Below are 72,089 nucleotides of genomic sequence, written 5' to 3' on the forward strand. Positions count from 1 at the left end.
CCACACCAATAAAGTGTCTCCTATTGCCGTGAGCTCGGCACAAACGCAAGAAAGGAACCCTACCAAAGCTAGAACAACGATCGGCACAAACGCAAGAAAGGAACCCTACCAAAGCTAGAACAACGAGTTATCTTTCTGCCAATACACTTCTTCCAATTGTTGTTGACTTCTAGTGCCAATACACTTCTTCCAATTGTTGTTGACTTCTAGGACTTTACACCAACGGGAACTGGTCGCGACCTTATAATGCCTAGAACAATCACCAACTTTAAAAACTACAAAACGATTACCTCCCAATGATGCCTCAATGGAAGACCCCCAAATGCCTAACTGAACACCTCCTAAAAGACCCCTCGCTCGATGGATAGGAATGCCAAGCTCCACCACGGTCTTGCTCATCCTCCTAAAAGACCCCTCGCTCGATGGATAGGAATGCCAAGCTCCACCACGGTCTTGCTCATCCCAATATGCTCACAGGACTTCAATCCACCACGGTCTTGCTCATCCCAATATGCTCACAGGACTTCAATCTGCAGGTCATAGCACTCCTCAACAATCAATGCACGACATTACCAATCATATACCCCAGCACCAAATAATGCCACAGTCTAGCCGAATCTGATGAAGTTGTCATCTCCCTATCAATCACCGTGCTTCCAAGCAAATAGTATAAATTACTCCATCTGACGCCCTTCATCACAATCATGGACCCAAATGTAACCTTCAAGCGTGCATCCACCAAGGTCACCCTATAGCCTGCTGCCTCCAAAGCTCCAAGTAAAATGATGTTCTTCTTCAACTGAGGAACGAACCTCACTCCAACCAACTCCCGAATCACTCCGTCACTCATCCTGATCCGAACGGTACCGATACCACCAATAGATCATTTGTGATCATTCCCCATGAGCACGAAATCCCCTCTTTCCAACTCCTGAAAGCTAGAGAACCAATCCCTCCTAGGGCAAATGTGGTATGTAGCCCCCGAATCCAACATGCACTCTGTAGAGTAGGCAACACAAACTGACGGCAGTGCAGATAATGAGTAGTCCGAAGAATCCGAATCTGAATCGTAACACAAACTGACGGCAGTGCAGATAATGAGTAGTCCGAAGAATCCGAATCTGAATCGTTGCCACTAGCCTTGACAACATTTGCCTCTGAAGATTGAATAGATTTTCCCTTATTCTTCCCGGCTCGATCAACTAACTTTGGGCATTCGGCTTTCCAATGTCCATCCTCTTTGCAAAAGGCACACTGATTCTTACGAACTCCAAGATGTGCCCCTCTAGACTGCGACCTCCCACTACGGTTTGGACCCTTTGCTCTTGCGACCAACGCCCCCGCTACCGGCTCAAACGAAGTCTCCTTATCCTTCTTTCGAAGCTGATAATTCACAAGTGCAGCGGTGACCTCACTATACGAAAGAGATGCCTTCCCATTAATAAGAGTAAGAACGAAGGTCTCATATTCCTCGTCAGGCAAGGAACTCAATAGCAACAACGCCTTGTCCTCATCTTCAATCTTAACATCCACATTCGCCAAATCCGCAAGAAGCTTCGTGTAGTGGTTCATGTGATCACCAATGGAGGTTCCTTTCTTCAACTGGAAGCGGTAAAGCCTCCTCTTCAAATGCAAGCGATTCTCCACACTCTTGGTCAAATACTTGCTCTCAAGGATCTCCCAAATCTTCTTTGCAGAAGTCTCATTGATCACATCATACTTTAGATCTTGAGTGAGACAAGACCTAATCACACCACACGCCGTTCGATTCATCTTTTTCCAAACATTCTCATCAATATTGTCCGGTTTCCCGTCCAACTCCAACGTATCTTTCAAATTTTGGGCATTGAGCGCATCCATGACTTCGCATCGCCAAAGTCCAAAATTGTTTGTGCCATTGAACTTTTCCACGTTAATTTTCATCGAGTGGATATTCAAGCTTTGGACGGTCTTCACGCCAGAAGTACTGCCCACAACTCCTTCTTTCTCGGCCATAATCCTCAAAACATCACCAAATCAATACGGAAACAAACGAGAAATAGATCCAAAACTGAAAAAGATGAGATTTTTACCAAAAAGACCCCACCTTTATCACCAAACGAAGCCCTTGACGAACTTCCAAAGCGATCTACTCCTCCAAATAGCCCAAGCGTAGCCCGAGCTCTGATACCACTTGTAGTGCCATACAACGATATGCTCTGATACCACTTATTGTGAACAGACGGCGGCACCGAGGAACCAAAACAAACGCCGATCAAAGAAGGCAAAAAACAACCAAATATCAATGCATAAAGCCAAACACCAATTTTAACGTGGTTCGGCAATTGCCTACGTCCACGGGGCAAGAAGGGGGAGGGTTTCCACTAATAGAGAAGGAGAGTACAAATTGAGATTACAAATCGCTCAAACGAACCAACTAATCTCACCAACAAATCTCTCAACCTCTCAACCAATAACCCTAACCAATAGCTTAGAAAGATCTCTCTTTTCTGTGCTCTAAAATCCCCAAATATGCTTCTTCAAAACCTTCAAATCGTATTGGTATTTATACCAAAACAGAAACCCAAACAGAATGCAAATAGGAACCTGAACTTTCTAAAAAAACCGTCGTAAGTCGACTTATCAGTCTGCATAAGTCGACTTGGCAAAGCGAAAAACGACAACTGGAGAAGATATCAGTCTGCATAAGTCGACTTGGCAAAGCGAAAAACGACAACTGGAGAAGAGTTCATAAGTCGACTTAACAGGTCTGATAAGTCGACTTGCCAGAGCCCAAAATCAACAATCCACAGCAGATCGTAAGTCGACTTACGACACAAACATAAGTCGACTTACCATAAGTCGACTTATGTCTGTGCATGAGTCGACTTATGACCAAAAATCTGCTTTTTCCAAGTTCTTCTCCACAATGAGGATGTAATATCAAAGATAGTAATGAAAGAGATAATAGTTAAGGAGGAAGAGGAGCAGGACAATAAATTTTTTTTTTTTTAGGTTCATGAGTGAAAACATGATAGATGAGAGATTCAATGTGAGGGTAGTTTGAGGGGAAAAAAAGATGTATTCTCTCTTTGCTGATGCGACAACTAAAAAAGAATTTTTTTTTTCACATGAAAAGTTGAAGTTGGGGGCGAGCGGCCTAAGCATATAGCCTAAAGTTAAGGAGGTTGGGTCACATGATAGTTCTAAATTTGGGGTGTAGACACAATCTTTCCTTTTTTTTTTCTTTTTTTTTTCTATACAGTGATTTGCGAATCCTAATGCACACGCGTTTAGCGGCAGACTCAAGGAGAAACTCTTGGCGAAGCTAATTTTGAAGATTTGTTAAACTGTTCATTGCTGTTTGAATACCCACACATGATCTAGAAAAGTTTGAGGATTTTCTGTTTATCTATATACTATTACTAAAAACTCTTCCCCTTCAAAACGCCACTTGGCAAAAATGACACGTGGCAACTTCTCCTTTTTTTTTAAAAAAAATTTTCTTTAAAAAAATTGATTCAGCAAAAACGCCACGTTCTCTTTCATAACATATATTTTAATTTCCAAGCACATTGCAAACCCCAAAGTTGCATTGGGTTCCAATTTTTTTAACTGTGCCATCATTTCCAAAGCATCCATCAAAAACTCAACCATTCTCGCCTCCCATCATTTCCAACGCTCCCTTCAAAAACTCAACCATTTCCCATCAAAAACGAGAAATTTGCCACCATCTCCCATCATTTCCAACGCTCCCTTCAAAAACTCAACCATTTCCCACCAAAGCAACCTTCTCAGTTCGCTCGCCCGCCTCCGATCCCATCAAAAACGAGAAATTTGCAGCTGGAAGTTTCGGAGAGGATGCTGAAGGAGTCGCAGTCTCAGCTCGCCCGCCTCCGATCCCGGTCATTTCCAACGCTCCCTTCAAAAACTCAACCATTTCCCACCAAAGCAACCTTCTCAGTTCGCTCGCCCGCCTCCGATCCCATCAAAAACGAGAAATTTGCAGCTGGAAGTTTCGGAGAGGATGCTGAAGGAGTCGCAGTCTCAGCTCGCCCGCCTCCGATCCCGGCTTTTTTTTACAGGAAGAACTTAGACTATGTCCATCTTGACAAATTTTGAATGTCACGATGAGGTGTAAGGCGGTAAGCATGCATTTTACAAGGGCCTTCTTGCAGTTTATATGCACGTTGTGCATATGTGACACATTATTATGTTTATAGAACAATAAATATAAGGTTCATGGATTCTTATTTAGCCTTGAAGCTGTAAATTTTCAGTTTACTTATCTGATTTTCTGTGAAATGAATCATATCATCAATTTGATGCTGTTTTGAGAAAGAAAAAAAAGAAGAATTAAGAAAGAAGGTGCTCTGGTTGTTATTATATTTATGGCACAAGGCTTTGTCATTTCCATCATTTAACTTCTATCATTCCTAACATGTTTCTTAGTACTTAATATGCATTGTGCCCTGATTTACTTTAGTCAGTTATGACAATGTATCTGAATACCTCCAATGTCGGTGTGCTTGGTTGCAAATCATGTCTGAAATGACTCTGTTTCCTTTCATTTCCACCAGATGAACTTCTATAATTTTTTTGTAGTGTCTTTGAGCCTTGAAAACCGCAGGGCTGATTATGGATAAAAACCAGATATTCTGTGAAGAAGGGAGATATAGCATATAAGATTTTGTCCTGAAGAAATTTTTGTTCTTTTTCATTTTGTATATGATTACTTTTATTTTGACCTGAAAATTTTGACCTGAAGAAGTTTTTGTTAAATTAGCTAACACATCCAGAAGTTGTAAACTCGATTGGTACTCACTGTTGTTAAACTTTATTATGCAGGCTAATTCCCACTATTTTGTTATCATCGAGCAGGTATTAATTTTGACAATTGATTGTGTCAGAGCTTATTTACTGTCAATTTAAACCATTGATCAATAAATGTTCTTCAATCTTATTTGCCGAAGCTTACTTATTGTCTATAATTCCAACTGATGCAAATTCTTCTACATTGTTATTAATCTTAATAGCTTTCGCTTTTCTTAATTTGCCAAAGCTTACTTATTATCTATAATTCCAACTGATGCAAATTCTTCTACCATTGATCAGTAATTGTTCTTCAATCTTATTTGCAAATTTTTACTTAACTTCTTTATCAACTCAACTTTGTTAATTTGTTATTTGATATCTCAGAATATGTTTGATTACATAGATGTTCCTCCAGTGGGAAGTATAAACTCCATGAGAATCTGTGGATAATTCAAATATTGAGACAGAAGGTCCTTTTTTTTACAGGAAGAACTTAGACTATGTCCATCTTGACAAATTTTGAATGTCACGATGAGGTGTAAGGCGGTAAGCATGCATTTTACAAGGGCCTTCTTGCAGTTTATATGCACGTTGTGCATATGTGACACATTATTATGTTTATAGAACAATAAATATAAGGTTCATGGATTCTTATTTAGCCTTGAAGCTGTAAATTTTCAGTTTACTTATCTGATTTTCTGTGAAATGAATCATATCATCAATTTGATGCTGTTTTGAGAAAGAAAAAAAAGAAGAATTAAGAAAGAAGGTGCTCTGGTTGTTATTATATTTATGGCACAAGGCTTTGTCATTTCCATCATTTAACTTCTATCATTCCTAACATGTTTCTTAGTACTTAATATGCATTGTGCCCTGATTTACTTTAGTCAGTTATGACAATGTATCTGAATACCTCCAATGTCGGTGTGCTTGGTTGCAAATCATGTCTGAAATGACTCTGTTTCCTTTCATTTCCACCAGATGAACTTCTATAATTTTTTTGTAGTGTCTTTGAGCCTTGAAAACCGCAGGGCTGATTATGGATAAAAACCAGATATTCTGTGAAGAAGGGAGATATAGCATATAAGATTTTGTCCTGAAGAAGTTTTTGTTCTTTTTCAATTTTGTATTTGATTACTTTTATTTTGACCTGAAGATTTTGACCTGAAGAAGTTTTTGTTAAATTAGCTAACACATCCAGAAGTTGTAAATTCGATTGGTACTCACTGTTGTTAAACTTTATTATGCAGGCTAATTCCCACTATTTTGTTATCATCGAGCAGGTATTAATTTTGACAATTGATTGTGTCAGAGCTTATTTACTGTCAATTTAAACCATTGATCAGTAATTGTTCTTCAATCTTATTTGCCAAAGCTTACTTATTGTCTATAATTCCAACTGATGCAAATTCTTCTACATTGTTATTAAACTTAATAGCTTTCTCTTTTCTTAATATATATCGGTCCTTTTTATGTAGACATTTAATAACAAATTCCTCTTTTCTTAATAGCTTTGTTGGTATGGAGTCTTTAGATATAACAAAAGAGGATTGATGACATGTCATAATCAGATCATGTAATTCCCATAAAAATAATAAAAATAAAATAAGATTAGATATTATATAATTTCATTACATGTCTTTTACGAGGTGTTATGCTCACTTGATCTTCTATGCCTATGTTGATGGCGAGAGATAATTAATGATCACTATGTGATGATTCCACGTGTTTCATTATATGTTAATACAACAAAAATGGAACATAAAAGAAAATAATCAACAACAACGACAATTAAGACTCAAACAACACAACGGGAGACTATGAACTTAATTAGAGATAGTATTAGTAGTAGTGACTACGCCTCATTAAATTCATTGAAAGTCTATAACCGAGCTTAATAATGTAAGTCAATTGCTATAAATTAAGTTCTTTTTTTTGTTTTTTTGTTTTGAGGAATGAACTTATAAATTAAGTTTTAAACCATGTTTTCTCGTGCATATCCAACATTAGTGAAGGGTTGAATAAGGGCATAACTATGCAGTTTACTGCCAATAATATCATATATATTTCTAAATTAACATTTTTAAGTTAACAAAAAGGTAGGACAGAGAGCCCTAATCAAAAGACATTATAAAAGAGTACATTGATTGAAATATGCTATGTATAGGATGTGTAGGATGTGCATTCAAGTTTATGAGTACATTGATTGCACATCCTATGTACACAAACCTGTACCATTGCTTTCGGAACATTTTTAAGTTTACTACCCATTTTCTATGTACACAAACCTGTACCATTGCTAATAAGTTATATGCTATGTATAGGATGTGCATTCAAGTTTTTGAGTACATTGATTGAAATATGCATGCAAATGGGCATGCTTGAAATTTGAAAATTAACCTGGACATTATTGCATAATTGATAACATTAACTGAGTTGATTAGTGTGATATTTAAACATGTTGTTGATATGCAGAAGGAGTGAAATTTGTTTTTTTGGTGGGAATTTCTTATTAGTTATTGTGAAATATCCTATATTTGCTTTGATTTATTTTGTGTTAATATCTGTAAACTAAAGTGATTACACTCATAAAGGACCTTACGGATCTCAGAGGAATTTGTTTAATATACAAAAATTAATGAGCATGCGGCAAACCTTTACTCTTTACTGAAATTGATTCATAATTGCTTTGATTTATTTGATTGGTACTCACTGTTATTAAACTTATCACGCAGGCTAATTCCCACTATTTTGTTATCATCGAGCATGTATTAATCTTGACCACTCACAACAACGTTTTGTATTTGTTTTTTTTTCATGCTTAGTTGTGCAATGTTTTGTCTTTGTTTTTTTGTTGTGAGAGACTTAATTGCATTTATAGTGCAATCTGATGACTTTCCTTGCACTCTTATTAACAGGCCTATCCTGAATTATTTGGATTCATCACATTTTTTAGACAAAGCATTTGATGAGTACATAGGAAATGAATCCACTAAAAAGATTACATCTCATATCTGTAGATTTATCTGACTTTTTACAGAAAATGGTACAGATTTATCTGACTTAATCATGCAAAAATAAGAGGATAATGTACAAACATCTGACCACTTTCTATACCATTTTTCTATGTACACAGAAGTGCAATTACCATTTTCTATACACATGTCTGTAGAATTAGCAACTATTGTAGAAAAAGATAATTGCACTTCTGTTTCTTTTCTACAAAACCACTTTCTATTATCCTTTTCTTTTGAGTTACTAGCGCAAGTTGTTACTGGAGTGAACGAAAATATGAAGACTAAGAAGAGGAGCTGTCCAAACATCTGACCTTGTGAATGTATGATAATGCAGACTCTTGTGTGTATTTAATGTGATTGCTTGATGTAAATAACATATACACTACAGTTTGTAAATAATGTACAAACTGCAGTTTGTTCTGGCTCATTCTTCATCCCTACCATGGGTTTCCAATTTCACTCACACCCGCACCAGGAAAACGCTATAATGTACAAACTGCAGTTTCTTCTTGCTTATTATATTTCATATTACTGATAACATAGTCCTTAGGTTTTGAATTTTATGATTGATGTATGAAAGTAATACCTAGACAACCTTCTTTCTCTCTTATTTTTGCATGATTTAAATTTTTTCTTTTGAAAGTTCAACCGGTCTAACCACTTGAACTCTGAGTGTAAAGCAACCTGACCAAATTTAACTTATTATTCCAAGATTGTGACTCCTAACAGCTTGAAGTTGCACATATAATTGTTTGTGTCTTATCCTTCATGTCAATTTTGGTCATCCACAAACGTAAGTGTATTTCAGCCTAAGAGAATATTGCACAATAACATCCTTTCTATAATGAGGTCAGTTGTGACCTGAGGACTTCTAAACACTAACACAACACAAACTCAATAATATAGCAAACAATCAAGTTGTCAATACTGACATATCATTAATTAAGTTATCAGGTGGTTCTTGCAAAGCCAAAAATACAAGGATAGGGCAAAATTGAAACTGTTCTTCATCTTTGAACCTATTGATACTAGCTGCTCATTATGCATTCGTGGTAACTCTGTGCATACAGCAATGAGTTTGGAACTGTTCTGCATTTTAATTGCAAATGTATTGCTCTGTTCTGCATTTTTTCCCCAATTGATATTGCAAACGTATTACTCATAAATATGCGTACTCTATAGCAATGAGTAGGACTTAGTTTGCTATAGAATTTGTTAGTTACCTCATTAATATTAGAATAAAGTAGACAGCATATTGATATGTAAAATAGACCTTATTTATTACTTTGAATTTAAATTAGCTACTGTATTTTTTTTTTTTTGATATTTAACGTTTGGCAATTGGAGAATTGACAGTAAATTTCTCTTTCTATTCATTTGTCTAATATAACAACTCATGAAATGAATTAAGGAAAATAAAATGCTCATAATTTTTTCACAGCATACAAAGAGAGGAAAGAATAAATGAAATATAGGTTCTGGTTGTACAATATTTAAATTAAATGAAAGTTAATGCATTCTTCTAGCCATGTTATGAAAACATCGTCAAACGATTCTATTAGGAAAACTTTTTAAAAGCCCTTAGACAAGAACTACACACAAACTGCAGTTTGTAAATAATGTACAAACTGTTGTCCAAACATCTCATTCTTCATCTCTTCCATGAGTATTAATTGAAATATGGTTTTATTTCTTGATGAAAAACTTAACCATAGATTAATTAGAAAAGTAGCTATCTTAAATACTCAAATTCACTGAGAAGATTATTGATCATATGTTGTCTTATTTTTTACACCGTATTCTTTTTTTTATTCTTTTGCTACATCAATTTATGCATTTCACTATGTAGAAACTAGGAGTCATCCCTTCCCCATCTAGGATTCTAATCACAAATACTAACATACATTTTTTTTTATTTTTTTAGTGATGGCGATTGTGAAACGAACAGCAAGAAAAAGAACATTATCATTCTGGGGAAGGGATGGTCATCAAATTAGGCTCGCATTCCCCTATCGCAAACCTTCCAAGCTAGAGTATATGACACATAAGTTCAAAAGAAATGAGACAATAGATGAACACATTTCAAATATGCGAAATATATTATTTAAAATGGAAGTTCAAAAGGAGCCTGCATTGAGTGAAAAGGAAAAATTAGATGGACTGATCAATTCCTTGCCAGATGAGTTTGGCTTTATTAAGTATAGATTGCTACTTCTGTATTGCCTACTTCTTTTCACCTTACTTATGATTTCTTAATTCTTCACATTAATTGTAGAACATCTATTCCTACCACCTCATTAACATGCTAACTATTATTTTATTTTATAATAATGAAACACAGGTCTCTTTATCTGTCACTTGTGACAATACAAAAGTTGAAATTTGTTCCTCAGATAACATTACACCTTGCAAGAGAAATTTGTTCGAATCTGATGTCGAGCAATCTGTTTCAGTGGACTTGATCTCTCCGCAAATGTCAAGCAACAAAAAGGAAAAACATATCAAAATTGAAAAAGATAATTACTAGATTCTACGGAGAGTAGAAGCTACATTTTGAAGGGAAAAACCTATCTGATTTATGATGTATGAAACTTATATTTAGTATTCTTGTATGAATACATATTTAGTAAGCTTTTGTAATCAGTGCATTTATTTTGGTGGTTTTGGGTTGATAAATCTAAATATTTGATATGATTATATTATGCTGGATATTTGGTTTATCAATATATTGATAGTTATTATTTTCATTCAAATATATATAATTAACATGTATCTCTATGTGCTTTGAATATTTTGTTTGGAACTAAAAATTATGCTTCATGCTAATTACTTGCTACAACAAAATATTTTGACATTAATCATAAAAACATTAGGCATTTTAAGCAGTTTTGTTATGAGAATATGAGAATTATATTTTCATTCTTTTTAACAGTTTAATATAAAGTCAAACATATATACAACTTAGGTTGTATCATTTCTGGCTACTTACATATTATTACCGTTTTATTTTGTATTATTTTGCTACAGTAATTTTTGTATTTTAGAGAAATCCGTGCATCGCACGGGTTTGAAACTAGTTACTAACAAATAGCCGTCAAACAGCGAAGAAGGTCACTTTAGGAAAACAAATTCACCGGCCGCACCCGAGATGCTAACGCGTTCAGGGTACTTATCCAGTATTGTACTTAGTATAGCAAACATCTTTAGGTCCGCTGATTAGGCAGGACACGTGTCAACCAGCGTTCATGCAAATGGCTATGCAAGGTGTTTCGTGTTTGTAGTGAGCAGTGGATACCCAACGTCACCCGGAAGAAGAAACGCGCCAGTTTTCAACCGTTGAATTCCCGTGTCTCAATGTAGAATTACCTATTTACCCCTACTTCCACTTGCTCCCCTTGTCGTTCTCAAACTTTCCCTTCGGGAGTTAGTTATTTTAATTGACACGGGGAGATTTTGGGAATCTAAATTGTTTCAGATCTCTGCTGCGAATCTGGTTCCAAATTCTTCTCCAGGTAAGCTTTTAATCCTTCAATCCTTTCAAATCATTTGCGTTTTGCTAGATCTTTGTTCAATCAGCTAGAAATCTTCGGCTAAAAAAATAAAAAAAAAGAGGCTTGTAGGGTTGATCGGGCGTAATGGGATTAGTTCTATAAGGCGAACTTTGAATTTCTTTTGTAGTGAGGATATAAATCTTGATCGATCTCTTGCGGTTGAATTTGTAGAGGATGTGAGGTCAAAAGGAAGAATCTTGAGCTAGTTTTATTTCAATTGCTTGATTTTGTCGCTTCAAAACTTGCATTTGTTTCTAAATGAGATTATTTTCTAGACGTGCACTTAATAATTCAATTATTCTGTTTCTTCAATCTCTGATAGTAGGGAATTCTAACACATCTTTCTCCTAACGATCTGCTTGGTGCACGTATCTGCAGGAAAATTGAGCAATTTCACGCACTAACAAAAAATAAATAAATGAAATTTCATCTATTTTGCAGGGAGGATACGAGAATGGGCGACTGTAACTCAGAAACGAACAGGTTACTAAAGGAGTTTTACGTACCAAATTATATACTCGATCCCGAGTCAGAAAGAGAGCCCATTTCTTACACTCCTGGATGCCCTGTCATAGTTTTCATCAACTCCCGGAGTGGAGGCCAGCTCGGAGGTGATTTGCTTGTAACATACCGTCAACTTTTGAATGAGCTCCAGGTAATTGTTACCCTGTAGAAGGAAATTTTGATCATAAATAACTTGCTACTAAAATTATCTGTTTCTGTAGTAAATACGCACGGGCCTCGTATTTATACATCTCTTGTGGTTTTCAGGTTTTCGATTTAAAGGAGGAAGCTCCTGACAAGGTATTGCACAGGCTTTACAGCAATTTGGAAAAACTCAAGTCTGATGGAGATAATCTTGCTGCTGAGATTCAAAAGAGACTTAGACTAATAGTAAGGAACTACTCAAGTTACCTGTGTTGCTCCATTTGTTACTTACTGATTGTTTCAGTCTTCTTTATGTAGCAAGGTTTCATATCTGAGCTTGATTGTATACTTTTTTAGGTTGCAGGAGGTGATGGTACAGCAAGTTGGCTACTTGGAGTAGTTTGCGATCTGAAACTAGCTCACCCTCCCCCTGTTGCAACTGTGCCACTGGGAACTGGAAACAACCTTCCTTTTTCATTTGGTTGGGTATGCAGAGCACAATTGTGAACGTGATTCTCATGCAATCATACACATGGTTATTGTGCCCACTTGTATCAGATAAATAACCATGGTTAATTCACCCTTATGAAGGGATTCATAGTTACTGCCTTGTAATTGTTCATGCCTGCGCTTATGATGCAGGGAAAAAAGAATCCCGGTACTGATCGCCAGTCTGTGAAATCTTTTCTTGAACAAGTGACAAAGGCTACCGAAATGAAGATTGATAGGTAGTTCCTTCTAATATTATTGTCTTTGGCATCGGGTTTATGATGTGCAAGAAGTTACTAAATTCTTTATGTTTTATGTTTCAGTTGGCATATAGTGATGAGGATGAGAATCCCCAAGGAAGGTTCCTGTGATCCGATTGCACCACCGGAACTGCCACATTCGTTGCATGCATTTCAGCGTGTGCCAAATGCAGACTCACTTAATAGGGTAATACAATATGGTTTCCACCATTAAGCATATGTTTTGAAAAAGTGAAAAAGTCAATTTCCTCACAAACATTTGAGGCATTAGAAAATGGCTATTTAATCGGTTGCTATCTCGCTTGCGTTGTCTGTTGTCTCTTTCATTATTATGTTTTGGCTGCCAAAGGTTCCTGCTTTTACTTTAGTACCACGGTTTTGTTGTTGTCACTTGTGCATTGTTCGAGCTTATACCTGCGGTGAATAGTACATACTAGGCTTTTTAATTTTACTCACCGAATCTTCCATATTTTGGTAATTGCTTCCCAAATCACGCGTCCAGTAAGATGTAGACTGATAATTTTATCCCTCTCTGCTATTGCTAGAAAATCAAGTGGAGTTTCTCATTTTTGTTAAGCTAATATTTTAATAACGATTAATTTACCCCTAATTGTACTTACTTACAGCCACCTGCCCACATTAACCTCTCTCTATTTGGCTCTCTCTTCTATCTCAAAACGTTGGGGTTCCGACAACATGCTGAGCTGTGGGCTTTGTGATATTTGCTAACTACATAGTGCTAAGTAATGCATAATTTTGAAGCACGTTTACGAATTGGAAGCATACAATTTTGAACTATGTAACACAGGAATTAAACTTTACTGTTAATTGAATTGCTTGTGTTGCTGATCCACTGTTGATCTCTTCTCAGAATGGTTATTGCACATTTCGTGGGGGATTCTGGAATTATTTCAGTATGGGTAAGAGTTTAATTCTACACCACTTGATTTCTCCAGAACCAAATATCTAAATCTTCTCCATAGATTCTTCTTTGAAATCACAGTTATTACTGTACATACAGTATATTTTATATTAAGATTGCTGTGACATTGTTACAAATCTAAAATTCTAACTGCCTGGAAATGATTTTTGCCTCTGTTCTTCAATCATGTCTAGTGCAATTCTCACGTTTCATGATCCCTTTTAATATTTCTCTATAGTGTTGCGCTACTACTTCCTTTAGGTCAACATGTCCATTGGCAAGATGATGTTCCCCCCCTCCAGCTCCCAGTGGGTGCATGCCAAACCAGTGATTCTTGTGTCTCCCCTTATGTATTGGTTTTGCCTTATTTCATCTAGAATCATTTCAATCTTTCAAATTGCTGCCATCCTCTTCCACGACTATATCTTTAATGGATATTAGAAAATGTCACAATGGACCTTTTCCTTTAGCAATCTGTCGACTTTCTTTTTAATCAAATATCAATTTTTGCTGTCTTGTTTATAACATCTGTCAGAGCACTTGTAACTATTGCCTTGTGCACTACATATTCATTTGAGAACAGTGTTGGATCTTATCTGGACAGTCGCTTTCAAAGTGCATTGGTAGAATTTTGGAGAAAGGAGAAAATTAAACATGTTTAAAGCTATAGAATTTGCATTGCCTATCAGCTTAAGTTACAGACCTGTGAGAAGTTAAATATTTAGCATGTTTTTACAGGAATGGATGCTCAAGTATCATATGCATTTCATTCTGAGAGGAAGCTTCATCCAGAGAAGTTCAAGAATCAGTTGGTTAATCAGGTATTTTCTCTTTCGTTTGTTTAGAACGAAGAATCCCATTAGAAGCTAACCTGTGATATTTCTGCTTTTAATTTTTCTTATAATAAACATATCAAAAATCATGTTAAAGTTAGGTATCACATATAGGTCATTAGTATCAAACAAATTTCTAAAAAGACAGGGCTAATCAACTGTTCTGCCTTTAACAGAGTACCTATGCTAAACTTGGATTGACACAAGGATGGTTTTTACCCTCTCTTCCTCAGACTTCTTCAAGGTCAGTACGACTTTGTTTTTCTGATTCTTTATTTTATAGTTGAATGTGCATGTGCTATGACTTATGTTGATGACTATCACATTTGTTATCCGGGAGTTATTCCAGAGATGTTTGCAAGTTTCTGACTACTATGGATTTCCCTTCCTTGCTGTTATTGTCAACCCTGTATTGCAAACTTTCTTCAAAATGATTAGAGATACCTCCATAAGTCAACTTTCTGTGTCCACTTTAAAAAACTGATTTGCAGATCAAGATGATATTCCTGCATTTCCCTCGAAAGGACGCCAAGAAAAAAATGATGTTTGACTGTGACACAACCACAATCCAGAAGACATTCTCAAGGCACCTATAAAAACAGTCCCACAACGTGTGAAGTTGTAATATAGATCTCAACTCATGAGCTGTTACTGTTTAAGTTTCATGTAAAATCTTCCATCTTAATTTAAATCCATGATCTGAGTATATATACCTGCTCCTGCTGCTAGCTTTTCTAGTAGGCATATTGTTGATTTGTTTCATCCGTATCATCTGGATTATATATATAAAAGAACATGCATGCACGCAGAAATATGGGAATGAGTTAGTAGCTCTGTTGTTATTGTCACTGAGGGATTTCAGATGTTAGCTTCCTCATATGTGCTAAAGTAATTGAAGCAACACCAGTTTTGACAGGGAGAAATAGGATAATATGAAAACAGAACAATAGAGTAACTGAATGATATAAAGATTCTTAAGGGCATCTCTTCAAATTTAATAACCTTGCAAATAAACCTAAGTTGGTTTACTATTTGTAGATGTGCGTAAAAAGGCATTAAGAAAGTCTGGAATCACCATTTAAAGGAGTGGAAAAAAGGAACTTCCTCACTAAACAGGAAATGAGGTGAAATTTCCAGCTTCACCCTCCAAAGAAAAGGCCACATCCGTGGGTCAGAATTTCTTAGGAAATACTATTGTCTCCAAACATATAGGATCTGGTACATGCTGCTAGCTTCCACACCTCCTGGTTTCCAATATTATTGATGAACATGCTTGATGTAAAGTATATTTTAAACTAATTGAGTTTAAGCACAGGAACATCGCTCAGCTTGCAACTATAAAGGTCATGAGAAAACCTGGCTACTGGGAAAAACTCAACATTTCTCACAGGTAAATAATTGTTACGTACGTATTTCGTTTTGAAATGAGCCTGTCCTTTTGGCCTCGCTCTTGTAGCAGCATGTTGTTGATCTCTGTGCGTAACTCCACTATTTAGTTGTCTAAATCTTGTTCAGCTATTAATTAAAAAGGTGCAATTTTGCAGCATCAGGTCAATCATTTGTCTCAACTTACCTAGCTTTTCTGGAGGATTCAATCCGTGGGGAACACCAAGCAAGAGGAAAGCACGAGATGTAGGTCTACCTTTCTCCTCGTCATTTGTTCAATATCATAATTAAAATTCGTTCATGAGATTTTTTCCCCGTTATCTCAAGAAGAAAGAAATTTATTGTGATTTGCTTAACTAACATTTTACAGTAATCTTCGAAGTGAAAAGTGTACTATTTAATTGTGCAGAGAGATTTAACTGCACCATTTGTTGATGATGGACTTATCGAGATTGTGGGCTTTAGAGATGCTTGGCAGGGTTTGCTTCTACTTACTCCTAAAGGACATGGGACTCGTCTTGCACAGGTAAGAAAAGCACTGAGAGTTTTAAAGAATCATATTAGTATCTACACCTTACAGAAAATTAACAGGTCCAGCCTCAAGGAACAGAACTCATATCTTAAATTTTCAACCCTATATGTAGGCACGTGGAGTTCGCTTTGAGTTCCATAAGGGAGCTGCTGAACATACATACATGAGACTTGATGGGGAGCCTTGGAAGCAGCCATTACCTGCAGATGATGATAAGGTCGTGGTTGAGATCTCCCATCTCGGACAAGTGAACATGCTTGCAACCCTTAACTGCAGGTCTAAAAGTATCAATGATCCCTCTTCCCCTTCCTCTGGGCAGCAGGATGAGGATTCGAGCAGTGGAGAGTCAGAAGAGGATACCGAAGCGAAGAGAAAGTTTGGTGCGGCAGACACTTTCAAGCTTCCAACAGCATATGAGTAGTCTTCTTTTCAGTTAATTCCACGTCTTTATTCTATTGTCAACTCTGTAAGCCCATGCCAACCTCCTCCTGAAACTGGACCCCATCAGATCTGTTTGTTGATAACCTTTGTACGTATATATGTGAACCTGCGTTGGGAATGTTTCTGTACAGTACAGGGTTTAATAACAATGAAATAGTATGACAAATTAGATGGTAAATAGAAACCTTTAGAATAACCGCAGTAAATTTGTATGCGTTGTTGAGCAGCACTCTGGGTGACTGTACGCGTTACGAAAAACCAAAGGCACGCGAATGGCTAAAACCAAAGGCACGCGAATTGCTCGGAAGAGGGGCGCTGTATGTTGCGCGTAGCGGAAATTTCGGCAGCACTTCGGTAGCACAACAAGAGAGTCAGGTCGCAATAGGAAATCATGCTTCACAAAGGAAACAAGAACCTTAAGCAAAATATCCCAATCAAGTGAGATATCAGCTATTCCTCTCATCAGTTCTAGGACTGACCTGTCGAGGGAACCTAAAAGCTATTACAAATCACACAAATAGCGATACAACTAATTTTACGTGGTTCGGCAAATTGCCTATGTCCACGGGGCAAGGAGGGGGAGATCTACTATTAGAGGGAGAGATTACAACTAGGGTTTATAATCACTCACAACCTAAACCCTCAAACAAACTCTCAAATCCCTCACAATATCTCTCTACAAAAGGATGCTCAAAACTCTCAAAGTCGACACAGAACGCCTCTGTGTTTTTCTTTTTCTTCGTAGCAAAAAAAAATCACCTCTGTTGTTTGCTTTTGTTCCACAGCCGCACAAAACAACCAAACCTCCTTTGCGCTAAAACCCTAGGAACAATATTTGTTCCTTTATATAACCGGAGAATCGTGCGAGCTTGTGGCCAAAACGAACTTGGCCCCCCACGTTCATGCGTTTCTTCATAGCCTCGTTCACGCGTTCAAAAACCATTTGAGTGGGTGGGCCCCACGTTCCTAGCCTTTCATTGGTGCTTTGCTGCTTCGCATCATGCACGTGGTGGTCCCCACGTGTTTCCCAACAATTCTCCACCTCGGCGAAATTTTCCCAAAACCGAGCCGACACCAAAGCAACCAAATGTCCCACTTGTTGTGTCCAGTACGCCGTGAAATAATTCACAACAACGGACTTAATCCATAACAAGTCGGGAATCCGAATGAGAGTCCAAACAATCTCACCCCTATCAAAATCAACTAATCCAAACCGGCTGCATCTGTCACGACCCCAATTTCCGAACCTCAAAGGAATATTAGAGCCGGACTAAACCTGTGAAAAGTCCTCCAAAATATACATTCATTAAAAGAACACTAGAACAAATCTCTTCATTGAACTAAAACCAACAACAAATATTCTCTATAATCCCAAAACTCAACTAAGCCGATTAACTTGATAAAAAATAAATATTCCTCAACTCCAAATAAATCTCAACCTAAAGAAAGAATCTCATTATTACAAACTCTCAATTCATCATCTAAACATTAAAGACTTTATTTAACCTTCGCCTAGAAGACAATAACAATCTCGAATTATTCTTTGCTTCGTTCTAAGAATTTGACAATCCTCAATTCCACCTAATCCCGAGTCTCTGAAAAGAATAGAAATAACACAATGAGTTCACAACTCAATAAGTGGATAAATTCATACATTAAACACTGGTTTTGCAAAACTAAAATAAAGTTACTGGGAAAACAAATTACTAAAATAGTAAAAATTCATAATGCAACATTTTAAAATATATATATAAATGCAATGGAAATAAGCAGGTCACGTCTCAATGCGGTCAACACTTCGATACTCCGGTTGACTTGGCAAACCCCACTATTATAAAGCCCGTGGTAGGGACGGTGAGACCCAAACTTGGGCTCTTAGCGCTAAAATAGAAACCTCATAGAGGCACATTGAGCCTTGTTTTAATAACTTGCTTATATCCGACATATACCGGTATATTGACCTGAGATGCATATGCTTTAACAATAAACAAAGTTCGTAAAGCTAATCACATTATACAAAAATGCCAAAGGCCAACCAATAGTGAAATAAATCAAACACATATGCATCTCAACCTACCACTATATGAAAATCATAAAAAATTGATAAAGAAAATAAGCATAGGCTTATACCAAAATATCCATGAGCATCACAAAATCAAACCAATCAACAAATAGTATCGAGCAAACCATAACAAAGGATATATTCCACCAGAACAAACTTACACATAGTTAATATATTTTTATATGAAAAATACGCAGCGAATAATGTACAAATTCACAACACTTACACAAATCCGAAAGACTATCGGAATACAATCACGACGCCTCCTCGAAATCACTTGGAACTCCTACATAAATATACAAATAACCATCAAAATTAACGTATAATTAAGACCCGAATACCTATTAAAATAATCTTAGGATATTATCATACACCATTTAATTAACTATAAAAATCAATCTACATACCCTACTGTACCCTATACTACAGTTAAACATTGTATACATAACAAATTTTTTTTTTCATGAATCCATATACTTATATGCTACGAATCATAATATAATGCATGAAGATAATAAAAGTAAGAGTAGTAATAATCTCTTGTGTCAGCCATGCCATGGATTGAAAATATCAGGAGAGAAAAGTTAAAATAAATAAATAATTTATACCTTGATTAATATATCTCTATTTTTCTTAAAAGCTTCGCATGGCTGAAAAAGTCAAAACAAGGCTTCCTCCTCTCTTTTTTTTTGTGTGCGCGGAAGAACAGAGACAGCAAGACTGTGACGGATTTTTTTTTTTTTTTTTTTTTTTTTTTTTTTTTTTTTTATTTTTTTTTTATTTATTTTTTTTTTTTTTTTGTGAGAGCGTGCGGGCGAAAAGTGAGAGAAGGAAGGAAAGCGCTGACGGGGAAAGAAGGGTAGGGTTTGGGTATTTATAAAGGTCCCTTTTTGCTATTATAACCCTCTAACTAATTTTACATAAAAGCCCATATACTTTTCCTTATATATATCTATCTTAAAACTTAGAATTATTACAGCATCAAACATGACTGTCTACGTATCCTCTTGCCCAAGGAATCAAGCCGAACGTAGTTCACCCAAATGGCCGTCAACGGCCTCAACAATCACTAATGTGCAACAAGTTTCGACAATGATCAAACTTGTTGCTCGGAACCACCTTAGTGAGCATATCCGTCGGATTATCCTTCGTGTGGACTTTCACAATCTCCACATCGCCATCCTCAAGAACATCTCGAATGAAGTGATAACGAACGTCAATATGCTTCGTCCTCGTATGAAAAACATGATTCTTCGCCAAATAGATAGCACTCATGCTATCACAATAAATAGTGACGGACCTCTGCGATATACCAAGTTCCTCCAAAAGTCCTCGAAGCCAAATAGCCTCCTTCACAGCCTCCGTAAATGGCATATACTCTGCTTTCATCGTAGACAAAGACACCGTCGACTGTAAGGTGCATCTCCAACACACCGGTGCACGGGTCAAAGTGAATATATACCCCATCGTAGACCGGCGTTTATCCAAATCCCCGGCATAATCCGAATCAACATAACCAATGCATAGATGCCCACCTGTAGTGTCCCGCTCATAAACTAAACCAACATTGAGCGTACCTCGAATGTACCTCAAAATCCATCTCACGACGTCCTAATGACCTACTCCTGGATCGTGCATGTATCTCGAAACCATGCTCACCGCCTATGACAAATCTGGCCTCGTACATACCATCGCATACATCAAGCTCCCAACTACGCTCGCATATGGAGTCTTCGACATCAACTCACGATCTTCAACTGACTTCAGTGAAAGACCAGCTGAAAGCTTCAAATAGGCTCCCAATGGTACACTAACTGGCTTCGTATCCATGCTAACATGGAATCGCTGTAGAACCTTCTTTAAATAAGCCACCTGTGTCAAACAAATTTTGCCCTTCTTCTTGTCTCTGTCGATCTCCATTCCTAAAATGCGCTTCGCCTCGCCCAAGTCCTTCATCTCAAACTCATTTGAAAGCTGAACTTTCAACTCATCTATAGCCGACCTGGAAATAGAGGCAACCAACATATCATCGACATAAAGTAACAAATAGATGTACGCACATCCTTTCAACTTGCGAAAATATACACAAGGATCAAACTGGCTCCGAGTATATGAATGACCAATCATAAAACCATTGAATCGCCTATATCACTGTCGAGGAGACTGTTTCAAACCGTATAGAAATTTCTTTAATCTGCAAACCAATTTTTCTTTCCATGCAGCTCGGAATCCTAATGGCAGAGTCATATATATTTCTTTATCAAGATCACCATGAAGAAATGTCGTCTTCGCATCCAACTGATCTAACTTCAAACCATACTGTGTCACCAAAGCTAGCAAAATCCGAATCGAAGAATGCTTCACCACCGGAGAGAAAACCTCATTATAGTCAATACCTTCCTCCTGTGCATAGCCCTTCGTAATCAATCTAGCTTTGAACCTCAATGGAGTGCTCTCAATGCCCTCCTTCTTCGTGTATACCCACTTGCAACCAAAGCTTTGAACCTCAATGGAGTGCTCTCAATGCCCTCCTTCTTCGTGTATACCCACTTGCAACCAATTGCTTTCCACCCTTTTGGAAGCTCAACAAGATCCTATGTATCGTTCTTATGAAGAGATTCCATCTCCTCCTGTATAGCCACCTGCCACGAGTCAGCCGCCAAACTCTACTCAGCCTCTCTGAATGTAGTAGGCACCAACTCATCGATACTCTCCACCGGAAGTGCATACATAACTGTGTCGGCATACCATGCTGGCATTGTATGTTTCTCTTCTGTCTCCGAACCGTAATCGAATCCTAAACCTGAGCCGTTGGTCCCTGATCCTGCACATCAGTACTCGTATCCCCTATGTCAACGTCATGCTCGCCTGGTGTCATCTCAGCCGGCACTCTAATGGATACCGTACCATCTGGATAATGTGGAGCTGCATCGATCTCTACCAACTGGGATATCTCCTCCGTCGGGTCACTCTCCACCTGATGAGAGATGAGATGCTTCAAGATAGAAGCCTCATCAAACGTGGCGTCCCTACTCAGCACAATCTTCTTATCAACTGGATCCCAAAGCTTGTATCCCTTGACATCACGCTTGAATCCTACAAATATAGCCTTCCTATCTTGATGTTCTAATTTATCTGTTCTCACATAATAAAATACAGGGCACCCGAATACCTTGAGCTGATCATAGTCGTGTGCTGGCTCTCCCGACCACTTCTCCATAGGGATTTCCCCCTCAATCGCAGATGAAGACAACCTATTAATGAGGTAGCTCGCATATGTAAGTTCTAATCTCTTCTTCCAGTCTGTAGTTCTAATCTCTTCTTCCACTCCACAAACAAATCTAGGACTTCATTCTTATGCTTCATGGTGTACACTTAACAATGCCTAGAATAGTCATCAACAAACGTGACGAACAAATGTCGACCACCAAATGATGTAGTCTTGGTAGGACCCCAAACATCTATGTGTACGTAGTCCAAGATGCCCCTCGTCTTATAAATGGTCGTCCCGAACTTCACATTCGTCTTATTGCCAAGAACACAGTGCTCACAGAATTCTACTTTACCACTCTTGGCTCCCTTCAATAGCCCCTACTTGCACAAAACTTACAGTGACTTCTCTTCTGTGTGCCCCAACCTATAATGCCAAAGTCTGCTCATGTCTGCTTCTGAAATAGCTGAAGCAACCTGGCCAATCTCGATGCTTCCCTTCAGATAATACAAATTCCTATTGCGGACTCCCTTCATCACCACCAATGATCTCTTAGTAACCTTCGCTACAGTGTTTTCGAAAGTCACATTGAATCCCTTCACCTCCAAAGCTCCAACTGAGATAAGATTTTTCTTTAGTTGAGGAACAAATCTCACCTCATTCAACTTACGGACTACTCCATCGTGCATCCTAATCCACACGGTACCTATCCCACAAACGCCACAAGATTGATCATTTTCCATAACAACAATACCCCCGTCGACTTTCTCCAAAGATGCAAACCAGTCTCGCCTAGGGGTCACATGATAAGTAGTACCGGAATCAAGCATCCAATCTGATGCATCCACATGGTTCACCTCCGGAGTAATCAATAGAGAAAAGCACGAATCATCGGAATCATCGCCTTTCGCAACGTTCACCTCATTGGCCTTCGGACCCTTTTTATTGCTATTCTTTTTCTCCTTGAGCTTCGGGCAGTCTCTCTTCCAATATCTCTGCTCATTGCAGAATACACATTGGTTCTTTGCTAATTGGCAGTGGTTTCCTGACTTTGACCTCCCTCCATTACCACCTTTCGGATATGGGCTTCTACCTCTCGTCGACAAGGCCTTTCCTGAAGTACTAGCGCGGGAAGTCTCCTTATCCTTCCTCCTCAAATCGTAGTTCGTCAAAGCGTTAGTCACTTCACTATAGCTGATAGAAGATCTTCCGTTCAACAAAGTGAGCACGAAGGTATTATACTCTTCATCCGGTAAGGAGCCCAATAAGATAATAGCCTTATACTCATCCGAAATCTTCTCATCAATATTTGTCAAGTCCGACAACAACTTAGTATAGTTGTTCACATGCGCTGCTAGTGAGGTTCCTTTGGACATCTGAAATCTGAAGAGTCTTCGCAGCAAGTGCAACCTGTTCTCAACACTATTCGTAAGATACTTGTTGTTGAGAATTTCCCACATCTTCATTGCAGGCGTCACCCCAATCATATCATATTTCAGTTCTTGTTTCAAACAGGACCTGATCACCCCCACACGTGTTCCTATTCATCTTCTCCCATATCGCCTCATCATATTTAAGTGGCCTCTCGTGGACCATGATGGTCTCTTCCAAATTCTGAGTATTGAGCGCATCTTGTACGTCGCTCATCCACAAACCAAAGTTGATTTTACCGTCATACTTCACCACACTAATCTTAGTGTTCTGAAAACTAACTTGTATTATACTCGCCATCGACTTGCTGCTTTCACCTTCTTCTCTCATTGCAAACTAACTCCAAATTGTAGAGAAAGAACAAATTTAATAGAAATTAGGAATCACTAAACTGAACCCTAGATTGGATTCCAAATAGATCTCCTGTCTACACGAGGAAAGTGAAATCTCCAATGGCAACTCCTAATGCTATCTCCACCGAAGCCTAGAACTCTAAGAACCAAGCTTCCAACTGAATCTTCCTCCACCTAATCCAAAACACCCTAGATATGAAATATGGTCTCTGATACCACTTGTTGCGCGTAGCGAAAATTTCAGCAGCACTTTGGCAGCACAACAAGAGAGTCAGGCCAAAATAGGAAATCCTGCTTCACAAAGGAAACAAGAACCTTAAACAAAATATCTCAACCAAGTGAGATATCAGCTCTTCCTCTCATCATTCACAAAGGAAACAAGAACCTTAAACAAAATATCTCAACCAAGTGAGATATCAGCTCTTCCTCTCATCAGTTCTAGGACTGACCTGTCGAGGGATATCAGCTCTTCCTCTCATCAGTTCTAGGACTGACCTGTCGAGGGAACCTAAAAGCTATTACAAATCACATAAATAGCGATACAACCAATTTTACGTGGTTCGACAAATTGCCTACGTTCACGGGGCAAGGAGAGGGAGATCTACTATTAGAGGGAGAGATTACAACTAGGGTTTAGAATCACTCACAACCTAAACCCTCAAACAAACTCTTAAATTCCTCACAATATTTCTCTACAAAAGGATGCTCAAAACTCTCAAAGTCGGCACGGAATGCCTCTGTGTTTTTCTTTTTCTTCGCAGCCAAAAAAAATCACCTCTGCTGTTTGCTTCTTTTCCGCAGCCGCACAAAAAAACCAAACCTCCTTTGCGCTAAAACCCTAGGAATAATATTTGTTCCTTTATATAACCGGAGAATCCTGCGTGCTTGTGGCCAAAACGAACTTGGGCCCCCACGTTCACGCGTTTCTTCGTGGCCTCGTTCACGCGTTCAAAAACCACTTGAGTGGGTGGGCCCCACGTTCTTAGCCTTTCACGGTGCTTTGCTGCTCCGCATCATGCACGTGGTGGTCCCCACGTGCTTCCCAACACTGTACACGTTCAGAGTATCATTTCCTATTTGATCCCTTTGAATTCCATATTTGAAGTTGCGATCAGATCTATTCATTAAACAGAATCTATTCGATACATTTCTTTTGTACACATAAGTGCTATATTGGATTTGAATCGGATTTCGGATTGATTTATATTCATTTCCTGCCTCCATGATGTTGTTGCTAGCAAATACCATTGTTTTTAGTTTTTGATCTTCCAAATCATTCCCGCAGTGGATCCGGACCGGTTTTTTTCTGATCATTCGATAAAAAGATTCATTCTCCTCATAAAAAATAGGAGGTAGAACCAATAAAGGTTTCTTTTTCGATTCATCTCTAGAGTTGAATACCTCATTCAAGAATTTTTTTATCCAACCCGTAGGAATCAATAGAAAAGTCATATCCCCTATGATACGCTAGATCCGGCTTAGTTATTGATAGAGTGAATAGATCTGCGATTTCTTGAAATCTCTCTTCTGATTCAAACTCGTAGTGTAACTTGTATCCCCCTTTGTTCCAGTCATGGAAAAGATGAAATAAATCCAAAAATGGATTTTTGTTCAAGAATGAAATCTCATTGGATCTGTCCATATATGATTCATCCTTCAGAACCATATCGCATCCTGGATATGATGAAATAAGATGAATTGAGATGGTATTTTCTAAATACGTAATTATCTTGAATACATAAACCATTTCCTTATTTTTAGCTCGCCTCCCTGGGAGGGACACCCAGAGATTTTCTGGTGTGTGCATCACTGCAGAAGATATGCGAGACGGACCGATTGCGAAGAATCTGAGCGCATCAATATCCTTCAAAATATATCCTCAAACTTTTTTCCTTCTGGGTCGTGGTGAGAAATCTAATGAGGAGCTTTGCATTTTGACCACGTGGGTCCACTTTTCCAGCTTCCTCGGATCGCTTCTAAAGAGAACGAAAAGCCATCAGACGGTGTATCATAAAGCGTCTAGATGTGAGGGTCCGAGCAGGAATCGAGCTGCTGCGAATAATATCCCACTAACGATATTATTGGCTCGATTAGAAAAGGCTAATAACCAGGTTCTCAGTCAAAAGGACCCCATTGTTGGGATCCGCGTCGAGGAACCAAACCAAATGCCGTTCGAGAAGGCAAAACCAATCAATCAACGTACAAACACAAAAACACCAATTTTAACGTGGTTTGGCAATTGCCTATGTCTACGGGGCAAGAAGGGGATATGGTTTTTTACTAATAGAAAATAAGAGTACAAATTGAGATTAAAAATCACTCGAAGGAACAAACTATTCTCACCACAAAGCTCTTAATCTCTCCAAATAAACCCTAAACAAATAGCTCAGAAAATATCTCTTTTCTGTGCTCCAAATATCCCAAACTTAAGCCTTAAGAAACCATAGAACGTGTATTGGTATTTATATCAAACACCAAAACCCAATAAGAATAGGAAACTCAAACTGGGCCTGACCCGTTACGTGGTCGACCGTCACGGTTGACCGCGCCAAACGACAGAACCTAAAAAATGCTTACAGGGTCTGGCAGTCGATCGCGGCAAACGACAGAGCCCAAAAATCAACTACAGGGTCTCGCATCGACCGTGGCGATCGACCGCGTCAAATCCAGACACAATCCATGAGCCTGTGCACGTTTGCGGTCGACCGGCCTTGCACCGCGGTCGACCGCGCAGCTCCCAAACTGACTCCTACATCCCAAAACCTGTTTTCACCAAATTTCTTTGCGGTTTCTTCAACCATGCCACACCACGCCACAACGCGGTCGACATTGCATTGGAGTATATCTAATTTGCTTTGAAAGAAAAAGCGGGAGGGATTACGCTCGCTCGCTCGCTGTGAGTCATGCCTACGCCTTGTGTCACGGGCTGATTCTTTCACCACAAACCTCACTCGAACCCGTGCGGCACTTAGTTACTCTTTCTCTCACTAGAATGGCTAAGTCAGCCTAATCCCTCAAACACTCACTCAAGAGAAGGGAAGAGAACACTCAAGAGTGGAAGTGGAAGCTCTTATTGCTTTATTGCTTAGCAACTCTTGCTTGATACAAATGAGATGCCTTAGCCCCTATTTATAGGTAATGCTAGCTTACAATGGATGGCTATGATTAGCCTTCTAGATTGTTCTTACAATCAATGGTTAAGATTGAGTCTCTAGACTCTTCTCCTAAAATATCTCCCTAGATATTTACATGGGACTTTCTAGAAGCTTTTACAAGGGTCCTTAGAAATTTTAATGAGACTTCCTAGAAGCTTCTAGAAACAATATATTTATCATACCTTTATTATCCAAGAAAACTCTAGAAAACCCTAGGATCTTCATGGACCCAACCATGAATAAGTGAGTCCAAATGCACCCAATTGAGCCAAAAATGGGGCGGTTCGTGACATTCTCCCCCACCTATCCAAGCGATGCCCTCATCGCTTAGTCTTCTCCTGGCGAAACTTCTTGATCAAGTCTTCAAACTACCACAAGGATCGCGCTGGTTCCTAACTGTTCTCACTGTCGGGTAAGCCTTTCCACTTCACAAAGTACTCTAACCTTGGGTGGTTGTTGGCTTCACGAACCGTCCTATCCGCAAGAATTTCTTCGGCCTCCTTGTCGAACTCCATACGAATCCCTGTTGGCGCTTGACTAGACTTTCCTCTATCTGGATCTTCTGTATCTTGATGATATGGCTTTAACATGCTCACATGGAAGACCGGATGATACTTCACAGTTGGGGGAAGCTTTACCCTGTAAGCCGCGTTCCCCACTCTTTTCTCGATTGGAAATGGGCCCTCATACTTGCGTATCAAGCTCTTGTGTAGCCCTTTATGTCGATCCAATGTAGAAAGCTTGACAAGGACCAAGTCTCCAACTTGATACTCCATATGCCTTCGCTTCTTGTCGGCCCATTTCTTCATCTTCTTTGCCGCCTTGTTCAAGCACGAGCGTGCCAATTCGTTCTGATCTTGCCACCCCTTGGCAAATCGGTAAGCGGCTGGGCTATTTCCCTTATAACCTGTAGCAATAGCGTTTGGAGTGAGTGGTTGCTGACCTGTGATGATCTCGAATGGGCTCCTCCCGGTAGACTCACTCCTTTGCAAATTGTAGGAGAATTGGGCTATGTCCAGTAGCTTCGCCCAATCCTGCTGGTTGGCACTCACATAGTGTCTCAAGTATACCTCCAACAAGGCATTTACCCGCTCCGTCTAGCCATCTGTCTGAGGGTGAAAGCTAATGGAGAAGTTTAGATCTGACCCCATGAGTTTGAAGAGTTCTGTCCAGAACCTTCCTGTGAAGCGACCATCCCGATCGCTTACGATGGACTTTGGTAGCCCCCAATACTTCACCACATGCTTCAGAAATAGTGGTGCCGCTACCTCGGCTGGACACTTGGCTTGGGCTAGAATGAAAATACCATATTTAGAGAACCGGTCAACCACCACCATAAGAATACTGCATCCATCTGACTTGGGTAGACCCATGATGAAGTCCATGGAAATGCTTTCCCAAGGTCTCTCCGGAATAGGTAATGGTTCTAACAATCCGGCCGGCATTCTCTGCTCTGTCTTTTCTTGTTGGCACACAAGACAAGTCTTCACGTAGGCCTCAACATCATCCCTTATGCGAGGCTAATAATACTCTTGTTGGCACACAAGACAAGTCTTCACGTAGGCCTCAACATCATCCCTTATGCGAGGCTAATAATACGTCTCTTCTACAAGAGCTAGAGTTCTGTGCACACCTGGATGTCTCGCCCATTGAGAGTCATGACATTCTTTAAGGATCTCCCACCTTAGATTCCCGAACAATGGCACGTACACCCGTCTACCTTTGGTATAAAGCAGGTCTCCTTCTAGCCAGAACCTTCGAGTTTTGCCTTCTTTTGCGTAGTCCACCATGTTCTTGGCTGTAGGTTCATGAGACAAACCTTCCTTAATACGATCAAGTAAGGTGCTCCAAGGATGACTTATCATAGCAGCAAGTTCTATCTTCTGGCTTAACGCATCTGCCACTAAGTTGATTTTTCCCGGTTTGTACTCGAGCACATAGTCAAACTCTGCCAAGAAATCCTGCCATCATGCCTGCTTAGGAGATAACTTCTTCTGAGTCTGGAAATAGCTGGTGGCCACATTGTCTGTCTTTACTACGAATTTGGACCCAAGTAGGTAATGCCTCCAAACTCTGAGACAGTGGACCACGACCGTCATTTCCTTCTCTTGAACGGTGTACCGTCTCTCGGTGTCGTTTAACTTTCGACTCTCGTAGGCCACGAGGTGTCCTTCTTGCATCAACACCCCTCCAATTGCGAAGTCACTCGCATCAGTGTGCACTTCATAGGGCTTGCTAAAGTTGGGAAGAGCGAGAACTGGTTCCTCCGTCACAGCTCTCTTTAAAGCTTCGAATGCCCTCTGGCATTTTGAACTCCAATCCCATGCCTGATTTTTCTTTAGCAAGTCTGTCAGTGGAGCCGCCAATGCTGAGTAGCTCTTTATGAATCTTCGGTAGTAGTTCACCAAGCCTAGAAATGATCGCAGCTTTGTCACCTTGGTAGGAGGCTCCCACTCTAGTATGGCTCGCACCTTAGCTTGATCCATGCGAATTTTGCCTCCTCCAATAATGTGGCCTAAGAAGACGACCTCCTCCTGTGCGAACGAGCCCTTTTCTCTCTTCACATAGAGTTCATTACTTCTAAGCGCCTGGAATACCTACCTCAAGTGTTCCACATGCGCGTCCATGGTTTGGCTATAAATCATAATGTCGTCCAAGTAGACCACCACGAAATGGTCTAGGAAAGGCTCCAACACTTTGTTCATCATGGTGCAGAATGTAGCTGGAGCATTGGTGAGACCGAACGGCATAACTAGGAATTCATAAGAGCCGTACCTGGTTACACATGTCGTCTTTGGTTCATCTCCTTCAGCAATCCGTACTTGATAGTATCCCGAGCGCAAGTCAAGCTTAGTGAAGTACCTTGCCTGCCCTAATCTGTCGAATAAGTCCTCAATCAGAGGAATGGGATACTTGTTCTTCACTGTGATCTTGTTTAAAGCCCGATAGTCGATGCATAGCCGCAATGACCCATCATGCTTCTTCTGGAACAATACAGAGGCACCATATGGAGCCTTAGACGGACGAATGTATCCGGCATCTAGCAACTCCTTTAGTTGTTTTCGAAGTTCCTCCAACTCCGGTGGTGCCATGCGATAAGGTCCCATGGCTGGGGGATGAGCTCCTGACTCGAGCTCGATCTTATGATCCACCTCTCTCCTAGGTGGGAGCTTACTTGGTAGCTTCGCGAGCATGATGTCGTGGTAGTCCTCCAAGACACTTCGGATTTTCTCGGGCACGTCTTCTCCCTGGTGTGAGTCTTCCTCCACCTTGACTGTAGTAATAAAAGTTGGCTCATGTCGACGAACGCCCTTGGACACTTGTAAGGCCGAGAGCATTTTAGAAGTCACACTCTCGCGCTTGACCAGAACTGTGCACGCCTTGCCCTCTAGGATGCATATTGTGTTGGTGTATGGAACCAACACGGCCTTCACCTTGTCGAAAAATTCCAAGCCAAGTACTACGTCAAAGTCGTCCATGGTCACGACCGTCAAGTCTTCTTGGCCGCACCATTCTCCGATGCTTACATCTACCTTCTGAGCCATACCAACAATGGGAGTGGGACTTGAATTGATAGCTTTGATGACACCCCCTCCCTTGGTGATCTTAAGATTCAACCTAGTAGCAACATCATGAGAAACCAAAAGATGAGAAGCACCAGTATCTAGAAGGGCCTTGAAGGTTTTACCGGAAATGGTTGTCTCAATGAACATCGCCCCCCAAGGTCTTGTATCCACTTTTGCCTTGATTGCATTGAGGAGATGAAGGGAATTGATTCGGGTCTCCTAATTTTGCTTCTCCTCTTCCTTCTGAACTAGGGCCGCAAGATTGGCCCTCTTGGGACAGTCCATAGCCTTATGTGGACCGCTGCAGAAGTAGCATGCCAACTTCTTTGAATGGTCACCTCCTTTAGGGTTATCATAGGATTTACCCTTCTCGGACGTTGACTTAGGTGGGAACTCTTTGGATGGCTTATCCTTCTCTCCCCCACCTTTAGTAAGCATACCCTTTTTATCCTTTGGCTTGGACGGGTTGTTCACCTTCTTGAACTCGATCAGTGACTCAACTACTTGCATTGCTTGGGCCAAAGTCTGAACGCCACGCCTTTGTAACTCCATCTTGGCCCATCCTGCGAGGCCATCCATGAACGAGAATAGAGAGTCCTTCTCGCCCATGTCCGGGATCTCCAGCAGCAACTCTGAAAATTCTTTCACATAATCACGAATTGAACCTTTTTGAGTAAGGCGACGGAGTTTACCTCGTGCCTCATCCTCAGCATTCTCCGGGTAGAATTGCCGCTTTAGATCTGCCTTGAATTCTTCCCAAGTAGTAATGGAGCACGTACCCTTTTTCATATCCTCGCATCGTCTACGCCACCACAACGTAGCGATGTCTTCGAGATAGAGAGGTATGGCTTAGAGCTTGGCTGCATCATCCCTATATCCGGCAGCATTGAAGTATACTTCCATGTTCCATAGGAAGTTATCAATCTCCCGGGCACCCCTAGCTCCTTTATACGGCTTCGGTTTAGGAGTATCTTTAGCCATGAAAGGTTGTGAAATCATACCTCGAGTTGCCAAGATAGCATCATATTGGCTGAACTTTTCTTTAAATTCAGCCATCTCCTTCAGAAACATTTCTCCTTGGCTCCGTAAGAATGCACACTCCTCACGTACGGATGTGATCCCTTTCTGTAGCATGTCGACAGCGGAATTCAAGGCCGACTGCATCTCCTCCCGAAGTTCGTCTTCTGCAGACTCCAACTTCTTGATGCGCTCATCGAAAGCCTCCATCTTATCCGCCACGGTAAGCTCCACCTTAGCCAACCGTGCCTCCAACGTCGTCATGATGTCACGAGATTTATCCCTACGTTGCCTTGGAACATCCTTCGGATCCACCACACCAAGTACTTCGGAACGAAGGTCGGAGCTCGACATTATCACTTCTGAACCTTGGCTCTGATACCAAATGTCACAGGCTGATTCTTTCACCACAAACCTCACTCAAACCCGTGCGGCACTTAGTCACTCTTTTCCTCACTAGAATGGCTAAGTCAGCCTAATCCCTCAAACACTCATTCAAGAGAAGGGAAGAGAACACTCAAGAGTGGAAGTGGAAGCTCTTATTGCTTTATTGCTTAGCAACTCTTGCTTGATACAAATGAGATGCCTTAGCCCCTATTTATAGGCAAGGCTAGCTTACAATGGATGACTATGATTAGCCTTCTAGATTGTTCTTACAATTAATGGTTAAGATTGAGTCTCTAGACTCTTCTCCTAAAATATCTCCCTAGATATTTACATGGGACTTTCTAGAAGCTTTTACAAGGGTCCTTAGATATTTTAATGAGACTTCCTAGAAGCTTCTAGATACAAGATATTTATCATACCTTTATTATCCAAGAAAACTCTAGAAAACCCTAGGATCTTCATGGACCCAACCATGAATAAGTGAGTCCAAATGCACCCAATTGAGCCAAAATTGGGACGGTTCGTGACACCTGCTTGCTCCAACTCTGCATCGAAAATGGCATTTATTACCTTGATTTTTATCCTACTACGTACGATCACCGCCATCCAACCAAATTGAATTAACCCAAAAAGCTTTATAGATGCATATAGACTAGCTAGTCCGCCATGAAAATGAGATACAGCAGCAGGAGACATTCCCGCATGCATGTGTTGTTATTAATTATTAGCTTTCGAAACAGCGCCGACGTTTGCCTGTGCATGGTGATTTAAATTGTAGGGACTGATTAAAGAATCTAGATACCACCTGCTACCGGTTTTGGAAATCCGAAGTCCGATAGATCGGGGGGTCATTAGGCTGAAACCATGGTTTTGTTGATGCTCGCGGGCCTGCACTCACCAAAACGAACGGTTTCCGACCACACACGCTGAAGTTCATGCCGTAAGGATAAGGTAACCATGTACTGTTAATTTGTTTGCTTCTGCGAAATGGGCCCACTTATTATAGCACATATGTACCGCATCCGTACCTCTACTTGAGGTGTGCATCATGCATGTGGACTACCCAGACGGCATATGGCTGTGAACATGCTTTGGTATTTGAAGTTAATTTGTGGAAATTTCGGCAGTACTTCGGCAGCATAACAAGAGAGTCAGGTCGCAATAGGCGACCTGTGGTGGTACGGAAGGCACGGACTCCGCGAGCGTCCCGCACCCTCTGATAGAAAAGGATCCCATGATCCTGAACCGATCTTACCTGGGATCGCAAATCCCAAGTTTGTCTATGAAGAGCTGATCTAATTGTGGTCCCATCCGCTAGAGCTTGAAGAATTCCTAATGGGCCGGCATATTCAGGCCCGATAACGTAGGAGACATCTCTATTTTTCCCCCGGGGGATCTTTATAATTAAATTCATGTTTCACAAAGGAAACAAGAACCTTAAGCAAAATATCTCAACCAAGTGAGATATCAGCTCTTCCTCTCATCAATTCTAGGACTGACCTGTCGAGGGAACCTAAAAGCTATTACAAATCATACAAATAGCGATACAACCAATTTTAAGTGGTTCGGCAAATTGCCTACGTCCACAGGGCAAGGAGGGGGGAGATCTACTAATAAAGGGAGAGAATACAACTAGGGTTTACAATCACTCTCAATCTAAATCAAATCCCTCACAAAATAACTCTCTCAAAAAGGTACACAAATCCCAAAAAAGTGTCAGCGGCTTCGTTTACTTCTTCTGCAGTTGCGCTTTCCCTGCAGCCGCAAAACAACTACACCCAATTCACAAAATCTCATTGCACTTGCTTCTGTTACGCAGCCGCACAAATAAACCAAAAACTCCTTTGTACGCACCTCCTGCACACCCTAAAAAAAACAAGTTGATATATATTTTCCTATTTCAATTCGGGTGGGCCTTGGGCCTTCGTTGGGTGAAGAGATCACGCGCAAATCTTTCACGCGTCTTTCCTTCATTCACGTGGTGGTGGCCCCACGTTTACAATTCTCCACCTCGGTGAAGTTTTCCCAAAACTGAGTCGACACCAAAGTATCCAAATGTTCCACTTGTTGTGTCCAGTACGCCGTGAAACAATTCACGACAACGGACTCAATCCACAACACGTTGGGAACCCGAACGAGAGTCCAAACAATCTCCCCATCAAAATCAACTAATACAAACCGGCTGCATCAAACATGACTACCTACGTATCCTCTTGCCCAAGGAATCAAGACAAACGTAGTTCACCCAAATGGCCACCAACGGCCTTAACAATCACGAATGTTCAACAAGTTTCGACAATGATCAAACTTGTTGCTCGGAACCACCTTTATGAGCATATCCGTCGGATTATCCTTCATGTGGACTTTCACAATCTCCACATCGCCATCTTCAAGAACATCCTGAACAAAGTGATAACAAACATCAATGTGCTTCGTCCGCGCATAAAAAACCTGATTCTTCGCCAAATAGATAGCACTCATGCTATTATAATGAATAGTGACAGACCGCTGTGATATACCAAGTTCCTCCAAAAGTCCTCGAAACCAAATAGCCTCCTTCACAGCCTCCGTAACTGCCATATACTCTACCTCCGTCGTAGACAAAGCCACCATAGACTGTAAGGTGCATCTCCAACATACCGGCGTACGGGTCAAAGTGAACACATACCCCGTCGTAGACCGGCGCTTATCCAAATCCCCGGCATAATCCGAATCAACATAGCCAATGCACAACTGCCCACCTTTAGTGTCCCGCTCATAAACCAAACCAACATTGAGCATACCTCGAATGTACCTCAAAATCCATTTCACAGCGTCCTAATGACCCACTCCTGGATCGTGTATGTATTTTGAAACCATGCTCACCGCCTGTGACAAATCAGGCATCGTACATACCATTGCGTACATCAAGTTCCCAACCGTGCTCGCATATGGAGTCTTCGATATCAACTCTCGATCTTCAACTGACTTTGGTGAAAGACCAACTGAAAGCTTCAAATGGGCTCCCAAAGGTACACCAACTGGCTTCATATCAATGCTAATATAGAATCGATGTAGAACCTTCTTCAAATAAGTCACCTGTGTCAAACAAATTTTTCCCTTCTTCTTGTCTCTGCCGATCTTCATCCCTAGAATGCGCTTCACCTCGCCCAAGTTCTTCATCTCAAACTCATTTGAAAGCTGAACTTTTAACTCATCTATAGCCGACCTGGAAATAGAAGCAACCAACATGTCATCGACATAGAGCAACAAATAAATGTACGCACCTCCTTTCAACTTGCAAAAATATACGCAAGGATCAAACTGGCTCCGAGTATACGAATGACCAATCATAAAACCATAGAATCATCTATACCATTGTCGAGGAGACTGCTTCAAACCGTATAGCGATTTCTTCAACCTGCAAACCAACTTATCTTTCCCTGCAGCTCGGAATCCCAATGGCTGAGTCATATATATTTCTTCATTAAGATCACCATGAAGAAATGTCATTTTCACATCTAACTGATCTAACTCCAAACCATACTGTGCCACCAAAGCTAGCAAAATCCAAATAGAAGAGTGCTTCACCACCGGAGAGAAAACCTCATTATAGTCAATACCTTCCTCCTGTGCATAGCCCTTCGCAACCAACCTAGCTTTGAACTTCAATGGAGTACCCTCAATGCTCTCCTTCTTCGTGTATACCCACTTGCAACCAATTGCCTCCCGCCCTTTTGAAAGCTCAACAAGCTCCCATGTATCGTTCTTATGAAGAGATTCCATCTCCTCCTGCATAGCCACCTACCACGAATCAGCCTCCGAACTCTGCTCGGCCTCTCTAAATGTAGTAGGCACCAACTCATCGATACTCTTCACCAGAAGTGCATACGCAACTGTGTCGGCATACCGTGCTGGCATCTGTATGTTTCTAGCTCCTCTGTCTCTGAACCACAATCGAATCCTGAACCTGAACCGTCGATCCCTGATCCTGCACATCAATACTCGTATCCCCCGTGTCATCGTCGTGCTCGTCTGGCGTCACCTCAGTCAGCACTCTAATGGACACTGTACCATCTGGACAATATAAAGCTGCATCGATCTCCACCACCTACAATATCTCCTCCGTTGGGTCGCTCTCCACCTGATGAGAGCTGGGAAGCTTCAAGATAGAAGCCTCATCAAACGTGATGTCCCTACTCAGCACAATCTTCTTATCAACTGGATCCCAAAGCTTGTATCTCTTGACACCACGTTTGAATCCTACAAATATGACCTTCCTAGCTCGAGATTCCAACTTATCAGTTCTCACATGATAAAACGCAGGGCACCCGAATACCTTGAGCTGGTCATAGTCATGTGCTGGCTCTCCCTACTACATCTATAGAGGGACTTGAACCCTCACGATTTCTAAAGTCGACGGATTTTCCTTTTACTATAAATTTGACAAGTCCAATCCCCGCCCAGACGAGCGGTCCAAGTTCAGCACACAACAAGCGGTCTGGTCGACCTTCATCCGACGTTCAGCACACCCGAGAACACAGCGCTCGCTTACACTTGAGCACACTCCTACGCTTGTTGCTTGTTGGCCAGACTTCTTCCGTTATCTTTACATGGTCCTGCGGTCATTTGGTTCAGGTACCTTAGACCGACCTATGTAGCCTCTTTTCAGCAGCTGACAAAATATCTTGAACCACGTAGCCTTTCTTTCATGTGCAGAAGCCTACCACACTTAGTGATTTCGCCAAAATGATGCACGTCGAGGGATTAACAGCGCCTTCTTGGATTACATGGGGGTTTTCCCTTCAATCGCAGATGAAGGCAGCCTATTAATGAGATGGCTCGCATATGTAAGTGCCTCAGCCCAAAAGATCTTTTCTCAACCACTCTGTGATAATAAGCATCGGATCTTCTCTAGTAAAGACCGATTTAGTCTCTCTGCCACCCCATTCTGCTACGGTGTATGACTAATCGTGAAGTGTCTCTCTATGCCCTCGTCTCGACATAGCTGCTGAAAGGGGTCTGAAGTATATTCACTACCGTTATCGGATCGTAACGTCTTGATCTTTCTCCCAGTCTGCAGTTCTAATCTCTTCTTCCACTCCACAAACAAATCTAGGACTTCACTCTTCTTCGTCACGGTGTACACCTAACAACGCCTAGAATAGTCATCTACAAAAGTGATGAACCAATGTCTACCACCAAGTGATGCATTATTGGTGGGACCCCAAACGTCTGTGTGCACGTAGTCCAGGATGCCCCTCGTCTGATGAATGTCAGTCCCGAACTTCACCTTTGTCTTCTTGCCAAGAACACAATGCTCACAGAACTCAATCTTTTCACTCTTGTTTCCCTTCAATAGCCCCTGCTTATACAATGCCCGCTGTGACTTTTCACCTGTGTGCCCCAACCTATAGTGCCAATGTCTGCTCATGTTCGCTTCTGAAATAGCCGAAGCAACCTGGCCAATCTCGATGCTTCCCTTCAGATAATACAAATTTTGATTGCGGACTCCCTTCATCACCACCAATGATCCCTTAGTAACCTTGGCCACAGTATTTTCGAAAGTCACCTTGAATCCCTTTGCCTCCAAAGCTTCAACTGAGATAAGATTATTCTTCAGCTGAGGAACGAATCTCACCTCCTTCAATTCACGGATTAATCCATCGTGCATCCTAATCCGCACGGTATCTATCCTATAAATGCCAAAGGATTGATCATTTCCCATGACAACAACACCCCCCGTCGACTTTCTCAATAGATGCAAACCAGTCTCGCCTAGGGGTCACATGATAAGTAGTGTCAGAATCAAGCATCCAATCTGATGCATCCATATGGTTCACCTCCGGAGTAATCAGTAGAGAAAATCACGGATCATCGGAATCATCGTCTTTCGCAACGTTCACCTCATTGGCCTTTGGGCCCTTTTTCTTGCCATTCTCCTTCTCCTTGAGCTTCGGACAGTCTCTCTTTCAATGTCCCTGCTCCTTGCAGAATTCACATTGGTTCTTTGCTAATTGGTGGCGGCTTCTTGACTTCGACCTCCCTCTATTACCACCTTTTGGATATGGGCTTCTTCCTCTCGTCGATAAGGTCTCGCCTGAAGTACTAGCGCGGGAAGTCTCATTATCCTTCCTCCTCAAATCGTAGTTCATCAAAGCGTTAGTCACTTAACTATAGCTGATAGAAGATCTTCCGTTCAACAAAGTGAGCACGAAGATATCATACTCCTCATCCGGTAAGGAGCCCAATAAGATAATAGCCGTGTACTTATTCGAAATCTTCTCATAAACATTTGCCAAGTCCGACAACAACTTAGTATAGTTGTTCACATGCGCCGCTAGTGAGGTGCCTCTGGACATCTGAAATCTGAATAGCCTTCGCAGCAAGTGCAACCTGTTCTCAACACTCTTCGTGAGATACTTATTATTGAGAATTTCCCACATCTTTATTACATATGTCACCTCAATCACATGCTTCATTGCAGACGTCACCCTAATCCCAAATGTATTAATGGGATTGACCATTGGAATGCAAATTTACATGCTCCATTAGAACCTGTTATCTTTAGCAAAAAAGTACTTTGGCATTGACGAAATGACTGTTTTCTTTTAAATGGAAATTCAGTGAAGAGCCATTGATGAAATGACATGTTTTCTTTTAAAATGGTCAAAAATTGTAGATTATAGCTCACGAAATTATCTAGAAAATTATTTGCCAATAAAAACCACTAGAAATGATCAAAAATTGTGGTTTATAGCTCATGAAGTCGTGAAGCTTAGACCCTGAGAAATTATTTGCCAATTGGTTGAAATAGCAGAAAAAAGCTAAAATCATGGGTTATAGCTCACGACATTGTGACTTTTAATTTGTAGCAATTTATTCGCTAATGGGTCACGACCATTAGAAATGGCAAAAAATCGTATGTCATAGCCCACGAAATCGCGAATTTTGGCCTTCGCAAAATAATTTACCAAAGGATGAAAACCATTAAAAATATCCAAAAATCATGTGTCACGGCTCATAAAATTATGAATTTTAGCCTCTACAAAATTATTTGCCTACAGCTCGAAACCATTAAAAAATGTTTAAAATATCATAATTTGTAGCTCAACAAATTGTGAGTTTTGGCCTTCAGGAAATTATTTTCCAACAGGTCAAAAGCACTAAAAGTGGCCATAAATCCTAGGTTGTAGCTCAAGAAATATTGAATTTTAACCTCCGGGAGATAATTTGCCATTGGGTCGAAATCATTAAATATGTCACAACATCACAACTTAGAGCTAATGAAATGGTGGTATTTTGCCTCCATGAAATTAATTGTGATTGAGTAAAAACTATTAAAAATGTCCAAAAATCGTGTGTCGTAACTCATGAAATCATGAATTTTGACCTCCACAAAATCATTTGTCCACGGGTCAAAACCACTAAAAATGTCAAAAAAATCATAGCTTCTAGATCATGAAATTGAGAAGTTTGGCCCTCAAGAAATTATTTGCCAACAGGTCAAACCACTAAAATTGGTAAAAACATCATGGATCATAGCTTACGAAATCATGAACTTTTTCTCTAAGAAATTATTTATCTATGGGTGAAAACCACTAGAAATTATTTATCAATGCAAAAATAATTAGAAGTGGTAAAAAATCATGGGCTATAACTCACAAAATCGTGAATTTTAGCCTTCGAGAAATTATTTGCCAATGAGATGAAACCTCTAGAAATGATAAAAAATCATGGCTTGTTGCTCACAAAGTCGTGAATCTTGGACTCTGAGAAATTATCTGACATCGGATCGAAACAACTGAAAAAGTTTAAAATTCACGAGTTGTAGCTCATAAAATCATGAAATTTGGCCTTTGAAATTATTTGCCCATAGGTTAAAGCCACTAAAATGCAAAATCATATGTTATAGCTTATAAAATTTATAAATTTTGACTCATAAGAATTATTTACCATCGGGTCGAAACCGCTAGCAATAGGCAAAAATCATGGGTTATAGCTCATGAAATCGAGAATTTTTACCTCCAGGAAATTATTTTCCTACAGGTTGAAACGATAAAAAATCATGGTTTATAGCTCATAAAATTTAGAATTTTTTCAGGTAGGAAATTGTTTGCCAATGGGGCAAAACCAATAAAAACAGTCGAAAATTATGAGTTATAACTCATGAAATCGTGAATTTTGACCTATATAAAATTACTTGCATATGGATCAAAACTATTAAAAATTGTCAAAAATTATAGGTTATTACTAATGAAATCATGAATTTTGGCCTCAACAAAATTATTTTTCAATGGGTTGAAACCACAAAAAATGGCCAAAAATCATATGTTATAACTCATGAAATCATGAATTTTGGCACCCTAGAAATTATTTACCTACGAGTCAAAACTAATAAACATGTCCAAATATCATGGATAACTCATGAAATTATGAATTTTAGCCTCCGAAAAACTATTTACCTGTCGGTCGAAATCCTTAGTCGAAATCATTAGTCCAAAAATTCTAGGTTATAGCCCATGAGATGGTAAACTTTTGCCACCAGGAAATAATTGGCCAACAGGTTGAAATCACTAAAAATTTCAAAAAATCATGACTTATAGCTAATGAAATGGTGATATTTGAACTCTAGAAAATTATCTGCAAACAAGTGGAAATAATTAAAATTTCTATATCACGGCTCAGAATATCGTGAATTTTAGCCTTTAAAAAATTATTTACCAATAGTAGAAACTACCAAAAATGGCAAAAATGTGAGTTATGACTCATTAAATCGTGACTTTGGTCTTAAATAAATTATTTTCCATTGATTCGAAATAACTATAATTGGTCAAAATTCATAGGTTATAGCTTATAAAATCACGGAATAATGAATTTTGGTCACCTTGAAATTATTTGCCTATGGGTTGAAACCACTAAAAATGGTAAAAAAAATCGTGAATTATAGGTCTTGACATCGTGAATTTTATCCTCTGGGAAATTATTTGTCTATGAGATAAAACTACTAAAACCGGACAAAAATAATGGGTTATAGATCATGTAATTGTGAATTTTATCCTCCACAAAATATTTACAAATGGTGTAGTAACCACTAAAAATGGCCAAAAGTCATGTATTATTACTCATGAAATTGTTAAATTTGACCTTCGGGAAGTTATTTGCCAAAGGGTCGAAACCACCTAAAATGGCCAAACATTTTTGGCTATAGCTCATAAAATCGTGAAATTTATCCTCTGCCAAATTATTTGCTAAAGGTTTGAACCCACTAAAATGCCCAAATTTTATTTTTTATAACTCTTGAAATTATAAAATTGTTCGAAACCACTAATAATGGTCAAAAACCATAGGTTATAGCTCACCAAATTGTGAATTTTTGCCTACACAAAATTGTTTGTTAACAGGCCAAAACCACTATAAATGGCCAAAAAACTGTGGATTATAACCTAAGAAGTCATGAATTTTGGCTTCTACGAAATTATTTGCCCACAGGGTGAAACCGCCAAACTGGCCAAAAATCAAGGGTTATAGTTCAAGCATTCATAGATTTTTGCTCTCAACTTCCATCATGCAAGTAGTAGGGCTTTGGTTTTTGTTAGTGAATAAATGATGTTTTGTTTGAATTTGACTGGGTTCGCTGTTTCTATATAAATGGACTTTGAGCTCATTGACATTGTTTTTCACACCCGAGTTGATAAATGTGCACTCAAATAATATCGATCGTTGGATCATTAAATTTCGAGATTCGTGCCTAGAGCCAACAGTTGGCATTATTTGAGTGCACATTACATTTCGAGGAGTTAGTATGACTACATTTAGTATCTGGAGAAACTAAAGCATTTAAATGGATTTGACGATAACTCGAAAGCAATTAATTGCCTTACTTTTCTTAGCTACACTGTGAACGTCAAACTTGAGAACAATTAGCATCATAACAAATAAATGTCTTCTTCTCAAATATAACAATATTTTGTTTGTAGTAATCATTCAACTCTCACATTTGGTAACCGTAATGAATGTATATATCGTGTACGCATTTTCCTCCATGGTTCCCAAAACGATAATGCATTCACACATACTATGTTGAGGCCTATAAAAATAGTGAGAGCGTCTCTTGTCCTTCTCCTCCTACATCCATCAATCAATGGCAATGGCAGTCTCTAGCCACCTCCTCCCGCTCATAATTGTTCTCACCATTTTCTCTCCATCCTTCGTGCAGTCATCAGCAACTTGCCATGACGATGATCACTCGTTCCTGTTAGAATTCAAGAAGAGCATCACCGACGACCCTGTAGGTCTCCTTGCCACTTGGAACATTAGCACGGACTGCTGCAAATGGGAAGGCATCGGCTGCGATCTCTCCACTGGCCGCGTCGTCAACCTCAGCCGTCCAGGCGTCTTCACCAGTGACGATGCTCCTATGGACACTTCCATGACCGGCACGATCCCTTCATCGGTATCTCGTCTCTCTCATCTCCGACTCCTTGATCTCAGCAGTCTCAAATGCCTCCATGGATCCATTCCTCCTCCTCTCGGCCAACTCACTTCACTGGTCGAGCTTCGGCTTCAAAATAACAATCTTACAGGCCCAATTCCTTCTACTTTTGGTAATCTCGTTAATTTGCGAACGCTCAGTCTCGGCTCTAATCAGCTATCTGGTACAATCCCTCCGTTGATATTCTCGGCTCTTAGATATCTCACCGAGCTTACTATGTCGGAAAACCAGCTCTCTGGCTCCCTTCCTCCATCCATTGGACATCTAAAATTACTCGACACTCTCGACCTTCACACCAACAATCTCAGCGGAAACTTACCGTTGGACATCGGGATGCTCAGAGAACTGACGTATCTTGATATTTCCCAGAACCAGCTTTCTGGCAGTCTTCCTGAATCCATCGGCAACCTCAGAAAACTCGAGGTTATGTATCTGGATCAAAATCGACTGTCCGGTGAAATTCCATCATCTGTCTCCGGCATGACCTCTCTTGCAATCCTTCGCCTGAGCAGTAACCAGTTAACCGGAAAGATACCTGATTCAATCACAGGCCTCACTCACCTTGAGCGCTTGCTTCTAGACTACAACCAGCTCACTGGAGAAATACCAGCTTCAATCGGTAGTCTCCGCAACCTCAGCATCATCTACCTCTCCAACAACAGATTAACAGGACGAATCCCTTCAACTCTCGGCGACATGGGGCTCAGTTACCTAGATCTCTCAGAAAACAACCTATCAGGCCCAGTTCCTGCTAGTCTCTCCAAGCTCACTGATCTCGAATCATTTGGCCTCTCATTCAACCCTCTCCTAAACCTAGACGGCCTTCCGAGTTGGATAGGCAAACTGCCTCTGCAGGTGCTGAGGATGGCCGGCGTCGGTCTCGTGGGTCCCGTTCCTGATTGGATGTCGGCGTTGACCGGTACTCTCGGTGATCTCGACCTGTCGAGCAATAAGTTATCAGGAGAAATTCCACATTGGATCAGCGACACGCAATACCTTTACTCTGTCAACTTATCCAACAATGCCTTCGAATGCAAGTTACCTCTGGAGCTGTTCAAGGGTATGGACACGTTGACTAGGCTCGACCTCAGCAACAACAGATTCACCGGAGGAATAGAGGAGGACATTGGGGAATGGCGAGCAATGCGGGGGGTCGAATATTTTGACGTGTCTGGTAACCCTTTAGGAGGAGAGATACCGGAGTCTATGAGGAAGATGAAGAGTTTGACGGAGGTGAGGATGGCGAGAAACGGGTTAACGGGTCGGATCCCCGTGGGGTTGTTGGACCTTGGGGGGCTTACCCTGATTGACTTGTCGGATAACAGGTTGTCGGGTCCGATACCAAATCACAAAGCCAGTGTTGGGGCCGAAGGGTTCCGGGGGAATCCGGGACTTTGCGGAGAGCCATTGCCACCATGCAAGTAGTACTATGGTGGACTTACACTAGTTAGTTAATGGTGCTTCTTTTGACTTTGGTTGGGGCTGCTGCTGTTCATTGATGTTAATGGATTTTGAGTTCCTTGTCTTTTGCTAGTTAATCAACAAATATAAACTTACCTATCTGGAATAAAACTTGATGCTCACTTGACTAATTTACTTTTAGCGCTACTTGGGTAGCGGCATCAATTTTTAGAAAATTCGTTTTTCAATTCATGATCAGTGGGATTTAAACATGGGTTCCTCTGATACCATTTTAAATTAAGTCTCTCTTGCCATTACACCATATATGTACTGTTCGTTAGTTAGTTAGTCATATCATATCATATATGTGAAGAAGCTAGCTAACAATTCATTGCATTGCTTTCAGTTTCAAACAAACTGTGCTGAAAAGCTGTTTTATGCGTCCTCGTGCAAACTGCATTCTTGTGAAGGAAATCCCTACCCTACATCTTGTTTTGAGATAACAAAAGGTTCACGATGCATTATAAAGCGTGATATTTGTCAAAATTGGTTATCTAGTTGATTATGCGTGCAACTTTAATTAGAAGCAAAATGCAATCGTGTAAGTCTGCTTTTCTCATGAAATTGGAAAGGGGAGAAAATGAACAAGGCCTTTGCTTTGTGTAGATGCCTCGGTTTTACAGTTGTAAAAAGATTGATTAATTTGGCAAAATTTAGGTGGTATGCTCTATGCATTCACCTTTTTCTAGTCTTGATGTTATTCATCTCTAGGCTGCTTCGTCTAGCTGATTGATAGCTGAAGTTAAAAGGATTTTAGTATTCCAATTGAATCGTACTAAGTTGATATGCTTCTAAGTTGTGATTATTAATTCCAGACATTTTTCTAAATTGATAAAAACTTTTTGCTTATTTGAGAAAATTCAGTGTTCCCCTCCAAATGGTGTCTCAATGAAAAAAAGGCCACCACAAGAGATTTCTCATTGTATAGAAATATATTTACTCTTGGAAATGCAGCGGGGATAGCTCAGTTGGGAGAGCGTCAGACTGAAGATCTGAAGGTCACGTGTTCGATCCACGTTCACCGCATCAAGAATTTTGATTATTTTATTTTATTTTTTCAGTTTAAAAGGTTGTGTTATAAATACCACTTAGACACCTTATAGTTTTCCCAACCTTACAATTTTATGATTTTTTTTGTTTAATAGTTGTATACATACCACTTAAACACAATACAACCTCATGATTATTTTGATATTATTTTCAAAATTTTAAGTTTAAAAGTTGTATAATCATGTCATATCATATCAAATCATATCATATCATACTCCATCTAAAAGTGGGAGTTTGGGAAAACTTTCCATAGATAAAAATATCATTGATCCTTTTATATATTATATTATTATCATATTCTATCCTAATTAATTTTAATTAATAGATATGATCTTCAATTATCCTATCATATCCTAATTAATACCGATATAAGCTCATATTTGATTTAAGTATGTTATATATTATATTAAGTTATAGATAATTATCTCCCTTTAAAAGTGGATGCTAAAAAAAACTTTCCATGGACAAAAATACCCTTGACCCTTTTAGATTTTATATTATTAACATATCCTATCCTAATTAATTTATATTAATAGTTATAAACTTCAATTATCCTATCATATCCTAATTAATATGTATATAGATTTAAATATGTTAAGCATCATATTAAGTTAGATAATTATGCAACCTCCAAGTTCATCAACTTCTCTAGAAGTTACAAAATAGAAAACCTCATAACTTACGAATTTTATTTACTAGAGAAAACATACAAAGATTTAAAATTTTGACTATCTAAAGATTTGAAGTACCTAACAAGTGAAAAATTAGAACTCTTTATCTTATCATTCATTTCTTTATATTTAAATTTAAAATAAAGATAATAGATGATATTATGAAATATTCTCTCCTCCTAAATTGTTTTCGTAATTAAGAAGATAAATGTTAGTTCTGGGTGAATGACTAAGCTAGAAAATATTCAAAATCCGTAGAATTTGCACATCTCATGAAATATCCAAAAGACATAGTTAGAATATTTTATAAAAAATTAGCCCACAAGATTAGGAAAAAAATACTCAAAAAGACTTTCAGAAATTGCATATTTTGCGTTGAAACCCAAAAACTTCAAATATGAGAAATTTTGCAAAAATATCCTATGTTTTAAAAAATATGAAGAAAAATCATAGTATTACAAAATTTTCACAAAAGTTCAAAAGAATCCCTTACATTTAAAATTATTCTAATTAAAATAAATTCTTTAATATGATTTCATTGCGATCATATGCTAATTAATCAATATATCTTTAATATGATACAAGGTATATGTTATGGTAATTACCATCCAAAGATAAAGATACCGAAAGATTGTCTGCATAGGCTAAAAAAGGCCATGGTCCAAACCAGCTTAGAGCCTCAAAAGCCTAGCCAAGGGCAAGTCTATCGGCCAGTCGAGTGGACGAGTCATTTTTGACCAAGGGTCATCATTACTGACTCGAAGTGTGGGGCCAGTCGGTCCCTCGTAATCAAGACGACTCCTCTCGCAGACGTCTCGACTATACACTCGACCCGAATCTCACTCGGCTATCAAGTCGGGAAATCACAAAGACAACTCATGAACCGACTCGCCTCTACTAAGGGGATAAGATCCAGCTAAGCTCACCTCAGATATCAATCAACACAACAGCACTGATCAGTCCCATCAAGATCTTCGCTCTGACAAATCCCCTGCACAAGCCGCTTATTCTACTCACAAGTCACTTCTCTAGGATCGCCATGATGCTCTTCTGGGCTCGAATGACTTCCCTTCCAATCACCAACCGCTATCTGGAGAGGGAAGGACAACCGAGCAGCGGGCCTATCCTCTGTCCTGCCTCATCTGTCAAATCCAGGATGCTGAGGGGACATATCTCTCCTGTATTTGAATGACTTCTCTCCCAATCGCCAGCCGACACCTGGAAGGAGAAAGATGACTCAGCCTCTAGCTCACCCCTTAACCGCCTTATGTGCATAATCAAAGCCGAAGGGACAAACTCCCAGGGGCGATGGGCTATAAAAGGGGGAAAATAAGGTTAAAAAAAGAGGATTCTTTTCTGCTACTTCTTGATAAAAGCTCTGAATTTACCTTTGCTAAAAAAATAATCATTAATTCCATAAGAGTACCCCCTGCAAGGACCTCAATGGCCCAGGGACCTCTCAAAAAACCCTCCTCAAGTTTACTGACTGACTTGATGGTCGGAGGTACCACGGGGAAATTAGCCCCGTACTCCTGAGATTCTTACATGTGCAGGCTATCAGCCCACCCCGCGCGCGCAGAATCGGGCGTAGAGTCGGAGGAGGAGTCGGTCCCATCTCTTATCCTCCCAACCTTCGTCATCATCAGAAGACCCTCAACGACTGTGTGTTCACGGACATCAACAGACTCTTTAGCAAATGACTCTGTGGAGACCAAAAATCACAATTTGAGAGGTATAACCTACAAATATATGAGCATTTTTAGTCATTTTGACATGTTGTCAATAATTCTATGGATGCCAAAATTCACGATTTCTTAGTTATAATCCACGATTTTGATCATTTTTAGTCGTTTCGACCCATCGGCAAATACTTTTACGGATGCCAAAATTCACAATTTCGTAAGTTATAACCCATAATTTTGGTCATTTTTAGTAGTTTCAACATGTGAGCGAAATGGGGCAACAATGTCCTTAACATCTGTTTAATCAGAAATGTGATTAGATATCTCAGAATATTGCAAAAACCCTTTAGATATCAGAGTAGTGTATTGTTCTAATAATGAAAAAAACTTCATCACCTCACGTAATGCCACAGGACAATTGAGGCAACAATGTCCACAACACCAATATATACTTTAGTTTGCTCGGAGAACTTCTTTTATCAGAAATGTGATCAGATATCTCAGAATATTGCAAAACCCCTCTAGAAATCTATTCCGGCCACAAATCCATTAGCCTCTGTATTGTACTAATTATGTAAAAAAACGCATCACCGCTTGGAATCTCACAGGACAATAGGGACAAGATTGTCTCAAGTATCAATATATGCCCTCATTGTACTCGGCTGTACTATGTATCAGACGTGTGATCAGTTCTCCCCCCCCCCCCCCCCCCCCCTCCTTGCTCATTTTTCTGTCAGGGCCTGTTTTTGTTTCGAAAAAAAAGACCGAAAGTGGGGGAAAAGAAGGTGAATTTTGATGTTTTCCTCCACTTTCAGAGGTTTGGTTCGTCAAAGCTATAACCGAAAGTAGGGGAGAAAATGAGTTGTCACCATATTATTGGTTGATGTGAGTAATTTTTGATGACTTCCTCCACTTTCCTTGTTTAGGTTCTTTTCTTATGTTTGGTTCATTCTTAAAAGTGGGAGAAAATAGATGAGATGAGATAAGTTGTCATTATATTATTGAATGATGTGACACATACTTAGAAAAATCAATTTTCTTGTTTTTTTGGTGAATAGGGATGGAAGAAAATTTTAAGGGAAAATTGCTTCCAACCCCCAAAACAACCCAAAACGTGCTCTGCCCCCCCCCCCCTTTTTTTTCAACGTGCCTTTTCCCCCCAAAACCGCCCCCGATTTTCTTCCAGCCCCCAAAACGAATCCCCAGGCGTAACTCCGTTTAAACCCCGCTCGAAATGCCCAAAATACCCTTCGCAGCCTGTGTTTGTCGCCCTCTCACGACGGAAACCCATCGTTTCGACTGTAGGCATTAAATGGCGATTAGAATGACTTTGGGGGGGGTTCTCATTTTCCTCCAAAATTATCACCAGATATTATCACCAGCTATATTCCCCTTCAAGCTAAAATCGTTGATTTCCTCCCCATTCTATTACCCCAACTAATTTGTTCCTTCCACTTAATTCTCCTCAATAAAAGCCTCTTCGATTCTTCAACTACTCCCTGTAATAAAATGCCGGATGGATCTCTTCTATGCGTGCTAACGAAGGCAAAAAGCAACAAAAGTGGTGACGGTGTATTCGTCGTTATCAAAGAGAATACAGAAATAATCAGCTTGAGATATCGAGTGGCGGAAAGGCTTAAAATACCAATGCAATCTCTTTCACTGAAGTTCATATGCGAAAGGGAAAAGAAATTCAGTATTTCAATTGACAATGACGACGACTTAAATTTGATGTTCGAGTATTGTCGGCGTAATGGATTTACAGACGCGAATTTGTATGCTACCTCCGCTGCGGAATCCTCAACTTCGCAGAACACGCAGACTACGCTGGAAACTACGTAGGAATTACACTCCAGATTTCCTTTTGAGTTCACTGATAGGTTTTGCTATTAGTTGTTAACCTCATGGATTGGGTTCTTTGGTAATGTGTTGGTTGTCAAGGTTATGTTAAGCACTGGTTGTTAAAGTTATTTGTTGGCTATTACGTATACTAGTTGGTTGCTAAGATAAGGTGTTTGATGTTAAGTATATGTGTTTGTTGTTAAGGTCACGAGTCTGCCCTTAAGTATAAGGGTTAGTTGTTAATGATATGTGTTGGCTGTTACGTTTATGAGTTCGTTGTTAAGGTTATCAGTTCTTTGCTAAGGCTATGTATTTTTATTACTACTTCAGGACAATACCGACAGAAAATTCGCGGTGCGCAGATACTACGTTCACCCAAACCTGTAATGATGAGCGTATTCCTAATGACAACCCCACCGGCGACTCGATCATGCTGCTGGAAGACATGCTTAATCACCAAACAAAGATCCCAACTGAGTGGCACACCTCCATACGTGAAGTTGGTCAGAAATTTGATAGTGCTGCTGAAGTTAGATTAGCACTTCAATACTATTCAATTGCTAAACGGTTCGAGTATGATTTTTACCACAATGAACAAAGACGCATAAGAGTCTATTGCCGATTCAAACACACACATGGTTGCCCTTGGATGTTGTTTGCTTCCCCGCTCAGAAATTCATCTATCATGTCCATAAAGAATTTCGAGTCTACCCACACCTGCGGTCAACATGGAGCAAATGCTGGCAACTCAAGGGCATCAAGGAAGTTCATTGCTAGCCAAATACAAGCTATTTTGAAGGTTAGGCCAGATCTTCGTGCGGTCGATATTAAGAACGACATTCTCTCTAATTTTGGCATCAAGATTAACTACAGTAAAGCGTGGTGGAGCAAGGAGACAGCTCAATAGGACCTGTTCGGTGACGATGATGAGGCTTACGATTCACTGAGATGATCCTTATCTTTTTTATTCTTCTAAAATCACTCTTACGTTTTGGTTGCTAACTATACGTAGTAGTTGTTAAAGTTGGTGGCTCGACGTTAACTATACGAGTTGGTTGTGAAGTTTGAAGATCGGTTGTTATGGTTATGAATCCGTTGCTAAATCTACTGCTTACGTTTTCGTTGCTAACTATACGTATTAGTTGTTAAAGTTATTGGTTCGTCGCTAAGTGTACGTGTTGGTTGTGAAGTTTGAAGATCAGTTGTTATGGTTATGAATCCTTTGCTAAATCTACTGCTTACGTTTTGGTTGCTAACTATACGTATTAGTTGTTAAAGTTATTGGTTCGTTGTTAAGTATGCGTGTTGGTCGTGAAGTTTGAAGATCATTCGTTATGGTTATGAATCCTTCGCTAAATGTACTGCTTTGTTGTTATATTCATGCAGGTATGAATCCATGGTGCATGCAACTAATCCAGGGAGTCGTGTTGTTATTGATGCTGATGACGGGAGGTTCAAGCGACTGTTCATTAGTTATAATGTCTGTATTGAAGGGTTCATTGCTGGGTGTAGGCCTCTATTGTTTTTGGATGGAACATTTATTAAAGATCGTTACAGAGGCATACTACTTAGCGCTACTGGGTATGACGGCAACCAGGGAATATTTCCCCTAGCTTATTGCGTATGCGACCAAGAGAATGAGGTTAACTGGAAATGGTTCTTACAAGGATTATGGACGTTACTGTATGATAGGGAAAATCCTTACCAACCTCCACATCGACTGGTAATGATTTCAGACGCCGACAAGGGTATCAGGACAGCAGTCGAGGAATTCTTTCCAGATGCATTCCATTCAAGGTGTGTTCTGCATCTAGTCGAGAATTTCAAAAAGAATATGAAGGATTTTGGGCACAAGGCAAATGTCGCGACTACGTTGGGCGAGCTGTTACAATCTGCGGCTTATAAGTTCATAATATCTGAATGGGATAATGACATGAAAGAATTGGCAGGGATCGATCACAGGGCTTACGTCACTGTAATGGAATACTCCCCGGAGAGATGGGCAAACACGCATTTTCCTGGTATAAGGTAAGATAGCTTGGTCCCAACGTTATTTTGTTACAGCACTGTTATAGTTATTTAGGTTAGAGTTATCCTACAGTTTTCTGTTAAGGTTAGATTTTTATTGTTATGGTTAGAGTTATTCTGCTAGGGTTTTGCTGTTAAGTTTAGGATATTTGTTGTTAAGGTTAGGCCTTTAATGTTTAGTTTATGGTTTTATTGTTAATGTTAGTGTTTTGTTGTTAAGGTATGGCCATGTTACTTCAAACGTTGCTGAGTCCTTCAATAACTGGATAAGAAAAGCACGATTGTTGCGAATCTTACCTTTGGTTGAGACCATATGGAAGCAAATAATGGAACGCATGCATGAAAGGAGGCTATTGGGTCAGAAATGGTCTGGATACTTATGCCCGGAAGCAGAGATGGTGCTGAGTGATAACATTCAGCATGGTAGCTGCTTGGCGATTAAACATTCGACGGAAGATATTGTGGAGGTCGAGTCCAATAAAACTTGCCGCGTAGATTTGAAGAATCGGACTTGTTCTTGCAGGTCCTGGGACATCACCCGCATTCCCTGCAAACATGTATGCGCTGCAATTACATGGATGGGACGAAAAATTTACCAATATTGTGATTGGTACATGACTGTTGACGCATTCAGAGCAAGTTGTGCACCGATCATCTATCCCATCCCAGATTACGAGAAGCGCTTTGTACCGCCAGAAGAGCGAGTGTTGAAGCCTCCTCTCACCAAAAAAAGACGTGGCAGACCATGCACTAGACGAATAAACAACAGGTCGCTGAACACCCGACCTGTTAAGTGCTCTCGATGCAACATGAAGGGTCACAATCGTGCAAGCTGTAACGAGCCTATATAGTTTAGCATTTATTGTCATGTATATGAATTTGTTGTCCTGTATATCATTACAAGTGAGAAGGTCATGACTTGGCTGTTAAGGTTATTACTTGGTTTTCAATTTTATCACTTTAATGTTGAAGTTTTGGCTTGGTTGTTAAGGTTATTACTTGGTTGTCAAGTTTATCACTTTAATGTTGAAGTTTTAACTTGGTTGTTAAGGTTATTATTTGGTTGTCAAGTTTATCACTTTAATGTTAAAGTTTTGACTTGGTTGTTAAGGTTATTATTTGGTTGTCAAGTTTATCACTTTAATGTTGAAGTTCATCGATTGAATGTTAAGTTTACTGTTATACACCTGTTATCCATCTGCTCTTTGTTGTCAGTATCACCGATTGTTAAAATTGTCAAGTATATCGTTAAAATTGTTAGGTTTTATGGCTTGGCTGTTAAGGTTATTACTTGGTTTTCAATTTTATCACTTTAATGTTAAAGTTTTAGCTTGGTAGTTAAGGTTATTATTTGGTTGTCAAGTTTATCACTTTAATGTTGAAGTTTTGGCTTGGTTGTTAAGGTTATTACTTGGTTGTCAAGTTTATCACTTTAATGTTAAAGTTTTGACTTGGTTATTAAGGTTATTATTTGGTTGTCAAGTTTATCACTTTAATGTTAAAGTTATTAAGGTTTTATGGCTTGGCTGTTATGTTTTATGGCTTGGTTGTTATCCACCTGCTCTTTGTTGTCAGTTTTATTTGTTTGTTGTTTAGGTTACTATTATTCACTTGCGATTGGCTGTCAAGATTACCGAGATATTTTTGATTTGACTGCATTCAATGCATTTCATAGTTCCCAAGGCAGTAGAGTAATATCACCATCCCTCGAATTGTTCCAATACAGAACCGAACTATATAACATTTCTCCTCACCTTTACATCTTCTTTATCTTCTCATCACCGCCATTCTATTTGTCCTCACTATTTTCTCGATCATCCTAAGCTCTCCCCTCTCCAATCTCATAAACCAGAAGATCACGGCTAGCCCTCACGCTTATGAAGACTTCTTCAATATTTCTGGGTTCTGGTCATATGATAGCATTAAACTTTTTTGAATATTATTACCTTTATATATTCCCCATTGTCATTATCTCGAAGTTCCATCGCATGGGCTTGAATAGCAATGGCTTTCTCCAAAGAGCTTTCCGTTACCTTAACAGGCTGCTGGAAAGCTCTTCGTTGGAAGCCATTTATATTCAAGCACAGTTTATGGAACTTAGAGAATTAACAATGGGGAATAGATAAGGTTATTAGCATTCAAATGGTTGATGTTATCATACAGTCAGAATCCAAGAAATCTTATACTCGAACGAGCCTATATAGTTTAGCGTTTTATTGTCATGCACATGGATTTATTGTCAAGTATATCGTTACAAATGTTACAGTCATGGTTTTGATGTTAAGGTTATTATTTGGTTGCTAGGTTTATCGATTGAATGTTATGTTTACTGTTAGGTCTCTTACTGTTATTCACTTGCGCTTGGTTGTCACGGTCACCGAAGGATATTCTCTGCTACTGCATTCAATGTTGATCCTAGTTCCCAAGGAGGAGAGTTAATATAACCTGGGCTCTTATCCTTCGCCTGTTCAACTACAGGATAGCGCAGATATCATTTCGGCGCAATCTTTCCTCGATATCCCCTATCATTTATTCTCTGTTGACCCTCTATCATTTAATCTGAAGAGGTTGCTACCCTCTCCCCAAAATCTACAAGTTCTCCTTTCGCCATTAAAACCATAAGATCAACGCTAGTCCTCATGCCGATGAAGGTCATGGCGACGAGGTTTGCGCACACTGATGAAGATCTTGGGTATCCCTCACGCTGATGAAGACGTTATCCCCTTATGTGTTTGCTCTTAGTTCCATTAGTTGTGGGTGAATGCACGTGGCTCTTTTCAATGAGCTTGTACAATAAAAAGATAGTTAAGTTTGATAGGTGTGTGGAATACAATCAATTCAGATGGGTCATGCGTGAATCACATGGGAAGGCATGCGAATGCTGGTGGAGATAGTCCTCTGGCTTACGTTAACACTGTATAGCTATACAGTGTAAACGTAAGCCAGAAGACTATCTCCACCAGCATTTGCATGCCTTCCTAGGTAATTCATATATGACCCATCTGAATTGATTGTATTCCACGCACCTATCAATCTTAACTATCTTGTTATTGAACATGTTCATTGAAGGGAGCCAGTTATATTCACCCACGGTTATGGAACTTAGAGCAGAGACAATGGTAATACATGCAGTGGTCATCGTGTATTCAAGCTTATTTGTTTAGTTTAAGGTTGTAGCATGATTATAAAGGAAATTATTTTTTGATACAGGTTGTTTTGTTAAAGTTTAACGATTTATCAAGAAATATTATGGACTCGTTGTCACCTTTATTGGTTGTTTTGTTAAGTTTACGTGTTTATTGTGAAGTTTGGCGTTGTATTTACAAGCTTATATATTGGTTGCTAAGGTTAGCGCTTTGTTGCCAAGCTTATGGGATGGTTGCTAAGGTTAGCACCTTGTTGTTGCGTTTAGCTCTGTTGTTAGGCTTATTTATTGGTTGTTAAGATTGTAGCAGACCTCATTGTTATTTTTTCTATGTTAAGATCACGGCGTGGCTGTTAAGCTTATTTTTTTCATTGTTAAGGTTGTAAGCAAGATTATAAAGAAAGACGTGGCATGATACATGGTTGTATTGTTGAGCTTATTGTTTTGTTGTTAAGATCATTGATTGGCTGTCAAGGATAGAGCCCTGTTGTCAAGCTTATGGATTGGTTGTTAAGTTTAGCGCCCTATTGATAAGGTTAGCGCTTTGTTGTCAAGCTTATGTATTGGTTGTTAAAGTTAGCTCTCTGTTGTTAAACTTATAGAATTGTGGCTAACATTAGCACCTTGTTGTAACGCTTAGCTCTGTTGTTAGGCTTATGGGTTAAGAAGATCACGGGGTTGTATTGTTCATATTATGGTTTTGTTATTAAAGATCATGGATTGGCTTTCAAGGTTATGTGCTGGTTGTCAAGCTTATGGACTGGTTGCTAAGGTTAGAGCCCTGTTGTCAAGCTTATGGACTGGTTGATAAGGTTAGCGCTCTGTTGCCAAGGTTATGTATTGGTTGTTAAAGTTAGCTCTCTGTTGTTAAACTTATGGAATGGTGGCTAACATTAGCACCTTGTTGTAACGCTTAGCTCTGTTGTTAGGCTTATGGGTTAAGAAGATCACGGGGTTGTATTGTTCATATTATGGTTTTGTTATTAAAGATCATGGATTGGCTTTCAAGTTTATGTGCTGGTTGTCAAGCTTATGGACTGGTTGCTAAGGTTAGAGCCCTGTTGTCAAGCTTATGGACTGGTTGATAAGGTTAGCGTTCTGTTATTAAGGTTATGTATTGGTTGCTAAGGTTAGCGCACTCTTGTGGAGAGGTCCCTTACTGTTATTAACTTGCGCTTGGTTGTCACGGTCACCGGCGTATATTCTCTGCTACTGCATTCAATGTTCCTCCTAGTTCCCAAGGAGGAGAGTTAATATAACCTGAACACCTACCTATCCCCACATTCCACGCGGCAACATCACCATCCTTTCGCCTGTTCAGCTACAGGATAGCGCAGGTATCCTGTTCAGCTACAGGGGTTTCTCCCATGATTGCGCTTCGAGCAAGGGGAGCGGGGGAGGAGCAGTCGGCCCCTAGGTTATCATTAATTGTAAATTACCAAATGTTTTGCTTAACTTGATGATGATACGCTCTGTTAACTACCTATTAATATGATTCTGCTAATGTAGTGTGTTGTTAAGCTTTTGTGTTTGTTGATGAGTTTACGGTTTTGTTGTTGAACTCATGGGTTTGTTGTTAATGTTATCCCTTGTGGATCTGGCATATCGTAAACTATTGGCGGACAAATACAAAAATCTTTTCAAATTTAGTTTGGTTGCATTTGAAGCACATGTTAGCAGAATCTTGCGATGTTGTTAAGCTTTGCTGTTTGTTGGTGAGGTTACGGTTTTGTTGTTGAAGTCATGGGTTTGTTGTTAATGTTATCCCTTGATATTAACCTTATAATAGTTACATGTATATTGTTATTAATAACAAAGAATTGTAATATATCATTTACAGAAATCTTTTCAAATTTAGTTTGGTTGCATTTGAAGCACAAGTTAGCAGAATCTTGCGATGTTGTTAAGCTTTGTTGCTTGTTGGTGAGGTTACGGTTTTGTTGTTGAACTCATGGGTTTGCTGGTAATGTTATTCCTTGATATTAACCTTATAATAGTTACATGTATATTGTTTATATTTACCTTATAATATTTACATGTATATTGTTATTAACAACAAAGAATTGTAATATATCATTTACAAAAAATCTACATCTCAACGTCATCATCGTCAAGTTTTCTCACCTCTTTTTTCCTCTTCCTGCCTTCAATCAGTAAGTACGCTGCTAGCTTCGCACGAACCACGCATGTGTTATGCTCTACGGGCGTGACGTGCAGGACATCTCTACCTTCGATAATCGCTTGTACGAACTGGTAGACATAGATCCCACAGTCATACCTGCACACAAAAACAAGGAAGCATTGAGACCATTGTTGCTTTCAATCAAAACATAACAACAAATTCGTAACCTTAACAACCAGTTTCCAACATTAAATTCCAACAAGGGTTCCGGCAAACTTACGATCCCTTTTGCTCCTCGCATGGAACTTTGATTGGGTCGAATACGCTGCGCAATTGGTTCTCATTGAAGCCAGCTTTAATGTAGTTGAAGGCTTTGACGATTTTGAGCACAAGTTCCCAATGTCCAGATCTCTCCTTCAAGGAGTCGTAATGCCTAGCAATATCATTTTCGACATCAAACTCCAGCAGATGCCAATGATCGCCCTAGACAATGGGAACTAAGAGGTTAGTACACCCTTCATCGACCAAGCGTTTGATGTAGATATCATGCAGTTCTTGGTAATCTGGTTTCGCCACATGTATCTGGTGCTGCAATAAAGAATTAACCCGATCAGGTTCCTTTTAGTATAGATTATGTGCTGATAGGTAGGAGATCACCATCCAGACATAAACTTACACAAAACCAAACAGGAACCACCCCAAATTTTATACTGGATGACGCTCTCTGATTTTCACGAACTAAATCAAGCAGCGTATCAACAAGCTATCATAAGTTGGCAACAAGTAATTAATAATAGTATTGTTAAATATGCTAATGAATAAATACCAATCGAAAATATTACTGCATCATCCAGTCGCCCACCGCGTAATATATTGAGGATCTCAAGCCGGCTAATAGACCTGACAGATCCGGTGTACGCTTTAATAAAACTGCAAACAGGGCCAAAACAAAAATTATAGTTAGCAACTAACAATTAGCAGCAAGAACAAATCAATAACTATAACGAAAAACTCTTAACCTAAACAACAAATCAATAATCATATCAAAGAACCCCTAACCATAACATCAAACCAGTAACCTTAACATCAAACCCGTATCATTAACAACTATCACGCAACCTTAACAACAATTCAATAGCTATAACGAAAAACCCTTAACCTAAACAACAAATCAATAACCATAACAAAAAACCCGTGACCATAACATCAAACCCGAATCCTTAACAACTACCACGCAACTTAAACAACAATTCAATAACTATAACGAAAAACTCTTAACCTAAACAACAAATCAATAACCATAACAAAAAAACCCGTAACCATAACAAGAAAACCCGTAACCATAACATTAAACCCCATATACTTAACAACTACCACGCAACTTTATCAACAATTCAATAACTATAACGAAAAAACCTTAACCTAAACAACAAATCAATAACCATAACAAAAAACCCGTAACCATAACAACAAACACGTAACCTTAACATCAAACACGTATCCTTAACAACTACCACGTAACCTTAACAACAAATCAATAACTATAACAAAAAACCCTTAACCTAAACAACAAATCAATAACCATAACAAAAAAACCGGTAACCATAACAACAAACCCGTAAACTGAACAACAAACGTAAATACTTGAGATGTGAGGTAAATACTTACTTGTTACATCTACAAATGCAAAAATGGTTAAGAGTTTTTTGCTCCTCTTCCGTCAGTAGCGCGGCAACATCTGCTGACACCTTATAGTTATGTACAAATGTGTCCTTGTCGTCCAAAAACTTGATGATGAAACCTCCTGGAAAGAGAATCCCCTCGTTCAGCTTATTTCTGTACATTTCTTCTTCTGAACTCATAGGGGAACTCATGTGTTTTTCCCAGATAGAGTGGGGGTCACTTTGTAGCCGAGCAGGAGCCAACTCTGCATTGTTTTCCTGCACCTGCGCTTCCTCCTCCCCACCCACTTCTATTATAGCCTTGTCCCCTATGTTGTCTTTTTCTTTCTTCTTCTTCCCTTCAGTGTAAGGGGTGACTACCCACTTGGAAGGCTTCACCGATCTTTTGCATCTCTTCCGTTTAGGGGGTGCAGCAGCGGCCACCTTCCCGCGTGCCCCCGTTGCACCCCTCTTTCTCTTATTCAAAGCCTTTGAAAACACAATAGGAGCATCTTCGTCATCAGTTGATGTCTCTATTGCTGGCGGAGGGGCATTCTCTGATTGCTTTATTTCCATCCCAGTGTCCTCCCGCAGAGTGTCTGATTCCAAACAACCCATTCGAAGTATAAATATTAAGAAAACATAGCCCCTTCTATCTAAACTTAACAATTTCATAGTAAACCTAACAACTGATGCCTAAACACATGGTGAAAAAATTGCTAACCTATACAAGTTTGCGTCTCCCCATCACCTGCAGAAGGGACTTCAACAGCCGGCGTTATATCCCTTCCAGTGCCCTCGCGTTGAGTGCATGTTTCTGATAATATTCAGAGTATAAACAATAAAAAGCTTAACAACCAATACGTAGACATAACAACCAATCTCTAACATATAGTACAAAAGCAAGCTAACATGTACAAGTTAGTAGCTCCTTCGCTGGCGGGGACACCTTCTCTCCCTCGTTTATTTCTGCCTCAAGACATGTACAAGTTAGTAGCTCCTTCGCTGGCGGGGACACCTTCTCTCCCTCGTTTATTTCTGCCTCAAGAGCTTTGTCAACAGCAGATGCCTCTGGTGGAGGTAATTCTCCTGGCGGATCATCTTCACTCTCCTTGTGGATATCAGAAAACAATGGTTGTGGAGAGGCCCTCCCTGTTGGAGGGGCCTCGCTCTCCTTATTAGCTTCATCAAATAATAATGATTTATTGACATCCCCCTCGTACTGTACATCAATGCCACCCACGGTGCCTAGAGTGTCTGATTCAAAAAATAAACACAAATGAGCTTAGGTACTTCATTGTCAAAAAAAACATAGCATCAGTTACATAACCTTAAAACTAACCAAGATACTTAACAATCAATCTCCAACCTTGGCAATAAATCCCTGACCTTAACATTAGATCCGTAAAGTTAACAATACATTCTTAACCTTAACAATAAATCCCTAACCTTAACATTAGATCCGTAAAGTAACAATACATTCTTAACCTTAACAATAAATCCATATACTTATCAATCAATCTTTAAACATAACACGTAAACGTAATTGCAAGCCACATCTAACCTGTACAAGTTTGTGGCTCCATCAATGAGCTGGACACCAATCCTGTAGGGCTCTTATCCTTGTATACAGAGAGGGTTCCGGATCGTGCTTCGCTTAGTTCCTCTCTCAGTCTTCTATTTTGAGCAGACAGCTTAGCCACCTTCACAGAAAGAGCACTTATCTTTACACGGTCTGCAGCAATCATACCCTTGAATTTATTCTCGTTCTCGCGACGTAATGCTTCGTTCATTGCTGCGATGCTCTTCCAGTAGATAACTTGCTGAGGCCATTCCATTTGCTCAACTGCATCATTTGGCTGCTCGGCGTCTTCATCAATATCCTATGGCATCACATATGCAATGGACAGGTAGAGTATTATTAAAAGGATTAATTGATTCAAAAACAAATGAAATCCACGATTGCTAAGTTCTTACAAGTGCATCAATTGGGATGTCGTCATCTTCTGCTCTCCTCTTCTTCTTGTGAAGAAGGTCTCTTGGGCCACGAGCCCTGTCGGCGTCTACTGCAGCCGGACCCTTAATCCTCCTCTTCTCTCTCTCTCTGTGTCCTCTTCTCTTTCTCTATCCCCTGCTCCTTCCCCCAAAAACCTCCCTCGATTCTTTAAAGTTGTCTGTGTTGCTGTGGAAGCTTTATCGTAGCTTTGCTTGCTTTCGCAACAACAGTGGCCAATCTCAAAGAACCAGCAACGTCCCCAAATCTCACCCAATTTGTCAGGGGAGGCCTCACCGTCCAACCAAGTGCTGGCTTCTTGATGCCGGTGAGTTCATAATACCACAACTGCACATTAGAGAAATAAAAACTTAACTTAATAAGTAACCCTAACAATAAAAACGTAACCTTAACAACCAAACCGTAATATTAACAACCAAACCGTAACCTTGACAACGAAACTGTAACATTAACAACTAAACCCTAACCTTCACAATCAGTAAAAAACATGATTACTTACACAAACTAGAGGGGTACACCCTTGCAGATATAATGTCGTCTTCTCTGGCTCAGGACCCTTCAGTGCCCTCTCTATCGCGTCAGATGTCTCACTGAATATATAGCTCCCCCAAGCAGTGTTATTGACCTGTTCGATGCTGTCGACGTACTTGAATAAATGCCTAGGAACGCCGAAAACACTGCTTGGACACCAAATCATGCTCAGCTGATAGAGGATCTGTAGCAGGACAAAGTCCTTCACATCTCGGCGATCAGAAGATAGTACCAGCTTCAAGAGCAGGTCCTCCACATTGCGTCTGGTGGGGCCTCCTTTGGGGGGAGCTATACTGCTGGAACCCCTCGCCTCGGGTTTGTCAAAAAACCTGGACCAAATCCTATTTTTCCTGTCCCGATTGTGGTCAACATGAAGCCCCTCATTGGAGAACCATGTATGCTCCATTACCCACTCAAGGTTGAATGAACATGCGATCTCTTCTCCATCATTCCTATCAGTGAAGACGAATTTTTTGCTCTTCTTGTCCCACTGACTCAAAATGTGCTCAAATGTGGGAAGATCGACACCAGGTGGGCCAAATTGGACGTAGTGTCTGAATACACTATCTTCGTAGGCCGCAAAATGCCTTGGCCCCATATGCGTCACCAAATTCCGCATGAAGTCGTGATAGGCACCGAAGCTGGCGGTGGGCCGCAACGTAATAGCTGGCTTTGCCCTTTTTCTACAAAACAAAAACACAAGACGAGAGCATTTTTGAGTATAATCAGTAAACATAACAACTATGTTGTAAACTTTACGGGTAAACCAACAACCTTAACAACAACCCCATAACCTTAACAACAAAAGCCTAACCTTAACAACCAAAGCCTAACCTCAACAACTAAACAACAACCTCAACAATAAAGGCATAAACCTTGCATGTTAACAGTAACCAACAACCTTAACAACAACCCCACAACCTTATCAACCAAAACCTAACCTTAACAACCAAAGCCTAACCTCAACAACCAAACACAACCTCAACAATAAAAGCATAGACCTTGCATGTTAACAGTAACCTCAACAGCTAACAGACACCGTAATTTTGGACCTTCCCACCAGACTAAGACCATTATCAATCAAACCATAACCTTAACAACATAAAACTTACGGTAAAAATTACCTTTTGGGTGTTGCCACGTGCTTCTCTTTTTCTCCTCTCTGTAGACCAAGGAGCGCTCTAGTGGCATCGTTGGACGCGCCGGTGGTGCCGGTGCTGCCCTCTAGACCTTCGCGGGGGCCTACACTTAAATTTTAAAGCGGGCTTCTGGGATGAGAATGGCTGGTTGCGATGTCCTCTAGAACATCAGCAATCGCAGCTCGAGATTCAGATTCAGTCCGCACTGCAGTTGTATGGGCTCTTTCTGAGATTTTGAACCGCTGGGCGTCATCGCTTTCGTTGTGGTCGACATTGAGGTTGGCTTTGGGGGTTGAATCGTCGCTCATTTTGATCCCTTTGCTTTGATTCGGTTTGCGTTGGGGTCGGTTGATTTAGTGCTAGGGTTTTGAATTCATTTTGATCCCTTTGCTTTGATTCGGTTTGCGTTGGGGTCGGTTGATTTAGTGCTAGGGTTTTGAATTGGGTTTCTGGAGTCGGTTTGCTTGCAGAAGAGAGAGATGACAGGGTACGGACGAGGAGGTAACTCATAACGGAGAATTTTAAACGTAAGGGTATTTTGGGCATTTCGAGCGGGGTTTAAACGGAGTTACGCCTAGGGATTCGTTTTGGGGGCTGGAAGAAAATCGGGGGCGGTTTTAGGGGTAAATGACCCGTTGAAAAAGTCTTGGGGGGGCAGAGCACGTTTTGGGTTGTTTTGGAGGCTGGAAGCAATTTTCCCAAATTTTAATAAAATGTGATGAGTTGTCACCATATTATTCGATGATGTGAGTAATTTTTAAAGATGATAGAAAATAAAGAAAAGTGGAGAAAAGTGAGTTAGATGAGTTGATTGATGTGACTCATTTCTTGTGTTTTGTTTATTTTTAAAAGTATGAAATGAGATGTAATGAGATGAGTTGTCACAATATTATTGGAGAAAAATGGAGAAAGTGAAGGAAAGTGGGTTTTGGAAAGTGAGGGAAAATGAAAAAGTAAAGGAAAGTGGGTTTTGAATTCTGGGGGAAACGAAACAAACAGCCCCTCAATGTATCAACTACATTGCTCTTCACTGGCATGGAATTGTTTCCTTACCTGATATTTGCTTTGCAAATTGCTTGTGGAAACAAATGCAGCAAATACCTAGCACCAGAGAACGCATCAATCATTAATGCCACAAATGAATTTAGCAAGTAATACTCCAAAACAATAAATAAGACATACATCCACTTCTGGAAATACGTCATACGCTACAACTGGGAATTAAATAACATAAAAATACATGTTATAGATTCAAAACAGATTCTGAACATTCTTATCTCGAGAAAATTTGGTAGTATAAGGAGGCCACAGCTGATTCAAACTACATTAAGATATATAAGAATGAATTAAGGATGAAAGTGATTAGAGAATTTCGTATTGATCTACTCGCACTTGATAGAATGGTAAATGTGCCTGACAAAGAGTAGGGATGCACGGAAACCAACAGTTCCAAGCATTAGGAAGAAGCCATAACAGATGCAGGTCATGTAACCGAAGAAGAATGAAGTCTGCATGAAACCTGACATGTCTGATCTCGCATGGTAGTAGTATAGACAATAAAAGAAGATGAATATACCGGTTGAGCCTCCACATAGAACAGATCTGCAGGTAAAGTATGATTATAGATTTAGTAGGCAGTTATCTGAAATGCATCTAATTGAGCTCAGTGTTTGCATATCTAATAATAATACTAATTAAGTGTGATTACGATGTCAAACTTCATATCTGGTCATTTCACTTCCCAGACCTGGACAAGCCTTTAAAATTGAGAATAATATGATATCTTGACGACAGCCTCTAGCCACCCTCACGAATGGGCTTATTCCAGCTAATGTAACCATTCACATGGTTATAATTTCCTACACCATATTCCTAACAAACAAATTTAGATTAATTAATCTCCTAAATTATAATATATACAGCACTTTATCTAAGAATATAAATTAAAAAAAGGGGGACATCAAGACTGATTGCTAGGTGCAAATATCTCTAAAAAGCATCTGGGCTTTACAGTCTTGTTCTCTCAACAAATCTTAGATTATGCTCCTGAGGACCTACCAGGAAAAAAATGGTTCGGCGATCAAACATAAGCATGTAATTAAGAAGTACCAATTCATGTTATGAACAACGAATCTTAGATACGCTCGAATGAGAAAAAGAAAAGAAGTAGATGGCTCATCAACAAATTAAGCAAGCAAACTAAAAGCTAGGTGCCTCTTACCAACACCCGTGGATGCTTCCCTACAAGCTCTTCCCTCTATGATCTCGTGACACATGAAACAAACAAAGAAGATATCCTAAGAGTATTCCTAGGTTTCACAGATGATGACAACATCCATAAACTGAAGATATAAGTGTCAGGCTTTCAGCCCACGACATTAATATACACCCTTTACCCTGAATCTGAACTTTAACCTACCAGCAGTTCTTGAGCAAGAAGACCCAAAGCAGACTGTCTTATTTTCCCAAGATTCTGGGGATCATCATTTCCATTTCAAATGGATTCAAGTTATTTCACTTTGTATAGAAGGTAACTCTAAATTGTCAAGCACCCACGACACTTTCATACACTGATGAGACTTACCAGTTAGTAACGACCTCTATTTCACTTGTAAGGGCTCGGCACACCAGAAATCCAGAGGAGGTACTCATCTACCCTCAGAAATATTTTGTCATACACCATCTAGATGTTATGTTTTGCCCTAATCAATTACATTAAATCATGAAACCACAGTCAAACAGTCATTTTGTGCCACAATGGACCAACATGATATAAACTAACTATGCATTATAGTTTGATATGGAAGATACATCCAAGAAGCACAATCAGTAAAAGCTGTGACAACAATGAGGCAGAAATACAGATGTATTCTGATAAAACAATATAAAATGCAGAGACTAAAAAATCCTGAGAGAAAACCCATGAAGATTAATTTAGAACTATGCCATAACAATAAAATCTTCCAGAAAACGACAAAAGCTATTTTGTAGATCATGCTTATTGCATTATTTCTAAGGGAAAAGGCAAAGACATAAAAATAGCATGCAGTATTAAGGCAGAAATGCTGATATATCAATATATCATATATTCAAATACAACCAAAAAATTTGCAGAGGCCAGAAAATGCTGAGAAAAACCAATGTAGATCAATACTAAAACTATGCCATAATATTAACATTTAAGCAAACAAAATAGCTACCTCGTAAATCACGCTTATTGCAATATAACTATGGGAAAAGGAAAACACACAAAAAAGGACAGAATCTTACCTCCACCACCATTCATGGTCCTCAACAGCAAGCTGGAAGTATGTCAATGCCACAGTGATGAATGCCGTGACAATGATCAGGATGATGAAAACAATGAAGAGGATGCTGTATATGGTGTAAATTTTGTGACCCCACACACTAGCAAATATATAGTACAGCTCAATGTAGATAGCACTAAAAGGAAGGAATCCTGCCATTGCCATCTGAGGAATAGTGCCTCTATACCATGGAAGTTGAGGGATTTCTCTCGGATACTTTGTGGTTCGGCACGGAGCTTGGAACTCGGTCTTGCCATTTTTACCAGCGACACCACCAAGTACAAGCAAAGGGGAAGTCACCAATGTCCAAATAAGAAGAATCACAACGATTGTACCAAAGGGTAAGGCTGCAGTTGCACTATATGCTATCGCGACAGTATTAAGGAAACAGAAAGTCAAGAAAAGTGGTCCACAGAATAAGCAGCCAGTCAATAACAAATTCCTCACCTACAAATCAAAAATCCAATAACTATCAGGAATCAATTGAGAAAAAAAGGCCATAAATTCTAAGGTAATCGCATACCCAGTTTTTCCCTTCTAGTTGCAAGTAGAAGGAAGTTGCAGTATAACCGGCGATGCCAGAGGTAAGAGCATATATAACAACCAAAGCTGTGAAAAGAGCTCCCCTATTGTATGGATAGAACACTCCAACAAGTGCGAGGAGAAAGATGAATATTGTGCTGGTGATAAACAACAAAGTGTTAGATATTGCAAAAAGAAATCGGAAGGATTAAGAGTAAAGTACCATATAGAATTCTTACAGAGCTAAGAGCTGAGTTCCTGAACCAAGAACAGCAGCAAACAAAGAGTTGTGCTTGGGGAACCGGAAGACGTCCCCATGAATATATTTCCATCCAGTTTCCTCTTGGTCCTCAAGAGCCTCGTCATCATGCGAGTACCTTTCAGGAATCAATTAAATTATCTCAGCAGAGGGAAGAAACAAAGACCTATGAAAAGAATATAAGAACAATGGACGTGTATGTCTTACTTAATGAAGTCATTCTTGAGCACACGCATGAGGATTGTAGCAAGAAACCCAGTTAGAAGAAGAACAGTCACGCATGAATTAATTATAGAGAACCAATGAATTTCAAGATGTTGTGGCATAGAAGATGATTTCGAGTACTTTTCCATTCTTTTATCAAATGGGATATCGGTCTTCTTCCAAGTAACAGAATATGAGAACTCCATATCCACTTCCTTATCATCCGTGATATCAACAGACAAATTCGGGTCAGTTTGGACATTGATTTCAATGACACGGTCATTATTGTAGAGAATGTCAAAGTGAATGTGTTTAAAGAGCAAGTATTTGTATTCGCTTGGTTCAAGCTTGTCTTTCTCAACTTTCCCCATGAATCCCCAAAAGGGCAAGTCATCATAGTACATCTGAAAGTAGTAGTCCTTTGACACTGCATCCCTAAGCTTTGCAACATCTTGTTTGGACAAAGTCTTCTTGCAAACTGTCTTAGATTGCTTGTCCTCACGAAAGTTCAACTCGTATGGGGCATCCACTAGACGATCGCCATTTAGAACTTCACCAAGAGCCTCTTTCTTCTCATGCACATGCTCTGCAGTTAGTGCCAATTGAATATAGTGACTTTTTAAATGCCAAATAAAATAGTTTATCTTACATGGAACAACTAAGAGCAGTTAGCAAACCTGGTGTACAAAATGGCAAGTCATAGAACCGATATGTTTCACTGCAAGAAAACAATAATCCAATGTCAAATGCCGGAGATGACACATCGGTAAAATGAAATTTGGTAATAGCAATCTCGCTAGACCAGGAAGTATTGTGTACTACAGGCTTTACTTCTTCACCACTATGCCACCTAGTTAGCAACTTCATTGTGCTATAGTTCATGGTTTTTGTACTGAAGAATCCTAGAAGCAAGCTTTTTACACACAAAGATAAATATCTATATCTGAAGGGAAAACTTTCAGTCAACTCAATCCATCGGTCAGCTGGTGGTCCGAGGAAGAACCTTGTAATAAGTACATCCTGAAATCCTCCTATTTTGTACTGATCCTAGAGTAGACGACCCTTGAATCACTAGATGTCCACTGAATAGGTCCTCTAGATACTTCTCATCTCTAAAGACCTCCAAAATACAAACCTAATATATATTGCACAAAATATAGCTAGGACAAAGCATTTTCTATCATATTTTTCACGCCTATTGAACAGTTAACAACTTTGGACTAGCGAAAAACTTAAACCTTTGCAAGTTAATGTACTTCATATAGAGGACAGAATATGAATGTGTACTGCTAGTCATCTCGATTTGCTTTCGTTCGTATCAGATGTGAATATGGAATCAAGGATCTAGGAGATAAACATATATCACATGAAAAACAGAGACCTTCACTCACATCAGAATCTATAGATCAACGGCCGCGAGATTAAATACACTACGAGTCATATATAGAATATGAAATCCATCAACTTAGAAAGAAAATAATACTCTTTGATATTGCAAAAGCTTCAAATTCTCCTATTCAACCTCCAATAACAAAAGGAGTCAGGTGGATAAATGGAGAATGCTGATACCCTAAGAGACAGCAGTTCTAGAATTTCGATATAAACTATAGCCAGAGCTTAATAAATTTATCAAACACAAACAGATCCACATCAAAATCAAAATACCTCATATTAGAAAACAAGATTTCCACAAACTTTACCTTGGATTGTGAAAAGGCCCAACTTTGTTGGCATACAAAGGAACATGATCCCCCTCCTTAAACTTGTGATTATCTCCTTCAACTCCTAACCCTAGCCCAATCAACACAACAAACAGAACAAATCCCCCGATCTTCCCCATCTCGACAAATCTAGGGTTCTCCTTCCAAATTGAAATCCACAGATCTAAGAACGAAAGCTCATCAAAAATGAGATTTTTTTTCACAAAGAAGGCAACTTTTTGGTGACCCTGAGCTTATAAGCAACGAGCTGGAAGGGGTCTGCGATTTATTGGAAAATGTGAAGGGCTACTAAAGAAAGATTTGATCTTGAGGTCGGTGTTAAATTTTATCTTGATAGGTTTTCTTTAGATCTGAGTAAGGGGGGTAGAAGAAGGGTAAGATTTGTAATTATTAAGAAGGAGAGGTGTCGTGGGGCTCCTTTAATTACGTTTTAAGTTTTAAATTTGGGGACCCTTCAGCATGGCACTCAGCAGTCACCCGGCCATGGGACGTGGGATCCACAAAACTAATGACAGTGTCGGTGTTGCTCGACAACTGAAGTGGGGTCCAGCTTTTTAAATGATAAGTTAAATAGCTTGTGAGAAATGGATGGGTGACCCAAAATTTCAATTTTATGCTGTTCTTAATTATAAAGAAAGCAAAGGTCGTATTAATTTTGTCCCAACAAATTACAATGTCGAAAGAAAATGAAGTATTAAAGTCAGTGTTTAGGAGAAATTTGCTGGAGTTAGGCTATATATATATATATAACATTAATGATACAAGTCTTTATCTTAAAATTGAGTGAACTTTACATGCCATCTTACCATAGAGCTATATATATTAATCTTTTTTACCATTCACATTTATCAAGACCAGCATAAGTTTCCCTCTTTCATAGTTTGGATGCAGAAAAGAGGGTTGCATTAAATAGTCCATATGCATGCAACATTTGATTCTACAAAAAATGAATATAAAACTTGAGAGTTTAGATATCTACAAAATCGGTCATAAATCAGCATATACAACTTGAGAGCTGCATATATAACAGGGAAAACCTACTAAAAATATAAATAGAGATGAATTCCACCAATGAGAATTGAGAAATCTGTCATTTTCAGACAAAGGACTACGCAGATGAGAAGCAAATTCAGAATTTCATACAGAGTACCATAACAATTGTTAGGCTGAAATGCAAAAAGAAAAAAAAACAATTGAACTTCATGCAAAGTACAATAAGAATTTGTTAGGCTGAAAAGCACAACAAAAAAAGTCACCAATGAAAGGATCATCAACCTAATGTTAGGCAATCTTCGACTAAGGCAAGATTATCAAACGGAATTCTTACAAAATGCTCAACAAGTTTAAATGTGCAATCTACCCATCTTCTTCCAACAACTTGCTGTAAAATAACAATTTATACATAAAATTTGGCTCAGCAAAAGCCCTATTCTTGAATATAAAGGTGCAAACACTGGAAGTTTTCTGCCTAGCTCAATTCAGTACTCATTCTACCATGGCATCTACTGAAGCAGCACCCTTCGGCTTGTTTGCAGATTTCTTTTTGCTCTTACCTACAAAAAAGAAAATACGGGGATGAACATTAAAAAGATGCAATACGCAGTTCCAGTTCGTAATCTGTCATAAGAATTATAAGCCTGCTATAGTGCTATGATTCCAAATGAAAATAGAACGTCAAGATATTACACTTGGAAAAAGACAGTACGATAATTAACTCAATATGTTAAGCAATCTTTCTGTAACTGTGTAAGTTATAAGGAAAAACATTCAAGAAAGTTCTTTTGTTTACTGGTGGTGTAGATTTCTATTAAGTAAAGCATTGAAGGTTGCAAATGAGAATAGTCAATGCGCTCATGAAGCATAAGGTTTAGCACGACATCTAAATGAACAAGACAAAGGTTACACAGGTCAATCCTGGATCATGATCATAACACAAGAGTCCCCTAAATGGAAGCATTATCAATTCAAAGGACACAACTGCAGAAAATGTTGAAATAGTAGCAGCGAGTGCAAGTTTGAAATTAGAAAGATGCTAAAAGGCACAAATTATATGTTCTCCCTTCAGATATTGTTGAAAACCTTTACTACTATGGCCTTTCAAATCTGGACATTCAGTTCAGTGTAAAGCCTGTTATGCAACCTATACTGCATTAATTAAGGTTTATAGAAATTTACTTCTTCTAGAGAGTATTTCGCTTGAGTTATCCACATATCTTTCCATTGCCAATACCATCAAAACACACACACACACACACACACACACACATATATATATAGAATGAAAGGAGCGAGCATTACCCTGCTCCTGGATGAATATCATAATTAATAGTGATATCAGTATTGGTATGTGTAAAATAAGAGTAAAGCTCTCGTAAACTTAAGTGGACTGAGAACTATATCCACCAACAATTTTTTATCCGTTGGAGTCGTGTTGGTGTGTGATACAAATTAAGATTATCTTTGAGATGTGTACCTAGATGTGTATCACAAAACAGCATGAACCTCAAAACAAAATCAAGAGATAAAAAAGTTGGTGGATAGAACCCTCAGCCCACTTATTTATTCTAGCTTTTTCCTATAAAATATTGTATCTCGAAGTTACCAGCAATGCATTGGATACATCATAAATATATGCTCCTGATTTAAATTTTTAGATCGGTGAAACATGTATCAGAATATATCAGCCGAAGTTAGATGTTAAAGTATCTGTTAGGTATGAGAGTGAAGAACAATGTCTCCAAACACTTCAACATAAAAAAAAAACTAAGTAGAAGCTACAATGACATGTTCTTCGATCCAAACAGAAAGTACACTTACCTTTTCCCTTCAACTTTTTGATTCTGAGCCTTGAAGTCCCCTTTACATTGAACTTGATATGAGCCTTTTGATTATTGTCTTGAGCAGATCCTAATTGCCAGAAAGATAACAGTCAGAAACTAGCCTATCATATTATAGAAGCTTGAAACTATGTACTGTTTACTTTAATTTGATTAACATTTTATATTTTTATGGAAAAAACCAAATATATAAAATTGCATTTGAATTATGCCTGAGAAAAAATTTGATCAAGGAGAGAGTTTCCATCGACTTGAAATGATGGGGAGAGCTATTCAAATTAATGGTTAGAAAGCTATTCAAATATTAAAAAGTTATCAAATTAATGGCTAAATTTACTGGCTATCAATTAATGTCATCAAAGATATTTAAGGTTGCACAGTAGTCAAAATACTTATTTGCATGAATTATAAACAGAAATAAAGAAGAGAGGACCAGAACCTCAAGATCAGATAACCAAAGCAAACTATTGAATTAAGACTTGGAAAGGGAGGAAAATGCAACTCTGAGCATCTTTACCAATTGTGAAATAGACTATTCTCCCAGAGGAAGAGCCTTAGTACGCTCTTTTAGACTTGGAACTGCTATAATCTAATCATATTACGCAGACATGGGACATCGATACAATCATAGACACATGCAATTATAAGGATAATCACATATGCAGCTACCATAAACAAAATATACAATTGCCTGGAAACATAAATAAAACAAAGCATGGAGATGCACGTGTGCATATACTTATGTGTCCCAAATGCCTCTATGTGAAGTATATACATGCTTTCACTCAACTTCCTACAATATGAGAGAATAGCATCTCAATGTCATTCCAACTAGAAGCTTGACTATAATTAGTTGCATATGATTATCACTAACGTTTAGCACATATGCTCGACTTCATAGCAGGAATTACGATACGGTTTGATTTACATACTCCCATAGTAACTCATTAGGTAGTATGTTGTATAAATTATGAATTTTCCTTCTAAATATTCCTGTAGAAATCAATGTTCCAAGATGAAAAAAAATTATAGAAAAATGAGTAGAGTCGTATCAAGAATGTCTTACGGGTATCAAAAAGAATCCGAACTAAAACTACATTACAGACTTGTGGGGCGAGTTTGAGAAACATATATCACATAACATGCACAAAATCGAAGAACTTTGAACTGCCACACCAGATAATGGTGATTCAGAACTTTGAATATAACTGAATCCTAAACTATGGCCCAGAAGTATGTTTTCTCTATGCTATCATTTTTCGTTAAACAGCTTGAAACCGGAAAGTAAGCCAAAAAATTAATAGCAAGCATAATTTTTTTTAGGGTTCTTTAAAATACGTCTATTGCACATTCAGCAATGAAG

The 72,089-nt window shown here is 39.4% G+C and overlaps 5 protein-coding genes, 1 long non-coding RNA gene and 1 other non-coding gene across 8 annotated transcripts in view; 3 read left to right on the top strand and 4 right to left on the bottom strand.

Moving 5' to 3' along the window:
* Positions 11,217–17,051, top strand: LOC109849197 (diacylglycerol kinase 5-like). 2 transcript variants are annotated; one of them, XM_020419008.1, is made up of 13 exons: positions 11,217–11,323; positions 11,804–12,017; positions 12,134–12,256; positions 12,368–12,496; positions 12,653–12,738; positions 12,823–12,946; positions 13,631–13,679; positions 14,420–14,502; positions 14,691–14,758; positions 15,830–15,904; positions 16,059–16,146; positions 16,310–16,426; positions 16,545–17,051. In XM_020419008.1, exons 2-13 carry the CDS (start codon positions 11,817–11,819, stop codon positions 16,851–16,853), a joined length of 1,452 nt encoding a protein of 483 aa, XP_020274597.1. In that variant the 5' UTR covers positions 11,217–11,323; positions 11,804–11,816; the 3' UTR covers positions 16,854–17,051. The 2 variants fall into 2 exon arrangements, with proteins under 2 accessions (XP_020274597.1, XP_020274598.1); XM_020419009.1 differs by lacking the exon at positions 11,217–11,323 and adding an exon at positions 11,372–11,543.
* Positions 18,145–19,694, bottom strand: LOC109849171. The gene is made up of 3 exons (XR_002249015.1): positions 19,544–19,694; positions 19,162–19,221; positions 18,145–18,468 (listed from the first exon to the last, which is right to left on the bottom strand). It is a non-coding gene; the product is annotated as an uncharacterized LOC109849171 (long non-coding RNA).
* LOC109850635 (LRR receptor-like serine/threonine-protein kinase GSO2) lies at positions 42,150–44,121 on the top strand. Its single transcript, XM_020420689.1, has one exon. It carries the CDS (start codon positions 42,179–42,181, stop codon positions 43,952–43,954), a length of 1,776 nt encoding a protein of 591 aa, XP_020276278.1. The 5' UTR covers positions 42,150–42,178; the 3' UTR covers positions 43,955–44,121.
* Positions 44,944–45,016, top strand: TRNAF-GAA. The gene has a single exon. It is a non-coding gene; the product is annotated as a tRNA-Phe (tRNA).
* Positions 60,356–61,465, bottom strand: LOC109848000. Its single transcript, XM_020417251.1, has 2 exons — positions 60,705–61,465; positions 60,356–60,532 (listed from the first exon to the last, which is right to left on the bottom strand). The coding sequence occupies exons 1-2, from the start codon at positions 61,353–61,355 to the stop codon at positions 60,356–60,358; spliced, it is 828 nt and encodes a 275-aa protein (XP_020272840.1). The 5' UTR covers positions 61,356–61,465.
* On the bottom strand, positions 63,031–68,250 carry LOC109848410 (transmembrane 9 superfamily member 2-like). Its single transcript, XM_020417882.1, has 7 exons — positions 67,869–68,250; positions 66,846–66,886; positions 66,172–66,754; positions 65,945–66,082; positions 65,707–65,863; positions 65,146–65,630; positions 63,031–63,477 (listed from the first exon to the last, which is right to left on the bottom strand). Exons 1-7 carry the CDS (start codon positions 68,006–68,008, stop codon positions 63,258–63,260), a joined length of 1,764 nt encoding a protein of 587 aa, XP_020273471.1. The 5' UTR covers positions 68,009–68,250; the 3' UTR covers positions 63,031–63,257.
* The window catches only part of LOC109850354, a 3,483-nt gene continuing 455 nt past the window's right edge, over positions 69,062–72,089 (bottom strand). Inside the window, exons 3-4 of the mRNA XM_020420371.1 lie at positions 70,707–70,796; positions 69,062–69,442 (exon numbers count right to left, since the gene is read on the bottom strand). Of these exons, the coding sequence (XP_020275960.1) occupies positions 69,375–69,442; positions 70,707–70,796 (158 nt within the window). The 3' untranslated portion in view covers positions 69,062–69,374. The remainder of the gene's footprint in view (positions 69,443–70,706; positions 70,797–72,089) is intronic.

Source organism: Asparagus officinalis, chromosome 7, assembly GCF_001876935.1.
Source record: "Asparagus officinalis chromosome 7, Aspof.V1, whole genome shotgun sequence".
Lineage (NCBI taxonomy): Eukaryota > Viridiplantae > Streptophyta > Magnoliopsida > Asparagales > Asparagaceae > Asparagus > Asparagus officinalis.

What these genes read in the sequence shown, in the direction of transcription:
- LOC109849197 (XM_020419008.1), top strand. Translation starts at nt 11,817, where the DNA reads ATGGGCGACTGTAACTCAGAAACGAACAGGTTACTAAAGGAGTTTTAC. An exon ending in TTCCTTTTTCATTTGGTTGG is followed by an intron (nt 12,497 to 12,652) that starts GTATGCAGAGCA and finishes CTTATGATGCAG; the next exon opens with GGAAAAAAGAATCCCGGTAC. An exon ending in ATGGGACTCGTCTTGCACAG is followed by an intron (nt 16,427 to 16,544) that starts GTAAGAAAAGCA and finishes CCCTATATGTAG; the next exon opens with GCACGTGGAGTTCGCTTTGA.
- LOC109850635 (XM_020420689.1), top strand. Translation starts at nt 42,179, where the DNA reads ATGGCAATGGCAGTCTCTAGCCACCTCCTCCCGCTCATAATTGTTCTC.
- LOC109848000 (XM_020417251.1), bottom strand. Translation starts at nt 61,355, where the DNA reads ATGCGGAATTTGGTGACGCATATGGGGCCAAGGCATTTTGCGGCCTAC. An exon ending in GGTGTACCCCTCTAGTTTGT is followed by an intron (nt 60,533 to 60,704) that starts GTAAGTAATCAT and finishes TCTAATGTGCAG; the next exon opens with TTGTGGTATTATGAACTCAC.
- LOC109848410 (XM_020417882.1), bottom strand. Translation starts at nt 68,008, where the DNA reads ATGGGGAAGATCGGGGGATTTGTTCTGTTTGTTGTGTTGATTGGGCTA. An exon ending in GGGCCTTTTCACAATCCAAG is followed by an intron (nt 66,887 to 67,868) that starts GTAAAGTTTGTG and finishes GTTTTCTTGCAG; the next exon opens with TGAAACATATCGGTTCTATG. An exon ending in CTCAAGAATGACTTCATTAA is followed by an intron (nt 66,083 to 66,171) that starts GTAAGACATACA and finishes GATTCCTGAAAG; the next exon opens with GTACTCGCATGATGACGAGG.